The following is a 72,089-nucleotide window of genomic DNA, read 5'->3' as shown; positions in this document are numbered from 1 at the left end:
TATTTTTCCTGAACTGCATCTGCTCACCTGGGAGTTTCATCGTCTTCATTTTGTTAAAAGGTGAGTTTCCCTTTGTTTAACGTGATATCATAGATCCAATACATTTGATTTGCTAATGCAACTAACATAATTTGGAAATTAGCATATGTTTTATTTGCTGTTTGCAGACATATTAGGTGCGTTCGACATGAAGCTCAGCTGCAGCCGGTGATCAACGAGATAAGCCGAGTGCAGGCGGGGGCGGAGTTGAAAATGGAGCCGTCAAGACGGACAGCTGGACACTTCGGGACTCAATTGCAGTCATGATGACCGATCACATGGCGTCATCATATTTTTTGTTATGTTTATTTATAACAACAAAACATTTACAAATAAAACAGAATACAGTTTCTACAAACTGTAGTTCCTTTTTAAACAATAAGAGAGAATTATGAATAAAATATATAACAAATGCATGAGAAAAATAAGAGGAAATGAGAGGTTAATATAAACATAAAAACGAACAGGTCTATTAAATAAAAAGCAATAAGCATAAATTCTAGGAGTTAAACATCAATCTTTGGGCTAATACTTCTTGTTTGAATATGCTAAAAAAGGGTTTACATGTACATTTATAGATATAAAAATTTCCATGTAATTTCATGTAAAAAGCAAAACAAGGTGTTTTGATTAGGTCTTCATAAATGACATTATTTTGGATGATGAATGAATTTTCAAAAAAAGCATTTTAATCCAAAAAGATTGTTGAAAAGAACAAAAGGTAAAATAAGTGAGCGATGTAGAAGTTTCCCAGAAAGAGCAGGTAGCCTTTAAACTGCTAGACAGAAAATAAAATATATATTTATATTATAATAATAAAGCCATTTTATAATTATTTAATAAAATAGTTCTTCACTTTAATTTGTTAAGAGAGCTTTAGGGGGGCAGGATCAATGATGATGATTTTATTTCAAGTCTGTAAGACTTATTTAGGTTATTCACTAAAATATACACTAAAATATATCATTTAAATCGTTCGTGGAGATGAATGCAGTAAATAGTCTGTATAAAAAAGTTAAAAATAAACCTGTGCAAACAAGCAAACCTTTATAACCAGATTATTTAACAAAAGATGATACTGCAGTAAAATATTTGTAGTCTTTTAATAAGCAAGATGTGTACAGGATAGAGGGTGTGAAAAGTGAATTGTTTGTTTTGAAACTTTTGAATCGGAATTTGTCCAATTATAAACCCGAAATACACGTGTTTGTTGTCATGTGGTGAACTCGGCCAATCGTGTGATATTGGTGTCGTCATCAAAGCTCCTGCAGTCGCTCTTCAGAAGCTGCATGGTCTGAGTCTGCCGTCTGATCTCGGAGCGCTGTCGCGGTACTTTGATGCCACATGTGACAGTCACGTGGCGTCGGCGCAGCATCAATCCGGACAAGATTTCTAACCAGAATGCACCGCTTTAAGACAGATTTCGATCCATCTGCGCAGCGCTGCATGAAGTCGAACGCACCTATAGACTAGCGGCAAAACCAGAGGTGTGGACTCGAGTCATGTGACTTGGACTCGAGTCAGACTCGAGTCATGAATTTGATGACTTCAGACTCGACTTGACAAAATATGAAAAGACTTGCAACTCGACTTGGACTTGAACATAAATGACTCAGACTTTCACTTGGACTTGCGCCTATTGACTTGTAAAGACTTGCTACTTTCCATAAAAAGCCCAAAGATAAAAAGTATGTTGACACGGAGCGCTCTATCTCTGTGTGTGTGAGACAGAGAGCATGCACGCATACTTTCGACCACTTGCGCTTTGTGGCGCACTTCCGTGTTTTTGCACCAGCGGAAAATTTGAAGATGCCATTTTCATTCTGACTCGGAGAGTGAAATAAAAACATCCGAGATCTGCTCCTTTTGTTTTATTCAGCGGATTTACAACATCTGTCAAAGGTAAGAGACTTTACTACTCGCAATGTGTTACTGTTGTGCAAAAGCATTGTTTTACTGTTGTGCATAAGTCAATGAACTTCAGTTTTTTAAAAACAAAATTTACCCTCTTGTGATTTATTTCACATAATTATGAATGAACATGGCTGTTATTTATGTTTTTGCACTTGGTCGTTTGTGTCAATGCGTATATTATATTTTATTTTTGTGTTTTGCCCATCCTCTGACAGTATTTTCTAACTATTTAATTAGTAGTAACATTAATTACATGCCTTAATAACTATATATATATATTATTTTTAAAGCTCTTAAAACTGAAAAAAGTGTTTTGTTAATTTTTGGTGACATTTTGCAATAAGGTTTTTTTAGTTAATCTATGTACTAACATGAACTAATAATGAACTATACTTTTAAACCTTTATTAATTATAGTTTAACGTTTACTATTGCATTATTACAATTTAAAGGTATGCTTGTTAACATTAATGTTAATGCACTGTGATTTAACAAGAGTTAACCAATAATTTTATTTCCATTAATTAATGAATACTGTAATGAACTGTAACTGTATTGCACTGCATTGTTTGTTCACATTAGTACTTACATAAACTTAATTAATTAATACAACCTTATTGTAAAGTGTTACCTTTTTCATATTTTGGATTGATACTATTAATTTTATTTAGTATTTAATACCTTAGAAGTATTTGTATTATTGTTGATGTTATGCCTCTTAGCAATATTTTAGTCCTCTATATGGTTTTTAATTAAATTTTTATTGTGAGATTGTAATGTAATGCATATATATTGTTGAATTTCTGTTTGTTTGTTTTTCTGTATTTCCCCCGCTATGTTTTAGGCTTATCTACTATTTTTAAAGTACTTAAAACAAACCATCTAATAAAAAATAAAATTAACAATCACATTTTGTTTCATGAGTGTCTTTGTTTCTGTTTTAAGACTCTTATTTTAACAGATTTCATTTGGAAACACTTGACTGATCATTCAATTAAAGTTTAACCTTTATTATTCCATCACTCAATCAGATCATTTAATTGTGAGTTGAATTACTCCATTTGTAATTGTTTTTAAATAAACTAAAAACGAAGACTTGTTTTATTCAGTTTGTTGAATGTGAACTTCTCTACTTTACACATTAAAAGATATTTAAAACCACTATAAATGTATTTAAACTAATATTTAAATTTATTTAGCACATTTATTGGCTATTTAAACATGAAAACAAGTTTTAGATAATTTGTGGCTCTAATAAATTTTTGCCAAAATGGTCTAAAATTATAGTTTACAAGTGCCTAAGTGGGATTCGAACCCCGTTCTTTCTGAAAAGAAAGAAAAATCTGATTGGCTCTGACATTACTTTCAGTAGTGGGCAGGTACTTCAATCTGATTGGCTGGTCTCTCGCGCGTGTATTCGGTCTCACTGCGTTTGCTTGACTTTTGTCCACTCTGGTGCCTCAAACCTTTCCAGCTTTTGCTCTCCAGAGATCCTCCTGGTAAATTGATTATTCCAGAATGTTGACATGGTTTATATATTGCTACACTATTTAGTAACAATACACGAAAAACTAAGAGGTTAAGGTAAATTCTATAATAAATACTAGTGTTTTTGAGAGTTAGGTATACTGCCTATGTTTTAGGCTTGTATATTATTTACAAGTTGTTAATGAATGCTTCAGCATACTGTAGTATTAAGAGTAGTGAACTGATAAAATAAAATACAGAGTGTAGTTTTACTACAGTAAAGTGTGGTGAATTGTAGTATAATATACCCTATATTGTAAAAAAAACTACAGCACTGAGTAATTTGTTTATATTACACTTGTGTTACCATAGCAACTATAATATGACCCCAACAGATTAATTGAAGTACTTTACTATAGTACTGTTCATACCCTGTCCATGCCAATAGATGTGTTCAGGGGCCCTGTGGAACAGCTTTTCCTCAAAATGAAGAGGATGACATGGAAAATGTCCTCCACAATCTCATCAATAATGTGGAAGACAGCAGAGACGTGTTCACTTTATTTTAGTTGCCATGATAAAATGGGATTGATAGTGAGATTTATTTAAAGAGTGAATAGTACAGTAGACCATAATACCTAATCAAGTTTTTCCTTATTTTTATCACAGTTACATTTCTGCTTGCGTTAGTTATATTTTTGTTTAAATGTTTTTTATTTGATTAGTATGGTGCACCTTTTGGATGTTTAATAAATGTTTGTAAAACAAAATGCATTCTTTACATCCAACCTCTATTCTCTGTGTCTTTAAGTGTTTGAAACTGGAAATATCTCATCATATAACATACAGCCAAAATGTTATGGTTAATTAGATAAAAAATTTAATATGCAAGTCTATTTTAGTATTTTGGTTATTGTTAATAGTGCCTCAATATAAATCATATCAAAAAGCACGGAAGGAAGAGGAAACAAGACACAAAGTCTGTATATAATCTCTGAGGGCACGCAGGAAAATGTGTGCGTGAGCAGTGCATATTTGAGAGCGAGAAAATTTGCGCGTGAGCAGCGTATATTTGAGAACTCGCAAGCAGTTTTGTCCACAGAGGAAATCGGTGCACGAGCATCACACAAGGTAGAGAGCAAAGTTCTTCAGCGTTATGTGAAGAAAACAACGTTATTGTTTGTATGAAGTAGCTTACTTCATTTAGAATATGTGCTACCATTTTACATTGCTGCTAGACAGATTTGCATCTCCATCTCTTCAGCACACACGAGATTCAATTGACAAAATACCAAGTTCACTCAATTTTACTTTGCAGCATACAGGAGTTGTTGGTCTACTGCTGCCTCATTGAAATCGTTTATGTAGTTTTAGTTAATCACAAGTTGATCACCGAAGACATAACATAGCACAACTAAACTTAATGAATTAGACAGCAGTAAACCTGCAATTTCTGTTTGATGTGAGGCAAAATGGAGTCTATTGTGGTGGAACTCGTTCTTGTGCATTATGCTGTGGAGACGAGACGCAGCACTGTTCAGCACTTTTTCAGAAAATTACATTTGTATTTTCATATATCTGAGCAATGTTCTTTAATAAAAAAAGGATTGTTTAATAAATACAGATCTTACAACCATACATAATCTGTTTACATTTTATTTTTCTGTTAAAAAGACTCGAAAATCAAACTATAGGACTTTGGACTTGACTTGAGACTTGTTGCCTTTGACTTGGGACTTGACTCAGGACTTGCCTGTCTTGACTTGGGACTTGACTCGGGACTTGAGGGCAATGAATTGAGACTTACTTGTGATTGCCAAACAATGACTTGGTCCCATCTCTGGGCAAAACCTCATCGTGGAGCACTACTGACTCTCTGACTCGGATTATTTACTCTGGATGTCAGGGTAAGTTTCAATAAAGATGACATTTATAATTCTTCTGCACTGTAAGATTTAATTTGCACCGATGACTCTGTAAGTTAGCACAGTGAATTGACCGGTGCGGGGTCAGTATGGGGTATTAGCCTGTTTCTGGTTTTAAACTGATGTCAATGTGATTTTAAATTAAGATTAGCATGATCTAAATATAGCCTAGCGTGGATTCGTGTTGTGCTCGCTTTCGAATCTTGAATTGTTGGTTATACTTTTGCATCGGTTCAAATTTGTATGGTTAGTTTTGATGTAGCTTGATTATTTATTATTTGCTGGACCTACCCGGTTTAACGTTAGCCTCCTGTATTCATTTTATTTGCCGATTGGTTTATAACTTAAATTGTTATTCGATCATCGACGTTAAGGAAAAAACTGCCTTATTTCAGTGTTATAATGGTTGTAAATTTAGAGGATCTTGTTCAAAACGTGTCTGGTTAATCCCGGGGTGATTTTGCAGCACTTGTATTTTGTTTCTTTCATTGTTTTGCGAGTTAGTTTGTAAGTGAATGCTTTAAAAGTAATTCATTACAGTTTTTGCGATGCTGATTTGTAACGTTACTTTGAAATCTGGTGATGTATTCCTCAAATGAAAGAAATCATTACTGTCCTGTATTTTTATCTGAGCAGCATTTGAACACACGTGAGCTGTATTCATCTTCATACTGTTTATTGGAAAGAAGAAAGTTATTATATAAAGTTAATGATTAGTAAATCATAGTTCCGGTACTGCTGGTTTACACTGGACATCACTCTCAAAATGTTGACGGCAATATGATAATAGATGAACATGCCAATGTAGCTGAAAATATTGAGGATTTGGAGTTTAGTCCAGAAAATATTGATATTATTCCTGAATAATCTTGCTCTGTTTTATCTGAAATTACAGGCAAAGTTACTGCTTCCAGCTACAGTCATTTTTTTCTCAGAAAAACAGGATAATTAAAGATGCCTTTTAATTTAGGTAAACTGTATATTTTAGTACTTTTAATGCTTTCAGCAACTATTGCTTGATTTGGGGCGGAATGGAAACTCAAAGTCCATGTAAATACATTTTGAAGATCTGTAACTAGCAGTGTCAAATTGCTGTTATGTCTGCTATTTTTTTCTTTGCATGTGTTCATACACTACAATAAAACATGGGGTTTAGCATAAAATAACTCAATATATTTGTAACGTCGGGGAGTGACACTGACAACAGAAGGTAGGATCCAAATGCAGGTTTATTCAAAGTCAGGCAAGCGATGGTCAATTCAGGTGCAAACAGATATATGTAGACAATCCAGAATCGTAGACAGTAAACAGGCAATAGGTCATAAGGCAGGCGGCTAAACAGGATGACAAGAATAAACAGGGCTAATATCAAAACACTGTAAAACAAGACCAGGGGGCTGTTCCAGAAAGCAGGTTATGTGACATACACGGGTGAGTTTGAGAGTAAGTAGGTGGATAGCCTCAACTTTGGTTCCAAAATCGAAGGTAACTTCTGGGTATGTTAAGTAGCCATAGCAACTTACTCTTTGAAGATGAGCTGCTCCGGAGCAGGTTATGTTCAGAGAGTAAGTTGCTATGTTCCAGAGTTTGTTTCAGAGAGTTTACTGAGCATTGCGTGCTCTTTTGATGAGAATATTTATGGATGTGGACACACAGATACAAGTTTTTTCGTTGTGAGAGGGTTATAAGTGCATAGTTTTTTTCATAACCAAATTCATAATGTTAATGTATTTAACAAACCTTTTTGAAATCAAATGTGACAAACCGCGGGTCTGCGCTTACCATAAAAAACATTCAGTGCAGCTCTTTGTATTCGCGTTAGGGCATTTTAGGCAACTGTACAATGTGGCAGTAGGACCACCTGTACAGTATGTCTGGCACTGAACTGTTTTTTACACTTTTGTACAGTTCCTTGGTCATAAATCACTCCGTATCATTACACAGATGATTCAGAGCACGGGAATAGCGTAGTGGACAGCGCGTCGATAAATAACAACGGAGCGCACAACGGAGCGAGTTCGAATCTCACTTACAGACCTTGTGTTTTTTCTCTCCTTCTGCACCCTCACATTTTTCTGTATAATATTATAAGTGGCAGCTTTGTCTTTTGTAGGAAGATATATCTTTAATTTAAGATGTAGGACATCGTTCTTATATATACATTCACGCACACACACCTACATTTTTTAATATAATATTTTTTTCAGGGTTTCTAAATGCTATTGTGTGCATTAATTGCAGCCGATTTTAAAGCTCATTCAGTCACTAAAGGACACTGATAATATAACATTTGTCCAAAGTATAAATGTGCAGGTACAACTTAATTTTCTATCCTTAATCTTTTGGTGTTTCAACTATTAAACTCATTACTGCTTCCACTTACCAGCTCATCACACACCCCACCTCATCACTATGTTGAGGCTAAATGGCTGATTTTCAGGAAGTAATGATTCAAGTGTATAACACAAATATAGTAATAATAAAAAAACTATAAAGCAAATGTTGCTTAACACAATTTTTATTTTTATTATATTTGTATTATAAAATAGAATCATTACTGGGCACTACATTGTTACTTGCTGGAGGACAAAAGATACCCTTTTCTGCCTTATATGATGACACGTACCTGCAGCATGACCCAGAGGAAATCTCAGTGACCCAAGCAGACAAAACAGATGGAAGAGTGCTAAAAAATATAATTAGTCCAAAAACTATGTTTAATCAAATAGTTTGGTCTGTTGATTTCTTCATTTCCTGAAATAAAATGAATGATTTTGTACACTGCTTTATACACACAACTTTCAACGTGTAACATATTTTTCATATGCATTTCTCACCTTAAGTTGATGCTCATGTGACTTTATCTTTGAAGATGAACCTTATACAGCTACTTTAGAATTTAAATATGTAGATAAAAGATTTTGTGATCCAAGAGTAATATTCAAATATGAAAAAGTGCAGAAAATTCTTACACTGCTTGTTAGTTGAGGCAGAAGGAACTTCGTCTGCATGCAAAATAAAAAGAACCTAAAGCTATCTGACAACAATCACTTACAACAGTGACAGAGTGTGTGGTTTAAGTCAAGAAGTCAACCACTGATGAGCCTTTATTATAGGACACAGCAGTTAGACAGGTCTCTTTCTATTAGCTGCATGTCAGAAAGAATATTCTAGAGTGTTAAATAAAGAGCTCCAGTAATTAAATATTACCTTTTATGATAATGTTTCTGTGTTTAATGACTTTGGACAGAGTTCTAGCTCCAGAAAGATTACAATTTCTATAAGCCTTATTAGTCAATACACATATTGTGGCCTTAAGAAATTAATGGCAAGAAAAATAAATGCATGAATGGTTACACAACATACTCAAAAAGAATGTTAAAGAGTAGTTTAATTTATCATTACAATAAAATGGAGGGTGGCATGTGTAATTTAATGAACTACTAAATTTTCTTATTATTTATTTTTTATTTTCTTATCTATTTCTTATTCTATATTTCTTTCCTTCGTTGAAGCAGATGTGTAATCTCTGTGTTTAAAACCTCCAGCTTCGCCTCTGTAAAGTGTGTTGCCCTTTTTTTTCTCACCGTGACTTTCTATAGTGACTCGTGAATTCGGCGATCTACTGAAAATGCCTTCAGGTGTGTGACGTGCACGCGCATTAATCCGCGGTTATCTTCAGGAGGTTGATTTAACTAACTCTTACCACCTGTTTTGGAACCAACATACTCGCGGTAAGCAGGTTTTGGGTAAATCAACCGAGAGTTTAGGTTTTAGCAGATGGTAAGTTAACCCAGCTTTCTGGAATACCCCCCAGGATAACGCGTTGTAATGTCACCTTACAGATAAACAAGACTCGGCAAACTGAAGGAGTGAATGTGTGGCTTAAATAGTGTGTGTTAATCAGTCTCTGAAAGTCCTCAGGTGTGAATGTAAATCAAGCTAAATGAGAAAGCCGGTGTGTGGGCGAAGAGCATGTATGAAGTTGTAGTCCAGGAAAGGTGTAGTAAGTAAGAGTACAGTAGTAAGAGTACATTTTACAGTTACTTACTGGCAACCGTGCTGCCGGTTCTTTACCGGTTTTAGAACAGTAAAATTTTTAACAGTTTAACCCGTGAAGTGCAGCTAAAATTACAGTTACTGGCTCATACTTGCGGGTGCCAGAGAGTAGTCTAGCAGCCACATTTTTGTACCAGTTGGAGACAAGAAAAAGAAGACTGTTACAGTACAGTAAGTTTAAGGGTGCTTTCACACCTGTGAATCGATTCAGTTGTTCTTTGGTGGTGATGGACAGGGTGCGCGCGTGACGTGTCTGAGGAGAGATGCGGTGGGGAGGGGTGAGAAGGGTGCGCGACGATGCCTATTTGAGGACCGAAAGGGAGACGCGAGATTACCGGGAGATCATCACTCGTTTGCGGGCATCCGGAGACTGGCGAAACTTCCCGCCCTACTCATAATTCTCTCTTCATATAGCCGTAAGCCTATTACATATCCATAACACACTGTGATATAACCGCGCTCGGATCGCTTTCTCAGAGGTTTGTTTTAATCGAGCCGAGACCACCTCATTCCAGCGATCTCGGAGCGATTACTTTGGCGCGGAACAGAGCGCGATTGCCCTGTTCACATATGCCAAATGAACCGCGCTAACTGGGCAAACGAGACACGTTCCCAAACAAAAGTGCAGGTGTGAAAGCAGCCCAAGTTTCTTAAAGGTGCAGTAGGTGATTGTCTTCAGAAATACTTTTTGTTGTGCTGGTTAAAAGTCTCTTCACATTCCAATAGTACTGATTCAAGTAAATAATTTTAATGTATTTATATGTATTTTTATATTCTGGATAAGGCATAAAACTAAAAAATGTTCATCCAATTAAATATTGTTGGACCGTCATGTAAGTCAATTACGACAGGTGTCTCAAACTGTCTGTCAACAAATTTAAATTAGAATTTCTGCGCAGCCTCTTTAAGGAGAAAGATACGTAACTCACTCGCGCGCACACACGTGAAGCACGCATCTACAGCTGACAGAGACTTCATCTTGCAAACTCTGCATCAACCTGAATTTCTTTCTGAAAGACCAACGTGGCCATGTATGCATGAAAAGAAAGATTGCATCTGAAAGGGCTTCTGCCAAAAATGCAGAATCAAAACTTTTCTAAACCCCGAATCAATATCGGAATTACTTTTGCACACTGGAGAGCAATGATGTATGCAGTTCAAAACAACGATCTGAAGGGTGACACCACAGCTGAAGTATTTCTTTTAGACAGGTATGTTTTAAAACTATTTTAGCCACACAAAGGTTATGTACTAGGGTTGGGCATCTAAGCTATAATGCCGATCCGATACGCATCTCGATACAAAGAATACGATCCGATATATTAGCGATACATTTGTGACATATTGCGATGCAACACGATACGATTCACACCCATATCACGATACGATGCGATAATTCAGCACTAACTAATTAGATCAAGTTTATGAGATGATGTGAAAGAGGATGCTGTGCCATTGAATGAGTTTGATTATTTATAAACCAAGCAAAACCAAGACTTTTTTTTACAAACTGGCTCTTCTCTCAGAGCCAGAGTGTCAGTTTACAGTAGAGGGCCATTTTAGAACATATAGCACATATTATTTAAGTATTTTCAAGATAAACAGAATGTATAAGTGCAATATATATTAAAAAAATATGTATATATTTGTACTCTTTCAACATAAATAAATTTAGCATTGCACAACAAGAATTGTGATTTAACTTTTCAACTATGAAAACAAGTTTTACAAAGATATATTTTGCCACTGATTATTCAAAACTTAAGGTGGTGAACTAGCAGTGTTATGCTGCTTTGAAACATCACTGTCACTGTAAACAACAGGCTAATAAAAATATAACAAACCAGCAATCTTCTTGCTGTGAGGTGGTCAAACTACCCACTGTGCCACCGTGACACCCAATTATTTTTATCATTATTATTATTATAATTAAATAAAAATTAACAGGAGGAGGTGTTTAAAACCTTCGTTCTCCGTGACACTAGGCTGAATATCTTTGCAGATGAACAATGCAATAGTATTCGTTATTGGCGTAGAGCGAGCAGAACTGTTGCGCATGGGAAAAAAAACTTGCAATGCTTTTCTCACCACTTTTGGAGCTGGTAGCTACAGTTGAAGCAGTGCGAAAGCCGGGGATGCAGGAACACTGGAAGATGCTTTCACAACAACACCGTGGCGCCACTTCAAGTGAGATTTCAGATTAGTCGTACTGCCCGCGTATTTTACAGATGCGCGGCACATTTTGCAAATTGCATCTGTCCTGTCATGTCGTCCATCCTTAAATCCATAATGTTGCCATACTTTAGATTTAAAACTCAGTGGGGAATAAAATGTTTGTTTTGCTTCTCGCGCTTTCTGAGGGCGCTCCACTAGCTTCATCCGCACACCTGATACACTGAGTTGTAGTGTGTACACATCCGCAAATCCGTTGCTAAGGCTTACTTTATGTAGGTCGATTAAATTATGCGCCAAAAACAGGTTGACAACACTTGTTAATAAATAAAAAATACATTCTATATTAAAAATATAAGCTGTATCTCGGAAAAATCGATGCATCTCGCAAAAACCGATGCATCTCGATTTGCTTCCAAAATTTCATTCATCCTCTGCTGCTCAACCGATGCACTCGCATCGTGAACGCGCATGACCGCGTATCGATACATATCGGTTAATCTTCCCATCCCTATTATGTACTGTAGACTGTGTTCTTCTTGTTTATAAATGGGTTTATATGTACAGAGGTGTTGTTCAGCCACTGAAAACGTCCCCCAAAAGTTTGGCTATTTTCAAGTTCATGGGGAACCTTTTACAGCATCGATAATATAGTCCGTTAAATAGACCTGAGCATTCGTTTGAAAACAAGCTGAAAACAATTGACGTACGTGGATCAGCGAGCACAACTGAAAATAAAGTCACTCGTTGTCTTGGTAACGTAAACAAAAGTGTATTGTAAAAAAATGACAGGATATTTCTGTTTTTACCAGATCTAACCTTTATTCTGATCTCACTTTTATTTTGTTTAATAACAAAACAGAAGTAAATGTGCCCTTCTGCCAAACCAGCTTTACTGAGGTGATTTATATTCACACATTTGTTCAACAGTGACAGCCTGTGACACAGTTTTGTAGATATATAATTCCCTCAACCTCTGGCCTGTCAACAACTACACTTGATAAAGTGTGTCTCCATAGAGTTTTCTAACTGGTGAATGACATGATCTAGTGTTATATATAATCAGTGCGAGTTCATGACTTAAGGAGGCATGGCTGCGGACGGCAGGAAAGGGTCGTGAAATTTCTAAGCTATTACGCTAATGCTAGCATTCTGGCAGATCACCTACTGCACCTTTAAGTAAAGTAAGAGAGTTACAGTAATCCAGGCATGTTGTTATGAAGGCATGAATCACCGTTTGAAAATTTATCTGGGATAAAAACGGCCTGACTTTAGACAGTTGTCTGAGGTGGTAAAAGCAGGATTTTACCACAGTACTGACCTGTTTGTCAAATTTTAAGTTTTCATCAAATATAACAGCGAGATTTCTTGCACAATAGGTAATATGTGGGGCTAAAGATCCCACATTGACATTTAACAGAGGATTTTGTTTATGCCCAAATACAATAACTCCAGCCCTGCTGAAAAATGCTGGTTTAAGCTGGACATAGCTGGTTTTGGCTTGGCTCCCAGCCTGCTAGGCTGGTCAGGCTGGTTTTAGCTGGTCATCTCCCAGCCTGACCAGCTAGGACCAGGCTGGAAATGGCTGGAAACCAGCCTGGAAGTGGCCAAAACCCCTCAAAAACCAGCCTGGTTGACCAGCTAAAACCAGCCAACCAGCCTAGGCTGGTTTAAGCTGTATTTTTTTAGCAGGGGTTTTATTTTATTTTACATTTAAAAAATAGCTTTTGCTCGTTCAGATCACAGGTAAACAAGACAGACACAAACATGTTATTTAAATGCTGAAGCCTTTTGTCCACTCCCGATCATTACTGCACAGACTTCCTCTGGTCATTCAGTCGCGAAATATAGAGCTTTTCTATAAAGATTTGTACATTTCGTACTAAAACAATCAAATATTAAAAATATGTCCACAGGACACAGATTAGATCAAGTTCAACAGGGAGGGTGGATAGTACATTTCCATACACACAAACACAAGCTTTTTGTCAGGAATGCCCGTCCGGTCACTCATCCATCAATGTAGAAAAGTGATGTGAAATGATAAGTTTCTTAATTTAAAAATAAAATGTGCATTCTGACCTCCGGGAAAACTCCCGATCATAGATATATGTGTATTTCTCTGGATGGCCACAGTCCTCCACTGCAGCTTGGTCCCGCATTCATTACAAAGGAGCGCTACCCTGTACTAAAATGGCGGCCTTAAAAAATAGACATCAACAGGGTATGCAACATCTAATATATATATCTATGACCGGGGATCAGAAGGAAAAAAGACAGTGTGAACACAAACAGAAGGTGGGACAATCGAACTTGAGTACAGTACAAGCAATTTCACCAAGTGTGAAAGCACTCTTACATTTAAATTGATGAGGATCCTGTGCCAGTGGATGGCCAGCATCTGGAGCATCATTATTGTTCAGTTCCATAACCCACGGCAGATCATTAATGCACCAGATCAGGCTGACAGTCTCACTGGAGAGGTGGAGAGACTGAAAGTGATGGTGGTGATGTTATACAGCTTTACAGGTACGATTAAAAAATGATGTACTAGAATTTAACCCAGATGAAAGAAGTAACAAGCTGTAATCTCATGTTACACTAAATAATATTACATTTTTAACCATACTAAAGTAGGGATGCACCGATATGGATTTTTGGCTGATACCGATAACCGATAATTCTTCAGACTTTGAGGCTGATATGTATAGGACGATAATTATAAATCTTTCAAATTGCATTATTTTTATAAAGTAAACTTCATAAAATATTGAACTGCTCTGATGAACTGAATAGTCTATACTCAAAGCAAAACAGCTATAACTAAACTGCAAGGTGATTATTCAGACCTATATTCACGATTTCACATGAATCAGCATGCACAAAATACATTTCTTCATAGCAAATTAACATGCAAGGTGATTGTTGCATAAAAATAAAAGTTTAAATAACAAAATGGTATTTAATCAACAAGCAAGTTAAATATATTTTAAATAAGATGAAAATGAAAGCTAAGGACTGAAACCAGCTCAAATGGTCATCAATAAAACGTGTTACAGTGATGTACACATGTACAAATATGTCATGTCCGATAAAGCCTTTTTAGAGGGGTTTTGACTGTTCAGAGCCACCGTACAAGCAAACAGCTAAATACAGATAATACGTTTTAGCAGGGGCGCCTGCAGGATTTTATTCCAAGGTACGCACAAATCCAGCACCCCAAGCCCCCTCCCGCCAGTCATGTCAAGAAACACTGATGCTTGCTGTCAAAGGCTGCATTATTCAAGGGCGTTCGTTATGACATAACTTGTTTCCTTTTTAATTGTAATATTTTGCTGAAATCTAAATGTTATAAAAGCACATAAACACCAAGGAAAAATCAGACGCTCAAGACGTGATCTTTAAAATTATTACATATTAAAAAAATTGCAAATATATGACTGAAAATTGTGATAAAATATAATTAGTAAAGCATTAATTAAATCCTTACTTTCCACTCGGGCTGGGCGATTTTATTTTATTAATTAGAATTTACGTTTTGACGACAATTTAATTTTATATTAAATCGAGAAATCACAATTTTATAAAAAAATATATTTGATTATAAGGGCACCAATGCGCTTTAGTTCACTCTCTGTATGAAGCAGGTCACACACCAGAAGTTACCCAGCGCTGTGGATTTTAGAATTATAAACAGGATTCTGTACACACAGCGGCGCCGCCCAGTCACGATTCAAGACGCAGATCATATTTCAGCCGCGCCACAGAGCGCCATCTGATTAGTTTCATGTTAAATATCATGTTAATGTGCGCGTCTGGTGTGTGATAGTTTAAACTGTCATGTGCGCGCCGTGTCGCGGTGCTTCTGGTGTGTGACCTGCTTGACTGCCTGTTAAAGTGTGAAGTCATGTAGGATTTTGCTTGTTGCATTAGTCTGAGTCACGTCTGTGTGGATTATCAAGACATATTCCCTCATCAAGCCGATAAACTCGATCTCAACATGTATGAAGGACGTAAAAACATGCCAAGGTAAAAACAATGCCGATTTTAGTTCGAACCGCGCTGATCTTTTGGTTTGAACACGAGTAGAGATGAAGGACTGTAGCAGTGAAAATGAAAGTAGCCGCCCTCATGACATCATTTAGCGGACCTAGTTCAAAACCAGACAGATCAGCCAGCATAATACAGAGAGAGCTGTAAAGTGCATCATATGATCGATATTCAAAAGGGGAAAAAGAAAAATAGATTAAATATATGATTTTATATTAGACACACATCTGGTGCTTGTATTTGCTCCTGCTATACGTCCACAGCTTCACACATTGGGTTAAATTAGGCTTTACAGTTTCCATGTTCAGTGCTTTTCTTCCACTGTATCTGTTTAAGAAAAGGCAGCAGCTTTACAACCTGACATTCAATCAGAAGACAAAGTCAAAGCCGAGCTGACAGCCAATCTGTCCTAGACTCAGCAAAACTTTAAAAAATCCCTCTGTATTCCTGCAACTGCAATATTTACACAAATATTTCTTATTCAAATCTTCCGCACCGATATTTAACTCGTAAATTTGTTTTACATTTATTTACACCTTGCTGACTAATTTATGCATGACATGGCCATTAAAATACAATGTTCCTTTACCAGATGGTTTTTCGAGTTACTTATAAAGAGAATGTTACTTCAGTCATGTTGTTGTAATGTTTTAAGTTGACTAGTTTCACAAAAAAAAAAAAAAAAAAAAAATCGTGAGTCGGTCAAACTTTATAAAAAAACTATATATATATATATATATATATATATTTTTTTTTTTTGCCAAAATCGCCCAGCCCTACTTTCCACTGACCGAAAATCATCCACCTGCACAGTTGAGTAGTGGACGGGCTCAAACAAAAATAAAATTTGTAGCCTATATTTTTCTTTTAAAAAAATGTCTTTTTAAAACCAATTTCGTATATTGTTTGTCTCTTTGTTCAAATATTTTTCTTGGTCAGTTATCTTCTAGACAAAATAGAAGAACCAATAACATTTGAAGTGCTTCAAAACCTGCAATATGCTTCAACAATGCCGAACCACAAACTGAACTATAATAAAATAATAATCTAGGCTCAATTAAATTGAAACGTTCAGTTTCAGAGGGCCAAAATGAAACTGTTTTCCCATGTTGCGCCGGTCAATTACAATTTAATTCATTTAATCAAATAATGTGAAAGAGCAGGACAGGCGTTTACATATTGGCATATTCGCAGCAGCACTGAACATTTACCTCGGTGGAACAAAATCGGTTGGAAGTGTAAGACACTTCAGAAACTCGTGAGAATGGAGATGTCTGCTTATTTATGCCAGTCTGTCAGATAAAATAGTTAAAACACCTTGAACGGTAGCTGTTCCATGCGAGGAGGCCGCGCAGCAGCTGGATCTGATCTGTCTGATGACCGAGACAGGTTCCCCAGCTCAGGTGCTGCAAAGAGACTGCGGTATTTGTCTCATTAGTTTTAGGCCGTTTGGCAAATGTCTCAATTAAGTTCAGCTGTTTTAAAGAGCGTTTACTCATTTTAACCTTGTTTTAAAACAATACCTATCTGAATGGTGATTTTTAGGTGCGGAAAATCCACCAGTAAAACTAAAGCCAATAGATTTCTTTACCCATCTCCCACCATGCAAGTACATACACACTTTAAAACACACAACTTTATTTGTCATTCTTTCTTGCTTTATCAATATATCGTAGCGTATACCGTTTAATAATCAATTTAAATTATGTAATAAAAATAAAAAAGCGGCTTTAATTCGCGGCCTCTCATGGTAGGTACGCACAGTGCGTACAGCTGTATGCCTGCAGGCGCCACTGCGTTTTAGTACGTTTAGAAAATGCAGCACAGATTCCTCCTATTTGGCGTTTTGACATGTAACATCTAGGTGCTGATTGTCAATCAGACAACGCCTCTGCGCTCGTTCTTGCCAACAAATTTGTTGTACCACACGGAATGTAATAAATATTTTAGACCAATTTACATGTGTCCCCTTTCATTCACCAGCTGCAACGAAAGGAGTTCAACCCAAAACTAACATTATTCGGCCCTGGAGTAATAAGTGAATCTCCCCTGATATCTCTAACACAGCAAAGCAGGGGCGCCCCCAAGGGGTGGCCACGGCCACCCTTCGGTAAACTCTGGCCACCCCAATACAATTTTGCTGTTGACATTATTAATTTAAATGTACCTATAAATCCCCAATGTTTAAATAAATAAAATGCAGCCACTAAATTATTGTTGGTGTTACTGACGTAGCTGATTGATTGTCTCTCCCCCTTAGTGCTGGTTCAATGCTGAATGCTGGTGAAAGCAAACTGACGCATGCGCGCAGAAAACCATTCCCGCGCGCCTCACGCACTCCTGTGTGAATCCCGGTTGGTTGTTTGCATGGGTTAGGGTTAGGGTCATGCGCCGTGAAACGGAGTAACAGCCTTTTGTGCAGAGGTGAAAGTCGACTAAACTTTATATAATACGATGATGATGATAATGTTACTTTCACTAAGCATGCCTTTAAAGCTGAAGGGAGGGATAATGAGTCAGGAAGGTAAGACTTCATTACATGATTTCTCAGCCATGATCTGGTCTAAGACCACAGATAATTCTATAATACATTTTTTTAATTCTTTAAAATTGTCATAGTTAATTTTCATGCAAAAGGTTTCTTAAGTGATCTTGGCATGTCACTCCAGTTGTTGTTTTCCAGTAATATTTAGGACTGATTTCTGTTATTTATTCATAATAATAATTGTATAATAATATTAATTGTATTTATTTAAAATACATATGAATAAATTGTTATATTTATTGAATAACAAATCTAACAATTCAAGAGAGGTGGGGGTGTATAGGGTGGTTCGCCCAGGGTGTCATTTAAACTAGAACCGCCACTACCCTTCCCGATCGTCGTTGACAGCACGCACACACTTTCAATAGACAGCAATGGCAGTTTAATATTTACCTTAAGCTACAGTATATCAATAGAAGAAGCTGCATTAATAAAATGGCTCAAAAAGTAATATGGATAAATGATATTATTAGGTATAGTGAGTGTGTATATAGTAATGCCTTTTGTTTCAGTTTGATCATTTGTGTTATTAATAAACTCATTATTCTTTCATTCATTTTCTTTTCGGCTTAGTCCCTTTATTAATCCAGGGTCGCCACAGTGGAATGAACCGCCAACTTATCTAGCACATTTTTACACAGTGGATGCCCTTCCAGCAGCAACCCATCACTGGGAATAATAAACTCATTAATCTTCATTAATTTTAGACATGGCATATACCGTATGATGTACAATAAAAGCACGTAAAAAGTTATTTATACAGTATATATATATATATTTATACAGTGTATATATATATATATATATATATATATATATATATATATATATATATATATATATATATATATATATATATATATATATATGAAAAGTGTTTTTAAACTAAACATAGATTTTTATTTGGTTTGCCCATGTACTTCCTGAATTACTTCAAGAAATAAATAGCAGTATTTCAAGAAGAATTAAATGAATGAATAAAAACTACATTATTACATTTACCAAAAACAAAAATATAACATTATACTGAATTCATAATTTTTTTGTGTGCCACCCCAAGATTTGGTGCGGCCTCTTCTGGCCACCCCTAAGAATATTTTCTGGGGGCGCCACTGCAGCAAAGACAGAGCAGGAAAGATTTACTAATGTAAAATTTTTAATGAGACAATTTGAAGCAAAATACACAATGACAATCAATCAAACACATCTACAATGATGAAGAAAATGGTTACTTACTGAGGTATTAACGCACAGCAGTGCTACATGAAGAAATGACAGACTTTGAAGGAATAATCGGTGTGAGGAGAGATCATTATAGTGCACTGGGCAAGTCTGAACATGTTCCGCCCACGCCAGCGCGGCAGGCAGATCTGTACAATTACGTGATTTAAAGATATCGGCCTAATTTAGACATCAGATCGATAACAATAATCTTAAAAATAGCATTTATCTGCCGATAACGATATGGCCGCCAATATATCGTGTATCCCTAAAGTAAATTGTATTGTACAGTATATATTGTAGTATTTAGTACTTTCTGTAAAGGAATGCAACATCCTGCAGTATAAACTATCATGAACTTGCACACACACACACACACACTAAACATTATATGTCATGTAAAAGGCAAATAAACTAAAACAAATGTGTTTAGCACAAGTATTTATATGCAAAAGCTAATACATTTCTTTCTGATTTACACATCTACATGCATTAAATCTGATTTAGATTCACAACTTGCATCCTGTAACATCCAGACACTGTGTCCAGAGTAAAAGCAACTGTGAGGGAGTCACCGGTTCATCGCACGGCTGAGGGTCCACACGGAGCATCTTAACCGCAGTGTGAAGCAACACAAGCTGGACAGTCATCATCTCTTTCTATTACAGCGAGCATCAACCAGACTTACACAATGGCTTGCCTTCTGTACATTAGTAAAAGCTTGAGCTAAAGATTAGAAGAGATGATGATGAGCCTAGATTTATTGATGTTCAAAGCGTTATAAACACACACTGTGCATAATCCATATGTTGTTGCCTGCACTGCAGGAATATAAAGTTGTCAATATAATAAACATTAATTTTCAGCATAATCATTTACACATACATTACAGAACAATTAGAGTGAGCAGTTGCTCTGCACTAATGTAAATATGAATAACTTTAGATACTTACTCTGCAGGTGTAAATAGAGTGGAGGAACTATGACGTTACTTTGTAGGCTAATCGGCTGCTAGCATGAAACTGTTTCCCTCGTGAAAATCCCGACAGGATTTTCCCATAGGCTTTTCGAAGACTGCAAATAATAAGCTCTGTGTTCAAACACTGTTCATTACACTTACACGTTCAGTCCAGCCGGATAATCCTCACACCAAAATACATCTTAGAGCACTTTTGGATCTTAAATGCAAACGCAACAATTGAAAAGCTAACATTAGGCTATAAACGGACTACACTGCCCTCGGGGTGCTCGCCTGTGACGTCAGCCCCACCCTGCTACAGACAACTTCTCTAGCTTATTTATAGAAATAATGACCATGACAAAGAGTTAATCTCTCTGTTTATTATATGATAATCCACGCTCTACGTTATAAACAAATAAATACTCAAAAACACATAGAACTACATAGACCTTGGATCATTTTTACATGGGAAATTCATCTGCTTTGCTTTATGGTTGTTCTAAAAGTTTTAAAAATGTGTATAGATGTGCCTACACAGTATTATCATAAGACATATTTAAATAAGTGTATCGCTCGCGTGCACACAGCCCGCTTACCTTAACAGACGACAAATGAGGCGTGAGGAGGAACAAGTCTATCAAATGCCTGCAAGTTCCTTCATGGATAGAGAGAAATATTCAATTTTCCTTTTTTGCAATGATGTACAGCGAAAAGCAGCTCATACAGTCACACCTGCTATAGATTTCATGGAGTGAAAAATTTTGCAGTTATGACAGAGGTAAATGTGTTCAGATGAAGAAAAAAAGACGAAAAATCACTTGATCACGTGAAAATGACAGTTAACATGCATATTTTTACACATTTATTCACACGTTTGCATTACTGAGAGCAGGACAGAGACAGACAGCATTTGTAAGCAGTATCTTCAAAATATAGTTTATTAAAATAAATGATCAACAAATGAATCTGTCTCGACCGTCTTTACAAGTGAAGGAATTATAAACACACAAGCTGAATTCCCAATTAGAAAAACACTACAAGCTATAAAATACTCTTCATGAAAATACCTAAATCACAGATAAACCCAAATGCCCAACACAAGCGAGCTGCGCTCCTGACCAGATCAGCTCGATGACGTATAATGTCTCCGACACCGCCTGTAGTCCCATTTATCAACTTGATAGCAGCCATCTTTTAAAAGAAGCATAACCGATTTTAAAATTCAATAATGTGATGTAGCTGATGTGTTTTATGTCGTAGAACAAAACGTGAAAGTATCTTGAGTTGGTGTTAGCCACGGACCTTATTTAAGCAATTTTACTGAAACCCCATACAAAAAACCCATTGACTTTGGGACGAGGGAACCGGTGTAACACTCGTCTTTACATCAACGGGATACACAAGAAATAAATAAAAGATATGGTTCAATTCTCTAGTTTCTGTATTCAAATTTTATCATGGTTTGAGAGATAGTCTATGTAATAGAACCACAAATGTCACTGAACAAGTCTTAACAATGAAACAAAAACACAAACAACATTTATACAATAACATAATACAAAAATGGTGAGTGAGGGTGTGTGTGTGTGTATGTATTTATATGTGCAAAGTCCAAAGTCCGTGGATGAGAGTATATGCAAAATGGATTGTTCTCACCAGAAAAGTTTGAGTCCAGATAATTGTACCATCTTACGTTGCAAGTGTCCTCTTAGGATAGTCTTTACTTCAGACGTGAAAGACTAACAAGTCCAAAAAGGGCAAAAAATCCACACAAACGAATTGTCCTTCGCACACGAAAACAAGAAAAAAGGTAGACCTTGGCAAACTCTTACTCCATGTGCTCCTCTGACTTCTTCAGATGACACTGTGAGTAATGTCCGGGTGCCCTCTATCTCCCCCTTGTGGTGAGTATGTTATGTGAATGTGTGTATATATAGAAAAAGATCAATAGAACAGGAAATAGAACACCGATACATTCACCTCACCTCATCTCTTCAAAATAAAGAATCTAACATAAAAGTCCATTACTCATTTGTATATTCAGAGCCTCAAGAACCGTGAGTATGCTTTACTGCCAGGCCTATTCACACATTTAATGAACATAACAGAAAGCATACCTCGAATGTTGTTTTACCGGAACTGCTAAAATGCTAACTCGCTTTCAGGTTTTTGCATACAAATTGACGTCATAGTTCCTCCACTCTATAAGCAGGTTTTATTGTGCGTAGAGAAATATGCAATGATTACCTCCGTCAAATATACCACCTCTGTCTTTTGGCAAAATTCAGGCAGGTAACTACCGTCACACCCCAAATGATGCTCCAGCTCTGGTTTTATTTAATGACATTTAATGTTAGAGCGCACTTAGCCTTTTAAAATAAAGATGTTTTTAATATAAGATTACAAGTATAATGCAACAGGGGAAACCCTGAACTATGTAAATAAAAGTAACCTTTTTGCTTGTTTTTTATTGCAATATAACACAATTACAATAAGGCAAAATTCGAATAACAACTATCATCTGCATTTATAGAACAGAGCACAATAATAAAGTCAATAAAATAGTAATACAAAAAGATAGACTTAAATCACAGTAAAGACACACGAACACAGATAAACATTTACATCGGCTCTTCTGTTCATTCAATTGTTTTCAGTAAACTAAACAGTCTTCTTCCACATGATCGTATCAACTTTACACATTTACAATATTGCCAAAACTATTTTTATTATACAATTTTAACTAATAAAAACACTTACAGGTCGAGCTCACAGCTTCTGCTTTGAGGAGATTTTAGCTGAATCCAGCACTGAACAGAGATTCTGGAGCTGTTTTGTCAGATCATGCTTGCTGTGTATTTTATAATTCTCTGGAACATGATTATTATTGAACTGTGAGCACTTCTGTCTTTGTGTCGTGTCCTTTGTAAACTTAAATACAGAAACAGACGAAGCTCTGTGGAAACAGCCATGTTTAAACTTTTAGCTTCATCTCTGCTGTAATGTTACAGCGCCTCTGGCCACGGCCCTTAGCTGCGCAGTGTGTGCGTGTGCGTGGTAAATGAACGTTTGTGGTCTCAGACGGGGCGGAAGTATTTTTTGTAGTCCCCAAAATTCGACTTTTTACAATTGTTGAGATCAAAATGAAATCTATGTCTAAGAGACTCTGAAGATGGGTAAATATTAATAAAAATGTAGGAATGTTTAGATATTGGAGGTTTTGGGAAGGACAGAAACCCTGTTCTTAATTAGATAATACAGCTTATTGAAAACAGAAAAGAAACATTATTTCTGTTAGCTTGTATTGGAAATTTATCTTGGGTTAATATTGATCTTATTATTTTATTAGGTATTTCACTCTGAATAAAATCTTGTCCATTTATCAACAAATTAGGCAGATGAAGTGTGTAATTTATATTAGTTACCAGATTAAGCTGCGGTCACATTAGAGTTTGAGCATGTGATATTCTGTCGTACAGCACTGTGAAAGGGGCGGGATTAAACAAGTTTATTAGACAATAATAAAGCAAGCGATTGCTCCATATTTTACATTTCTGTCCAGAGAGGTCATGTTTTGACCCTCGATTGGTCTCACCCAGTCAAGTGATGCGATTTCGCAGGTCAGAGTTCACCAAGCTTAAACTTTGCACCACAGCAACCTGCAAAACTTAACGCATGACCCTGCGTTTCCGGTCTGACGCATTCGCATGTGTATGAATGGAAGTCTATGGGAGGAAAAGCCCAGTTTGACCGCAGCTTCACTAACCATCGTTAGAAATGCCTTCAGGATAGAGTTCAACACCCTTGTGTATTGCTTATGATCACACTCATGATATTTTTCACAAAACTTTCTATGACTGAGAACCTCACCTTCTTTTTCTAATAGATGGACAAACGACCTCTCTCCCATATATATATATATATATATATATATATATATATATATATATATATATATATATATATATATATATATATATATATATATAAGATTTGTTTGTAAATAAAATGTACCTATTGTACCAAATTGGTGAATTATATGGGGGAAATTATGTTTGTAAATGAATTGCCAGTTTAAAAGAACCTGTTTATCAAATTCTGATCATTTAAGAGGGAGTTTTTGTATTGAAAAATCACAACGTAATAAGAGATCTGTTCCACCTACCCTCTTGAAAATATTCTTTGGGACATAAAACCATGAACTATTATCACTTAGCAAAAGGTTATTAGCCAATTACTCTTAAACATGAGATTCATACAATCAGAATCTATGGCCTGCAGACCCCCATCCTTATAATCCTTCACTATTGTCCCTTTTTAACATAATAAACTTTCCTCTTCCAAACAAAGTTAACATTCAACTCATTAATTAATTTTTTTTTTTGTAAAAAATGGGAAGTGAACCTGCAGGATAAATACATCTAGAAAGAGATTCCTCTTAATAAAACTCTACCAAAAATAGAGATGTCCCTTTGCATCTATCATCTATCCAATCTACTTTTACATTCGGAAATCCATTTAGAAATATAAAGAGTATCACTAAGTTCTTTATCTTTATAAGATATTACAATGAGTACAATGCCAAGATATTTAATACTAGATTTAACTGGGATCTTGCAAATTTGAGTGAAATCGGAATCTTTTAATGTCATTATTTCACATTTACTTATATTTAGGTTTAAAGGAGAGGCCTTGGAAAAACTACTGATTATTTGGAGAACATTTGGTACCCGATCAGAATTCTTTAAAAACAAAGCTGTATCATCAGCCACCTGACTGATTATTATAGAATCATCAGCAATGTTAAGCTGTTCAACATCAGAAATTGTAATTGCAAGAGCAAGCATTTCAGCAGCTAAAATAAAAAGTAAAGGGGAAATTGGACAGCCTTATTAATGCCTCGGCTTATATTAAATCGTGGGGTGGTCCCTTCAGGTTACAGAGCAATTTGTGTGCTGATATAAGCTACTTATTTTTTTTTTTTTTATCTACCCCAAACCATAAACTTCGGTTTTGGGTGCTCGAGCGTATCGAACACCTTATAAAAATGTAGGAAAAGCATGATTCCAGGATCATTACATTCATAGCTATAATCAGGGATTTACATTAACACCCCCCTAATGCGGGTAGATTTCAGCTTTGCCGGGTTAGACAGTCACTCCCACTAGCCACTTTGGCTGGTTGAAAATAATTTTCAATTTTCGTTTTCTTAAAGCAGGGTTCGACTATAAGAATGACCCAATATGCGTACAGATGTGATCTCAGAATGGAGTGTTGGAATACCAAGCCAATTCCATGCGTGTTCAATAAGAAAAGGTCTGGAGAGTTTTTTCTTCAATGCCAAAAATATTAGTAATTTATTAGATACAACTGAGCAATTTGATGACAGAGCTCTAGGTTACATTACCCCAATGCAATACAAGAATTACATTCAAGAGTTTCGCAACTATCATACATTTCCTGACTCCAGCATATATACACAACTGATATTAACAGGTGGAGTTTTGGTGTAACGTCATTTGTCAGTCATTGTTCAGTCCTCCATTGGCCACACCTTCGACATACTTTCTCTTTTTCTACGAATTCTCTGCACAACAACAAAGCATACATCTTTCTGTGTTCTGTGTTCAGTTTTAACACCTCTCTTCTGACAGGAAGTTTCTGCAGAGCTGAATTTAATTTTGGACCTGCATCTATCTACTTCTGCAAAAATGCTAATTAGTATGCACAGCACTCACCCACAACATTAGAAGTTTAGTTAATATATGACCCTTACATGACCAATACAAATAATTGTTTGATTAAAAGAAAGAGACAAAAATAATAAAAATGATTCCTTTTTTACAACAGGAGAAACAGCACGACTAACAAAAAAATTGCAATCACATGATCAGAAGAAAGCAGATGAATAGTGAATGAGAGGATAATCTCTAACAGCTGATGTGATGCGTGCGACTGTTTAAAGCGTGTGCGCGCTTGTGTCTCCTTACTTGAAGCACGCGTGCCTGGAACGCAACTGTGATCGCATCTCTTTCAAATAGTCAAGCAAAAAAGTAATGCTAATGCACCCACAGTCTTGCTGCTTTCAAGAGCTCTAAATGTGTCTTTGTAAGCAGCACCGGTTGCTTTCGCTCTGAACAGATTATTAATTGGCCTTAACCGTGTGATCATCCTTCCATTATCACACAGTTTGTTTTTCACCTGCTTTCTTTTGCTTACGGTTATTTTTGCTTATATGGTTTGATTTTTTTTTTTTTTTACAACATTTGCTTCAATATGAGATTAACTCCATTTATGTGTAGTCTTCTGGTGATCTGAGAGACCTTTAGCGAGGACAGATTACTGTGCATATGTTTGATACATGACAATATTTATTTTTCAAAGTCAATTGTTTTTCTTTGGTTTTTTAAAAGAAATGTTTTGTTAAATTAAAAGTATAGTATACGGCTATATTTAGCTTGTTTAACACATTTAAAATTAGTGGCAAAGAAATAATAATTGTTTGGAGTGGTCAAAGATTAGGTAAATCCTTAATTTTGAGTTCTGAGAAGTGATGTGAAATAAAAACTGATTGCACACTATGAAACCATGACCCATTCGCTCATACACGACACAAAAAATGTAAAAATGCATGTGGACAGAACACAAAATCTAAATCAAGTCATTTTAGCATGTCAAAGTCATATTTATGCATATAACAATATTTTACCAACAACAAAATTGTGGCTAGTGAAAATGCAGAGTGGCTGGTAACGTTGGAAAACTACTAGCCCCTGTGGCTGGGGATCAAAAAAGTTAATGTAAAGCCCTGGCTATAATCAATCAAATCTTAAACTAAACGCAAGTTATTATGAATCGAACAACCCCTCATAAAACCTGACTGTGTACTGCAAATAATCTGTGATGAACCATCCTTCAAATGATTGGACAATACATGTGCTAACAGTTTATAATCATTGTTTAAAAGTGTAATGGGTTGCAGATTATCTACATTTTTAGGATCTTTGCTGGGTTTTGGAATGAGGATTATAACTCTTTGCTTCATGTTATTAGAGAGAGAAAATCCTTCACTAATTTCAGTAAAGGCCTTAAATAACAAAGTCTTTATTTAATCCCTTAAAATGTTAAAAGTTGGCCGTAACAGTCGGAGCCGGGGGATTTGTCAGAACATAAATATCGCTAGGACTGGGCGATATGGCAAATAAATAAATCTATGTTTTACAGAAAGTTTGAGCGATTCACCATTTAGATTTTTTTTTAATTGTGAAACTAGTCAACTTAAAACATTACAACAACATGACTGAAGTAACATTCTCTTTATAAGTAACTCGAAAAACCATCTGTTAAAGGAACATTGTATTTTAATGGCCATGTCATGCATAAATTAGTCAGCAAGGTGTAAATAAATGTAAAACAAATTCACAAGTTAAATATCGGTGCGGAAGATTTGAACAAGAAATATTTGTGTAAATATTGCAGTTGCAGGAATACAGAGGGATTTTTGCAAGTTTTGCTGAGTCTAGGACAGATTGGCTTAAACAGATACAGTGGAGGAAAAGCACTGAACATGGAAACTGTAAAGCCTGATTTAACCCAATGTGTGAAGCTGTGGACGTATAGCAGGAGCAAATACAAGCACCAGATGTGTGTCTAATATAAAATATTTAATCTATTTTTCTTTTTCCCCTTTTGAATATCGATCATTTGATGCACTTTACAGCTCTCTCTGTATTATGCTGCCTGCCTGCATGTCTGGGTTTCAACTAGGTCCGCTAAATGACGTCATGGACGCGGCTACTTTCATTTTCACTGCTACAGCTGCTCATGTTCAAACCAAACTAAGATCGGCGCGGTTCGAACTAAGATCGGCACGGTTTTTCACATGGCAGGTTTTTACATCCTTCATACATGTTGAGAGATTGAGTTTATCGACTTGATGAGGGAATATGTATTGATAATCCACACAGACGTGACTCAGTAATGCGTGAAGTCATGTAGGATTTCACTTGTTGCATTAGTCTGAATGTAAATCCCCTCGTCAGGCAGTGCTGGAGTAGTGTGAGAGTGGACCAAAGTGCGTTTGATGCAAGGGTATTAACAAAAGAAAAATACACACATGAAGACACTTAGACGCTTGTATTTGTTGTATTTGCACCAGCTCTGCGATGCATGCCAATAACTTCATGCATTGGGTTAAATTAGGCTGTCCAGTCTCTGTGTTCAATTCGTCATTACCATGATTAAAGCCAGGCAGTCAAGCAGGTCACACACCAGACGCGCACATGACAGTTTAAAGTATCACACACCAGACGCGCACATTTGAATGATATTTAAAGGGCCATGACACCCCCCACTTTCAGTTAAAGGCCCCGTTTACACTAGTGCGTTTTAGTTTTAAAACGGCGTTTTAGAATGAAAACGATCCGCGTCCACACTCGCGTTTTACCCAGCGTTTCTGAACTGCTCTCCGTCCACACCAAAACGCTGAAAACGCACATCACGTGACCACACACACACACTTTGGCAATCGCTGGAGCCCATCTACCCAGATGAGAGCTCTGCTAGTCGGACTTCTCATCAAGCATCTCCCGCTGGATCTAATCTCACTATATTTATTAAACGTGATATTTCATTCATCTTGTTGTCTTTATCTAACGACATATTCCCTGACTTTGGTCATTGGAATCTATTACTTGTTCTCAGGTAACGTGTTTTGGCTGAGCGCAAAGATAAGTTAATGATTAATGTAACCACGTAGCCTACATTCTGTATATTGACTGATCGCTTGCCTTTATTTCCTATAATGTATAAACTTATTGTATGTTATACTTTTATAATGGGCATTATCGATTATTAAAACTGATATTCAGCATGAGAGAGGGTGTGTTTCGTATTTTCACTGAAATTGAAAGGAGGCAGTTGTTATCGGCTCCGTTTTGTTATAAATATGCACACAGTGAAGATGACGCTCATGCAGCACGACGCCTCAACATTTCTGCTGTCTGTTAAGTTGCTAATATTAAAATAAAAATAGGCAGTTCCTTATATCAAGTTTACATTTTATTGTTGAGAAAGTGAAACAACGTAGCCAGGGTGATGTGAATGAAGTTATAAAGTACACTGTTCCCTGTGAAGATTGACGTGTGTCCTCTGTATGTTTTCCATATCAAACTGAGAAGAAGAGATGCAGCCTTGATCAAACTTGCGAAGTCTGAACTTACACGGAGAAGATTCTGGACTGAACTGTGTGTTAGGCTACTTAATATTGAGGAAAAGCCCCAATCAGAGAGGCGAATGTCTGCAGCCCCGCCTCCGTTTTCAGATGTCTCCGTCTTTCCCCATCCACACTGAGACAGAGCAGCTGCGTTTCAGAATGAAAACGGCCTCTCCAGCGTTTTCGAAACGCTCCGTTTTCGGCGCTCGAGAACTCCGGCGTAGTGTGGACGGATGGCGTAACAGTAGCAAAACTTATGCATTTTCAAACTAAAACGCACTAGTGTAAACGGGGCCAAAGTCTACTTCAGAATTTTTTCAAAAGATGCATGATTAATGGGCGTGGAGCTCTGCAAGCATAGGCCAGGAGTGGGCGTGGCCAGCAGGGGAGAGAACAACTGTTGTTGTCAGTTAGCTCACAAAATGAGACACAAACCGTGAGGAGACGCTTGAGTTTATAGTTCACAAAGTTAAAATGCAAAGAAATAAACAGTAATTTAATGCCCTGTTACTCGTGCTGCACGATTAATCATATCGCAATCGCGATGTCAGCCTATGCGATTACATTACAGCAAATCTTGCGATTTTATTAAATAAACAAAAGCGAAAGCAGTGCGTGAGCAGCGCGTATGGAGAGCAGAAGCTATTCGGCAGCTGCTGCAGAGATCAATCTATCTCTGTCTATTCTATGTAGTTACATATATCTCTCTATATATACAAATACACCTTAAAAAAAACGTTTTATCTGCACTAAGGCCCGCTGCATAGGCAATATAGGCAAATGCTAACGGCGCTGTACATTTAGGGGATCGCCAGAAATGAGCGCAGTTCAGTTGGTTTTGTCACATTCAGTGTTAGACGGCAATAACTCAAAAACCTCTTACCCTAAGAAGATCTAAAGTGTGTTTCCTACACAAAGACAAAGCTGGTAAAGCACTGCTCCGTTTAAGCAGTCGCATTATCTGTGTAGCCAGGAGAGCTCGCGCTGAGCGGAGCTCTCAGTAAGGGACCGTCGGAAAAGTGCTTCTTCTTTTTTTTTCTCTCTCTCCGCTTAGATTCGGGTGTGTGTTTAAACAGACAATACACTTAAAAATATGCAAACATGTCCGTCCTGCGTGTTTTATTTTAAACACAACTAATTTTTTCTTAAATGAGCACAGTTACTAAAGTAGTCGAATGCTTTATTATAGATCTGTGCATTCTTACATTAACTCATCTGTTATCAAACAAAATAATGAGAGATTCATCTGCTGCTCTTCACTAAATAACTATAGCAACTTTAATCAATATGCAAATACAATCGAAGATTTTATAGCTTTATTTAATTTCTGGATAGGCCATTGATTTTAATAGGCTAAACCTTTTATTTTATTGTCAATATTTTCTAATGTTTGCTATGTGTTCTATCATTTGAAGCTATTTGTTGTCCCATATTTTTTACATCCCAACGTTGACAGATTGCTAATCAATAAATCGCTATAGTGCTATCTGTTAGTTTTAATGTCACTAAGTGTTATGGAAGGGCATAGATGTTATGTAAAATAGTAATAGTAATGTAACTACCCCCATCATTCCTTCCTCAAGCAAATGTGTAAATATTAGATCTATTCAGCAATAATGTGAATTGCATTGGCATGTTTATCTGATGTTTTTCCAGGTTATAGTAGTCGATCAACAGTCGATTTAGTTTCTTATGACTATACACTAGCAGTGGAGTTTACTGCGATGTGACGGGGTGCCACCTGAAATCTTGTCTAGAAATTGGTTAGGGCCAGGCCTGCCTGTGCTATCATGTCATTTGGTTTTTGATTGTCAGGATGTTTTAGGCCTAGTTATAATAATATTTATACAATAAAGTTATAATGATATTTATACATGATCAAACTACTGTTACTTTCTCCGCTTCAGTAACATCCAGCAGCAGAGTAACAGCTCGTGCAAAGGATGAGACGGACAAAAGTAATTAATGCATGCACTTATTTTACTTATTTATTATTTATATACTTATTAACTTGAGTAAACATAAAACAAATCCGAATAAACCTTTCTTCCTCTGCTTCAGCTGCACAGCGAGCTCACATCATCCAGCATGCGTGTCGAACTACACTACCCACAATACACTTCGCTATGGACTACAACTCCCGTAGATATTCTATTCCCCCTCTCCTGCAACACTAGTGTGCAACTTAAGCAAAACTGACACAAATTGTTTTACATTTGGTTTTGTAGTTCGGGCCTAAATGAATGTTTCTTGCAGTTTTAATCATTTAAGTTTATTTGATTGACTATATACAAGTCAGTTGATATCATTAATACATTTATTGGGTAAAATTGTCACTTTTTTCTGTCATTCAATGTGTTTTGGCCATTATTAATGCACTGTCACTTTAATTGAGCGTGAGCAGCGCAGAAAAAATAGACAGAACACCAAAACTGCTGCTTCAGTGACGCTCACGCCTCGCTCTGACGCGCTGCTGTGTGCGGTATGAACTTGGACGCCGAAAAACATGCGCTGCTCACGCTGTGCTTGTGGTCACGTGACTTCACGCAGCGCAGTGTGGAGACGGGAGAAAATGGATACAGAACAGACCAACACTGAACTTGTGCCCAGAAAAAATACTACCTCTGTTATTTGGTGATATTTTGACTTCAGGATATCGGACGCTGAGCAGAAAGAGGTACAGTGCAAAATTTGACAAACTAATACTGCTTCATCACGTGGCAACACGACAAATTTATATCAGCAGCTGAAGCAGCACAGAGAAAAGTATGATGAACGCATGGCAATAAAAGCCAAGAGTAGTAATGTAAAATATTTTTTAAATGGGTATTTGTTTTATTTATCTGTACATTTCACTTTTTAGTTTTATTTTAAAATTAATTTAATTTATTTCAGTAATGTAAATGTTATAGTTATTTCATTTTGTACAACTTTTTTAATTTGAAAACATTTTTCAATTCTAGTTGTTGCTAGATTGCACTGTATACTGTCTCTCAGTTGAAAAATAAAAATTTCAGCATTATTAGTAATCTGTGTGTGCATTTTTCTTAATAACAAGCAAGTTGAGTCATACCACTTGTTTATCGTATCGCAAACACAAATCGCAATTTTTACCTTAATAATCGCAATGTGATATTTTTCTCAAATCGTGCAGCCCTACCTGCTACATTTGTTATTTGTAATTTCTTACACACAACCACAATTTATATCATTATAAAGATATGTTTGTTGATGTAAACACTATAAATGAGGATTCTCCCTCGATCCCCGGGTCTATTATAGATCTGAATGCAGACTCAGTGCAGCAGGTCTCCTGACCTGTCTATTTGAACCATTAGTCCTGCTGGTAATATAGAGGATTTAGGCGAACACAGCAGCACAGTGATGTGTCTGAATGTGAACAAACTCCTGATAAAAGTCAATGTTCGCCATTCTTCAATTCTCGCGCTGCTCTCCCGACAAAAATGCTTTGCTGTATGATCGGCCCTGACAAGATCGCGGGGAAAAAACATGCAACAAACCCCGTGGATCATGGAAACAAACACATACGAGCCTTCATGAACGGCTACGTGCCGTTGGTCTGAGTCTCACAGCTTGCTTGAAACTGGTAGGTCTGTCTTGCCTTCGGAATGCACATGCTCTCATGAATAATTAAGCAGCCGGCTCTTCTCATAGGATAAGAAACTCCGCTATGAATAATAATGAGAAACCGACGCATCATCATTGCACTTGTAGTACTGCGATACGTCGCCGATTTTGATCCGCCCCAAAAATCATTTTAAACCCGGAAGCTGAAATCAGCAGACAAAAGCTCAACATTATTCAGTTTTCCCCACAATTACAGCTGACATGTGCTAACATCGTCTTCACTGATGCTCAACACACACACATCTGTTAATGTAAAAAAAAAAAAAGTTCTCCAGGGTGTCCTGAACCTTTAACATGAAACTAATCAGATGGCGCTCTGTGGCGCGGCTGAAATATGAACAGCGTCCTGAGTCGTGGCTGGGCACCGCCGACCTGCAGCGCCGGTGTGTGTACCCTGAGAGAAACCTGTGTTTAGAATTGTAAAATGCATGGTGCAGTGTGCTTCTGCTGTGCGACCTGCTTCATACAGAGAGTGAACCAAAGCCCATTGGTGCATAGCTAATACTTTTATAAAATAATCGCGATGCCTTGATTAAATATAAAATTAAATCGTCTTAAAACGTAAATTCAAATTACTTGCAAAAATAAAAAAAACTAATAAAATAAATCGCACAGCCCTAAAGATCGCAAAGCATTTTCTAGTTCTTTTAATAAAATCTTCGCATCACAGCTTTCTTGAAACTCTGAACTGATTAGTGGTATGTGTGATTTAATGCTGTCATAGAAATCAGTAGCGTTAATTTTAGAAAATGTCAAATTCTATAAATTTCTATAAAAGTGGCATTAGCATTGGAAGATTCAATATCATCAAAAATTTGAGTTTTTCTCTCTAATGTATTTTTATCTTGTCTGCTTTTTTCCAATCTATAAAAATAAGCTGAGTTTCTCTCCCCTTCAAACCTTTTTGCCCTTCAACGAATATAAGCTACTCATTTTAATGTTTTTATTAGATTAAAATAAATTGTGCCTCGTCACAGTATGGATAACCCGCAGTACCTGCCTTTTGGGTGTCTGGTGGTGAAATGAAACTGTTATAGCTGACTGTGAGGGGGCGTCTGAACTAGAGCTGTAATCAGGCTATGATAGGTAGGCCCGATAGAGCCCGAACCCGACAAGAACATTTTGATTGACAGCTTTTAAAAGCCCGAACCCGTTTATAGCCCGACATTATCCTAATGTGCACATGCACACAGCTCTTTTGTCTTTTTTCATGAATGAGTTGTTTATATGTGTTAACAGTACTTATTAATAACACAGACTACAGGCCAAGCTGGAACATAAAAATAAAATAAGCCCTCTGTACCATCTTAACATCTTAACACTCTAAATAGGCCTGGGTACATACACTTAACCTTTAAATTGGCCAACACACCAATAAAAATAAGTCTTTCTTAGCAAATGAATTAAAATAAATGATAAATGATGACGGATATTTGGCAATAACGAAATTAAGATAAAGGCTCTGGGATTTGTTTTGCCATTTCTCTTCACAATAAGGCGATGGTGAAGCTGAATAATGAAAGAATAATGCCAGCATTAGCCTGTATACTCTGACTACACTGTGATTTTATTAATATTTAGTTATAATTTGAAATTCTTTACTCATCAAGATTAGGTTTTGTGTTTTTGTGGTGGAACATTATTGAATCCACAGTAAATGGCTTTAGTGCAGTCCTGCGCTCATTGAGCAGCACTGAACACTTTCTCTGCTGCTGCTGCTGCTGGCCGGGATGCACTACTGATCCGGCTAATTTAGCATGTTTTGGGTAGGATTGTTTGTTCATCTTCCACCAGTCAGGAACATTCATTTCATTTTCCATGACAGCGGTTTCAGTGCAGCGAGTGTCCTCGTCATGTCCTGTCAGCTCGCTGGACACTGCTCATAGGTGCTCTACCGTAATACACAGTGTATGAGCGACTGCCGGAATACTTTGATATACCAGCGGCTAGAATGACTGTTTGATTAAAACAGGCGGCTGGCCTGACCGCTGATATAACTCGCTCTTTTTGACATCTCCGTCATCATTTGTTTCACCTTTGCAGGGATGGATTTCAATGTTGTAACAAACAATTTGATTACTTCCTCGCGCTAATCGAAATGCTTCACATGACTGTTTATTTACTGCGCAAGCCCGGCACGACCCCGTCTAAAATGATAGAAATAAAGTCCGAACCCAGCAAAGATCTTCAGCTGTAGTCTGAACTAGTAACATTGTTAGGTCGAGCTGCAAACAATGCAGGGATTAACCTGGACCCGCTATGACTAGCTGATGTGTATATATCTATGAGCTGCTGCCACGTCCCGCGGCTGCTTTCCTCCTTTCATGTGATACTCGATGACTTTGAGCCTCATGGTCCCTAACGAAAAGGTCTTTTTGCAGAATTTACACATTGCCTCTTTGCCACGTCGTTAAATTTACATTCTCCCATGTTTGCATTTTGAACCTCACATCAACAACCGCGTAATGACCGCACGCAGGTGCAGACTGGCGTCAGCGTCTGTACTCTGTACCCGACCTACCGTAATAAGCTAATACATCACGCAGACTGTCATTTCTCTCCTGTTTCACATACTGAATTAATCAACTATTAGATGTTTTACGGTGGACCACTGTGCTTCCCTATCATTATTAAGCAGACCGGCTAAATATTTAATACCTACAGCCACTTTACGGTAAAATTTAAGACAATTTAAGACCTTAAATTCCCGGGTTTTAATTTAAGACTTTTTAAGGACCCTGTAGCATGTTTCAGTATAATGATTTACTGAAATATATTTTCTGTTTTCTTCTCATCTCCTTCATGGGTCTGCTGTCGTCTGATGCAGCAGCTGAATTTAAACCGTTCGGCAATAATTGAGTTAACTGTATGCATTTGGCAGTGTCTGCTGTTACTTTCTTTGCTTTCTCTGACACTTTCGGCACCACCTTTGCTTGTTTTACGGTCCATCTCTGACAATTATCTTGTGTGGCACTTCCTGTTGGTTTGACAATCTTGCCGGACGTCTGGGTAACCACTGATTGAGTTGGCCCAACTCGAAACCAGCCAGCCGTCGCCGACTGGGCCAAATACTTAACATTTATTCTTCTTATTATTAGTAGTACAATTATTATGATAATATCACATCTTGCAAAAGATCAAAGCTGCCTGCATGTAAAAACATTACATAGTTAAAAAAATTCCTGATGAAACTGGATAGGTCTAATCATTTTTAGACAAAATTAATAAAAACAAAATAAATAATGAGCTGCAGAAAATGTGCTCTGCCCCTGAAACAGCTGTAGGTGCGCTTTTACAGCCAAAATCCTATTAAAACATGTTTACTATAAGCATACAGCTTGTGTTCTAACTATTCAGGCCTGTAGCCAGGGGCCTTCGGAAGAATTTGTCCCATACATGAGCTCATTTGTCCTATTTTGACTGATATGCCATCATAAATAATGAAAATAATCCATGGAAAAAGACCAAAAGAGCCAAACCGAATCTTCTGTCTGCTGTTGCTTTAGTGGGACTTTATAATCTGATGTGAGAGAAGTCTTCTGTCACTACTGGATTGTTTTTAAACAGAAAATGTATTTCAGGTAACTTCATTCTTATTTCTGAAATAAAAATGAGCAATAAAAAGGTATGATGCCCTGGAAGCGACCATATTAAATTAATTTGAATATATTTATATATTATATTTAATAAATATTGTTTATATCCAGGAATTTTAAAATGTACTTTTTTAACCAAAGGTTAGAAAAATTCTGAAGAAATAGTTGTTATTATTGTATTTATTATTATTATTCTTATTATTATGTTTTAATTATTAATTTTTATTGAAATGGCCAAATTGGCCAGTTTGTTTTTTGTCTGATAAATGACAGTAGGCTACAGTTTTTTACTTTAAACCCTTAACAGATTGCTATTTTTTCCTAATGATATAAAATGTGTGGTTATGATGACATCTGACTAGCTAATCCAGCAGAAAAATGTCACTAAAATGCAGCATTTAACCTCATAGTTTAACAGAAACTGAGGCGTATAACTGCAAAAGCTCCAATTTTGGAGGAAAAAAGAACCAGCCCTTTCCCCAGGCTGACTACGGGCCTGCAACAGATCCATTTTCCCCACACTCGCACTCACCTGCTCTGTGCTCTGCCATTAACTGTACTGTTGAGTCCAGTGTGGCCAGCTCTTAGTCTGGATAATACATTCTCCTCTGTCCTTTTCCCACTCGAGTGCCTCCCTTTACCCAGTGGCTGAATATTCTACATATGCCTTACATTTCCTCCTGCTTCCCAGATGTACTGCCATTTCCTCATTATCTGTTTCTTTATTACTGCTTTAACTGCACTTCTACTGTAAGTGTAGGAGAATTTTCCTTTCATAATCCAAAGTAAATAAAGTTATCCAGCATGTGCGGCCGATAGCTCCGCCCCTTCCGCTACTTGGGCAAAGCTGCGGTCGTTGAGTGTGTGAAGTGTCCAGCAATACACACTTCTGTTTACCGGCTGAATGAGTGCATCATCCGGCTAATTAAAGTGCACTAATTATTATTACTTAGAGTTTTCAGTGTAAACGCAATACTTACACTATTTATACTACAAAATGGCATAGAATAGTGCATAAGTGTACGATTTGAGACGCACATAAAGAATGAATGAGATGCGCGACCGGAACAAAGCTTTCCCTACTTCCGGTCTCGATCGCCATTTTGTGAAATAGACCCGCCTGCCTCGCGCATGCGTGCCGTGGGGGGAACATGTTCAGACTTGTCGAGCGCGCTGTAACGGAGCTCTCCTCACACTGTCTATTCCTTCAACATCCGTCCTGTCTTCATGTGGAGTTGCTGTGCGTCAATCACTCAGTAAGTAGCCAAGTTCCTTATCATCGTAGATGTGTTTGATAGTATCATTGTGTCTTGCTTTAAATCGCCTCAGGACAAATATAACATGCGCAAACATCACAGCAGAGTCGCACACGCGCTGAACTACTCGCCGGGCTGATTGTCCTCTAATATCATCATTTGTTTTATCAACGCGTCGCTGCCGTGTGTTGTTGATGTGAGATTGTGTTCAGTTTGATCGGCAGTTTCATATCGATTAATAACGAGCGCGCGTGAGGGCTATCACCACACACACACACACACACAGCGGCAGCACAGGGGAGAGGTGCTCAGTCACTGAATCCAGCGTAGGGATTCTCCACTCACCGCCACAGTCTGTCTTTATATTGTGCTCTGTGTCTGTCCTGGAGTCAGTTTTTTGTTTCTCAATCGGACTCCGGGGGCAAACCTGGCTCCGCTTCGTGTGCACGCGCGTGACGTGTTACTCAGCCGCTGCAGGTACAGTTTGAAACTCCGCGGTTCATCTTAAACCTTTCATCGATCATTTCCTCGCATTTGACAGCAAGAATGACCACAGAAGCGTTGTCTGATCGACAGGCAGCAGCTACATTTGTTCCACAGAGTCTAAAAGGCCAAATATGATCAATTTATGCCGCATTTTCTGAAGTAATGCTAGCGTTAACTGTATTTAGCTGTTCGCTGTAGTTACTGTGGCTGTGATCTGTCAATACATCTCCTAAAACGGGTTTTCGTTGTATTGTTTCGTTGTACAGGTTTGCATCACTGTAACACGTTATTTAAGAACATTTGAGCTGGTTTCAGCCCTTAGCTCTTTCATTTTTACTTTTTTACGAAATATTTACTCGCTTTTAACACTCAGGATAAACAAATCATCAACTTTATGAAAGAGCGTGTGGTCGAGTAGAATAAAGAAATGCTAATACATTGTGTTTTACATCATTATATAAAAAATGAATTATTTTCTGGCCTGATCCGAGACTCGCTGTTCAAGAGCCGATTCACGAACCGATTCACAGAGCCGAGCAGACTCGTTTTCAAACGACACCGTCACGAGGCCGCGCGCGAGTTTTATCGGTCATCAAACGGATTCGGTTAGTGTTGATGTCAAAATACGCCAGTTATATGATCATGTTCATATATTTATGAACACTGTATGTCATTTAAAAGTGTTCACCACATAACTCTGTCTGTGGTGCATTTGTCAGGCTGTTTGTGGTTAGCCGAGTGTTTGCGCGCCATTTTAAGCTAACGTTAGAACTGAACGGACGGTGCCTGTAGTGCTAAGCGGGAGACTTTACAGACGCGGCGTGTTTTGAGCTTCGTTACGAAATAAAAAGGTCATATTGTCTTAATTATTTTACTCGATGTCAACTAACCGCGTCTGTTTTGCCACAGCATTGAAGTGAAGTGACGACTGACGGACAAAGTAAGGTAAGCTCAGTCCTTCACGTACATTTAGCATAATGGCCGTCATCGCCTGATAAATCATATAATCGAAATTACGAGAAATGCACTGTAGATTAACCACACTTATCATGTAGACTTTTAAAGAGTCTTTCGAATTACTGTAGTGATGTCCATTAGAGTATCAAATGCTTAAATTCCGGTTTATTTTCAAGCATTGATGTTTTCAGGTTAATCTGGCCTGCTACATGCGCGAGATGTAGATTTATAATGTTGTTTATTGGCCATGTTTATGTTTAACACTGTACAATCAGGCCAAGTTTGTTAGCTTTATTCAATTAAACTAAATTGACCAAGAAAAACAACTTTTATTAAATAGTTTGTTATAAAATTCAGTTGTATTTGAACTCTTATCAGTAATTTAAAATGGTCTATTTTTCACTGTTAATTTCAGAGGATTAACTAACGTTAATGTGAGATCTTTATTGTTTGTGTGTTAATATTTTCTGTGCATGGGCACACACATGTACTGATTGTTATACCTGAAGTGCTGGGTGAATTTACATCCTCCTCATGTCAAATGTCTTAAAATATGTTAACCATACTACTAGGGTTCCTCGATTATGGGAAAATCTTAATCATGATTATTTTGATCTTGATTGTAATCACGATTATTCAAAACTATTATCAGTTGAAGTCAAAATTATTAGCGCTCTTGTGAAATGTTTTTTTTTTAATAATATTTTCTTAATGATTTGCCTAATTACGCCTTTGTATTACACTTTGAATCTGAATGCTTGTATTTTGAAAAATTCTTTTGTAAAATATCAAGTGCTGTCATCAAGGCAAAGATAAAAGAAATCAGTTATTAGAAATGAGTTATCAAAACTATTATGTTTAGAAATGTGAAAAAAAATCTTTCCATTAAACAGAAATTGGGGGAAAGAGTTGCTAATAATTGATGAGGGCTACTAATTCTGACTTCACCTGCATATATGCAGTTATTTTCCTCCCTGTAAATAAGGAAAGGGAAATAAACACAATAAAATAAAAATATGAAACAAACTGCTTTAAGCATCTTCACTGTAAGAATAAAGCTATCTACAAAAGTCCTTCAGTTGAGCAGTGAGGGGTTTTCTCCTTTTGTTTGATTAGTAATGATGAAAACAGGCGGCAGCAGGAATATTGCGCACTGTCACTTTAATTTTTTCTCTTTCGCGTGTCTTTTGATCTCAACTCGTTTATTACACAAATGAGGGTTAATATGAATAATCAATAAACACTGCGTTTTGACACCTATTTGAACATTAAAGAGCCCATATTATACATGAAATAGGGTCATATCTTGGTTGTAAAGGTCTCCAACAACAGTCTATTATGCATGCAAGGTCAAAAAACACTTTCGTGGTCTTATAATCTGCATTTATTTTTACCTAATTATCCCAGCGACTCCTGTTTGAATCGTCTAGTGATTCATTTGTTCCCAAACCCCTCCTTAGTGCGAAGCTAATCTGCGCTGATTGGACCGATGACAGTCTGTCGCGATTGGTTGACTGCCTTCAGTCAGAGAATGAAATGCCCAACAGCTAATCAGCAATATAGAAAGTAATCACAGTTCATACACTCTCGATAGTGTAGGCGTGGATTTTAGCTGCCACACACACACACAAAAACACACACACACCTCCGGACGACAACGCTCCCGCCCGCACCCGCCAGGTTTTCACTAACACACACACACACACACAAGCACCAAGCAGACACACAGGCAAAGCTCTCTATTTCTCATTAGCATAGCAATATTCGTGATATTGCTAGCCAGCTCGCTCCCGTCCCAAATTAAACCCGTTACCGACCGCTCCCGCGATTTATTCGCAAATTTATTCACGCACCGCAGAAATCTGGCGTGGGGACAGCCGCGGGAATGCAGACCTCTACCACGGAGCTCCATAAACAAAGAAGCACGCGTCACGTTTTTAACGTGACTTTGCTCGCGATAAGAGAATATAGCCAGTTAACCTGATACAGTACACTCGGTTACAAGTAATAAATCACAACTAAATACATTTGCAAGCTCGAATCAACGAGGCAACAACTTTAATCGCGTACTTACACTTGAGAAATGGAGGAAGAAACCCATCCTGACGTCCATCAGTAAGTTTCACTTTACTGATCCTTCTTTTAACAAACGCTGATGAAGTATTCTTTGTAGCATGTAGCTTCCAGAAGTTTCCAGTAGTTTCCAACTGCTTGGTTATAATGCTGAGGTTTCATCTTTGGGTAGAGACTCGATAATATCCTTCTGCAGTGTGACTTCAATCGACCAGCATGTTTGTGTGCGTGTGTTTGTGGGTGTGTGTGTGTGTCTGGGTTTCTGCGTCAGAGATGCGCATCCCACTCTGCAGACGTTACATTACAGCACATGCTTTCAGCCATTTTCATGTGAATCTGAGATTTGTAGAGCAGCAGATGTGTACAACTGGAAAGAGGGCGATGGAATAATCGATTATCACCATTAATAATTTTCATAATCGATAGAAGCTGAAATCTAATTTTCGATTAATTGCACAGTGCTACATACTACCTACTGTAAGAAAATAGATGGGGAAAGAGATGATTTGTGCACAGACCTTGACTCCATGCAGATTGGTATGACAGTGCAAGATGTACAGATTGTGACAGTTTTATTTTCTCTCTTTAGTGTTCTGCCTTTGCTGTCTTGTGCCACAACCACTGATGGTGAAAACCCTGTGAGCTACCCAACACCTGTCGCTCCATTCTCTAAGGTAGCGTTGATGTCTTCCTCATGTTTAATGTGTTTTTATGGACATGTTTACACCTGCTCACTTCATTAGTTTTTTCTGATCATGTAGCTCTCTGATTTCAGAAAACTTTACATTGACCACATGCATGAATCTCTGTTAAACAGATATGATTCTGATCTTCAAATCCTGCACTTTATGCAGATGTAACTACTTTACATTAGAGCTGCACAATTAATGCTTAAAAGATTGCGATCTCGATTCGACCCCCTAGACGATCTTAATCCAGCATTTCTACAATTCTGTCAACCATATTTTCAAGTTCAGGAGAGAAGAAAAGGCGGCTGCGCGAGTCTGTTTATTGTTTCACATACGTTGCTCAGTGACATTGACACCTCCAAATGATGTTGAATGAGTCGCATACTGTATTTATAAGTTATAATTCACCTAAAAATGTCATTTTTGTGACGTGAAGTGAGCTGCTGGCCGTGAGCTGTTTTCACAGAGAGGGCGCGCGCGCTCTATTTAATGATAGACGCGCGCGCATCTACTTTAGTGAACAGAACCTGCATATGTTGCGAGTAACAGGTAATACAGTTGTAAATAATGTTCTGTTTGTGGCACAGAGTGATCATTTGGGAGCCGCGCGAAGTATGAACAAGCACTTAGCAGTCAAAATAAAACCGAAAGTGTGCACTTCATTTAAATGATCATGTCGCATTTTAGAATTACGATTGCGTCAAGCATTTGATGTTTTTTTCTTTCATAGTGAACTCACAGTTGTGCATGAAAATAAATGTTTACAATGTCAGTTTAACTACTCTAGCCTATATATTGTTGTTGAATATAATCTGATAATGGCGAATGTCTGATTTTTTTATGACAGATTGCAAGCATGTCTCAAACATAATAATTCAACATCATAATTATTATAAGTAGAATAAAATTAAAACCAGTAGACCACACAATATTATTATCGATGTTGTGCCATATGTTTGTTTTTACCATACTTTTATTTCACATATACAAAATCGTGAGAAAATCCTGATTTTTATTTTAAGCAAAACAATCGTGATTCTCATTTTAGCCAGAATCGTGCAGTTCTACTTTACATCGACTAAAGCCTCAGATTTACTACATTTTATTGCATTAGTATTGTTATTTCAGTGTTTCCTCCAAGATATTTTTCCAGCTGTGACGGCAGGCCTTTTACACAGATCCTCCAACTACTGATGGTGTTATTTCAATGACAAATGTCGTGAGCACAGAATTACAAGTTGAGATTGCATTTATGTAATACGAGCTTGTGAACAGGAGCAAAGAATTTAATTGGTTTGAAACCGAATGTCTAATGAATATCAAACATCAAACTAACTTTAGCGTGGTCGTTTACCCAACGAGGATGTCTCCAACAGTTATTAGATTTGATAGAAATGTTTATGAATGTCTCCAACAGACCTTCAATACGGCATTAATGCACCCTAAAGTAAAGTGAAACGGCTATAAACTCCAGCAAGATAAAGTCCTTGTATGCAGAACAATAGACTTTTATCTATAAAGTATAATTATGGAGACTGTTCAACTTGACTATAAGCTACGTTGTGTTTGCTGGCATCGCGCACCTGTCAGTCAGTCATCATGTCGCCTTGCAGGGTTAAACAAATAACTCGCAGCACTACTACGGTTACAGGAAAGTTTGCTCTGTTATTATTCACTTATCTTTTAATAGGTTTTGCTGCAAATATAACCCGCTTATAAAAAACAACAGAGACGGAATGTTTTGAATGAAAAGCTGTATTGTAGCTGTGGCGGTACGGCTGCACGATTCTGGCTAAAATGAGAATCACAATTTATTTTTGCTTAATCAAAATCAGGATTTTCTCTGGATTCTGTCAGTCAAATACAGGTAAATATAAGTGAGTTATTACTATTGTTATTTCTCAAACATGGTAAAACAACAACAATAATATTAGGCGTATGTGTACTGTTGGTTAAAATGCTAAATTTTGTGTAGACTTGCCATGGTGGATTTTAATAGACTTTAAAAATGTCTTAGTTATTAATTCACAGTAAAGTGATGACATTAAAATATAACTGTTCATTATTCTGAAGTTGTGTTTGAGACATGTGCTTGTCATTTGCCATTGACATTATTAGACCATTTCTTTCCACTGGTAAAATAAGACATTTGTCATTGTCAGTATGTCCTGTTTGTTAATTCACAGTAAAATGAAGAAATCAGAATATAAGTATTCATAATTATTAAGTTGATTTATTATGTTTAAGACATGTGCTTGTCATCTGTCATTGACAACATTAGTAGACCATTTGTTTTCACTGGTACAATATAAAGTTTCCACATTATCAGATTCTGCTGACTGCGAGGCTGTTTGTTTACTGCCGAGAACGCACGCACATGAGTGCACACAGCACGCCAATGACAGCTACTTTAGTGAACAGAACCTGCATAGGCTGTGAATAACAGGTAATAAAGTTGCACATAATGTTCAGTTTGTTGCAGAGCGATCGTTTGAGGGCCGTGCGGGAGGTTTGATTTGCATGTGTGTGTGTTTTCTCACAGTGACAGCACTCGGAAGTGAAAGTCAAACCTGTGCGCACATCAAAACTGTGAAATGCGATATGATCATTTAAATGATTACAACAAGCATTAGTAAACATGTTTTTTTCTTTCATAGCGAACAAAAAGTGTTGTGCATGAGAATAAATGTTTAACAGTGTCAGTATAACTATTCTAGCTTATGTAATGTTAAATATAATACAAGAAGGAATCTGATAATGACGAAATTTTAAATTGTACCAGTGAAAACAAACGGTCTAATAATGTTGTCAATTACAGATGACAAGCACATGTCTTAAACATAATAAATCAACTCTATAGTTATGAATATTTATATTCTGATGTCTTCATTTTACTGTGAATTAACAAACAGGACATATTGAAAGTCTGTTAAAGTCCACCATAATGACTGTACAAGATTGAGCATTTTAAGCAACAGTAGAGCTACACATAGGCCTGATGTTATTGTTGTTTTACTATATTTTCACTTTAGAATTATAAGGTTCTATCTCACATATTTTGTCAAAATTGAGTTATTGACATTAATAAAAGACAGCTTATTGTTTACATTAAAACTTTTTTTTAAAAAGCAAATGTTGCACACGCTATTTGCTATATGGATTGCACAAACCTTGAAGCTCAATATCTGAAAATCATTCAGAACGCGTAGAGAACCCTATAACTCCAGGCTCTTATAACTTTTTTATTTTTATTAAGTAAAAAAACAATGTTCACTTTTTTATTTGTATTTAGTCTTTACAAACAGATGAGTATATTCATAGTTCTTGTTACTTTTCCCCTTGAACATCCTTTAAGGGTTCTATCTGTCTGTTTATATTTGTGTATGTAATTGCCTAATTAAATTAAGGTTTAACATGAAATAGTTCTTATATATGTTATATATTCCATTTATGTAGACTAATATTTTATATAACACATTTTCACTATTTAACAGATTTAATAACTATTTATCAAATTCTTTCTATTTCGTTCGCTTTGCTATAACCAGATTCCTGATGAATATGTTTGAATTTTATTTTGTAAGTTTGCTCGAGTGCTATACCAGCATGCAGTGAGTGTTAATTTGGGTGTTTATGCGAGGATCGAGTATATATGAGTATATATGTATGTGCATATGTTAATGTGTAAGTATATGTGAGGACCGATTTTATATGTATGTGGGTATATGCATGCATCAAGTTTGTATGTATATGCGCAAGTTTCATACATGTTTTGAACATAGTATAGGTTTATATGCGAGTAATTTATAGGTGTATATGCACATGTTGATAAGCGAAGTTTGATTTAAATCCTACACGGCGCCTTATAGCCATCTGTTTTGCTTTATTGCCTTCTCTTCTGACACCGCTAGTTTTAGTGTCGGAAGGTTTGCCTAAACTTTTATGATGCCTCATCTTCTGACTGTCAGTATGTTCTGTCACAGGGGTCGGGAACCTTTTTTCATCAAAGAGCCATTTTTGGGGATTTTTAGCAAATGCAGTTTTTTAAAGAGCCACGTGACAAATATATATACACACACACACACACACACACACACACACACACAGTGTTGGTAGCATAATCTGATGGGTAATGTTAGTTACTATTATATACCAAGCAAAAATAGCTCACTCTGTGTAAACTTTAAGATAAGCCTCATGTACCTCTACCTTTTTCTGGCTGACTTGACTGAGCTTTGCTGCCGTCTCAAAATATCCAGATCCAGGGCGCAGTTTAATCTTCTCTTGATCAGGCTCATTATCTGATTTGCTCATGGTTTAATATATGTGTATATATGGTTGACTGTCTCTGGCATTTTTGAGATGTTATTTAGTAGGCCACTATGTCATTATTTGTTTTCACTGCGCACTAAACGATAATCACCAACCAATGAGAGTGATTGTAATCGTAGGAAAACTGATTAGACAAAAGTGACTACCTTTATGCGTGTGCGCGTGTACACAATGCGCTCAGGCTGTTTTGAATTTGATTGGGCGGTTGTTTTTGCATTTAGGTTTTGGATAGTTTTTGGGCTGGAATCAGTCAGCAACATCTGGCAACACTGTACACAGCTTTGCTAGCTCATTCGCAGTCTCTCTCTCACATACATGCAGGTATTTACCACGCACAAGTTAATGCCGGATCAATTAATAAATATCGGAATGCAAAACACAAATATCTGACATTTACCGGAGCAAGATCAGGCTCAGATTAAGCTGTGCCACAAACAGTTAATTTGTTGTACTTATTCTCCATTTGTGAAAGGTTTGCAGTTGATCCTGGAGTTCCTCCAGGGTTTCCACGGGGTCTTTGTCTAAAAAGGCCTCAAAGTCTTAAATCAGGGTCCCCGCGGGTCCTTAAAGTCTTAAAATGTCTTAAATAAAAATTTCGATTTTTAAGGTCTGAAAATGTCTTAAATTCTGTAATTTTCCATAAGGAGGTCTTAAATTTCATGTGGGATCTTAAATATCATGTCCGACTCGTCTTATGGTGGCAAATCAATGCCAATATAAATCGAGCGCAGCGGTGATGTTTGCGCGTGAGGAGAAGTGAACCGTGAGCAGATTACAGGTCTACACGCGAGAAAATTACAGCTCGCGAGCGCACAGGGGATCTTCACGCGCGCGCTCAACTGATCCAGCGCGAGAAAACAAGTCCCGCGCGCGCACATTATCATCTGTGCGCATGATGTACGCTCTCGCGAGCGAGGTCATGCCTACAGCGCGCGCGCGATCAGTTCTCTCCGCTCGCTCGCTGGTTCTTCTCTCTGCTCGCGCGAAACATTTTGGATTTTTGTGAGTCCTAGGGCGGGACTTGGTTTTCTTGTTATCTCTAACGCTATTGGCTACTCTACCTTTCCAGAAGTTAGCCGGGATTGGACGCAGGTAAGCTAGTTTCCCCGTTAAATAAAAATATATAGGAAATCTTATCATAATGTCACAGTGTGAAACATAGACTTACTTTCTCAGTAATAATAGGTGACGACTTACTTTCAATAATGAGATATTTCTTGTAATAATTAATCTCATAATAATGCCTATTCTTACCATCATGACCAAGTCATATAATGACATATCAAAATAATGAGATATATTCAGGGGTGATAGCGTTCCGGCACCACGCCGGATTTCCTGCGTACTGTGGCTGCGGGGAAAAAAAAAATCAGGTTCACGGATATTGATCTGTCATTTCTCTAGATTCACAGAATTCACTCACTGCTGAAAGCGCCGGATTGGTTTTTATTAAGTGCCATTTTGTGTGCTCGTGAATCATCTTTTGAGTGTAGACGCCATGTAAATAAAAGATTAATTGTGTAATTTAGAGAGCTTTATAAATTATAACGGATCTTTGTGAGATCTCTATGAACTAAGATTAGTGACGCTTTTTAGTGATAATAAGAGGAGCGTGCTTTGCACTTTCCAGGCTATAATCCATTCAGAATTTGTATGAAACTTTCGTGTTCGGCACATATACGCTGATATGTTTTGGGAATGACATCTGCATATTTACGCTGGGTTTATTCTCGAAATAACGGTGAAGCAATAGACGGGACAAAAATATATTTCCCCCTTCTCCTTAAACAACTTAGTGTTTCAGCTATGAAATAGTTCAGTTTTGTATGTAGCCTAATGGCAAAGTGTTTATATTTAGTTTCGTTTTTTATTCAGCTTATTTAGAAAAACGTTTGGAGCATTTTTTTTATTCGTTAAAAATAAGTTTGTTTGTTTTTTTTTTAACGAACAGCGCCCAGCGGAAGACCATCATTGTCTGTTTGATCAGTTTGCCTTCTCAGATCATCACGACTTGCCTAAAATAAAAAATATAAAACAGTTCAAGTATAAAACAATGGTAGCTTAAACGTTAAAGAATGTGTGCTATTAGGCGCATAGTTTGCTTATAAGCAACTTATAAGCTTGCAGGACATCGAGGCGCCAGAGCAATCACTTGCATTTTTTCAGTGGGAGCAATTTAAAGTTATCCGTCATTTTTGCTCACAAAGTACGAGTAATACATCAAAAAACATTACAGCGTTTTTATAAAATAAAGAAAACCAAAATCATGCGCTTTCTGTCGTCTGGTTTTTGAACAGGAGCGCTTAACAAAATGAAGCAAAATGTATATGCCTCACATACATAATAAATATATTTATAGAAAGCTTTAAATTATTACTTAACGAAATAAAACAAATCGAAACAAAAAAACTCCTTCATGTAATCCGTAAAGATGAATTTCTCTCTAAAGGCGATCAAGTCCAAGAGGAGATTGCCAGTCAGGATCTTTGCCACACTGACTCAGAATACGTTTATTAATAAATAATTAAGATATGTCCTTACTCTTTCGACACATTCATTGTTATTTGTTTTTGCCGGTGCTTGGGGCGAGTTTTAGCTTATTGTGTGCGCTTGAACGCGGATTCACAGTAGCAGTTTTAACATGGAGTGACACGACATCTGACGTACAGATGACACTGGCACATGCCACTGAGTGTAGTGACACTTCCGGTGGCACGTGCAGTTTTCCACTGTCATGTGTCACTCGCTAGTGGCATGTGTAGTGACCTGTGTCACTCAGAGTGTCGCGCTGCATGTCACTGCAGTGACATCGACACCCGGCGCAGCTTATGACATTAATTAACACAAGCAAAACCATATTTAATCATTACGCGACTTTTAACTTAATTTATCGCGTCGCAAGTTAGTTTATTTGCTGAGCTACTCCACGATGTTTTAATTTAAACGCATTTATTTTATGTATTCGTAGTCATACTTCCGTACGTAATAGAGTCATTTGACAGTACATGTCAGTCAAATTTATTGTGGCATGCTTATGTATGGGAGGGGTTACACTTATCTGTTGTACTCTATATTATTGCATCCTGGCAGTTCCTTTGTTCCCTACAATATGGACTTTTCTATGTTTTTAATTAATTCATTTATTTTATTATTTAACTTATTTTCATTTTAAGGTATTTTAAATAATATCCTTTAAAAAGTTATAATAAAATGCATGTTGAAAACTCATAACATATATGCATGTAAGATAACAGGTGTCATTTGCCTAATGATTTTTAAATATTAAAGCAAAGAGACTTATAAGATTAATGTGCTTATAAAGTGCTTATACTGACACCTACTGGCACATGTCACACGAACACTGGCATGTGTCACTGACATTACTGGCATGTGTCTACAAAAAAGCCACTTGACAATAATGATGATCAGGGTTACACATAGGCTGTTAATATATTTGGGCCCATGGGCCCACAAGTTATGTGTTAAAAGTGCGTTGCATACATAGTACCCCCACCCCTACTCACCTCAGGTGCAAGGAAAAAAGTTCAGGCTCAGGAATTTTTTCCACTATCAGCCCTGTATATTCTTGTAACAAACTTTATTACTTGGGAGAGAAAGAGAGAGTTATACCATGTGGCAAAAGATCTCTCCATTAAACAGAAATTGGGGAAAATATACATATATTAAATCAGGACGAATAATTCAGACTTTAAATGTGTTTTGAACCATTTGATGAAGTTTAGCACCTACATTTAAACTGAACTCAAGCCAAACGTGTTCAAATTTATAAAAATCTTTTTTTTTTTCTAAGATTCATTGTCCTTGACTCATTTTCTGTGAAGAACAAGTCAGAATAAATTGGATGGACAATAGTATACAAAATAGGCTATACATGCATGCAGTGCATAAAGTACAAAGGTTTATAGTAAATATATTGCCATTAGTCTGTTATTCCACTATACAGTTAAAGTCAGAATTATTAGCCCGCCTGAATTAATAGCCCCCTATTTATTTTTATCCTAATTTTTATTTAACGGAGAGAAGATTTTTTTCAACACATTTCTAAACATTATAGTTTTTATAACTCATTTCTAATAACTGATTTATTTTATCTTTGCCATGATGACAGTAAATAATATTTGACTAGATATTCTTCAAGACACTTCTATACAGCTTAAAGTCACATTTAAAAGCTTCACTTGGTTAACTAGGCAGGGTAATTGGGCAAGTTATTGTATAACGATGGTTTGTTCTGTAGACTTTCGAAAAAAATAAATAGGTTAAAGAGGGTAATAATATGGACCTTAAAATGGGTTTTAAAAAATTAAAACAGCTTTTATTCTTGCCGAAATAAAACAAGAAAAAAGTGGGCTACTAATTTTGACTTCAACTGCATATGTGACCTTTAAGATGTGGGCCTGTCGTATAGAAAGTAGTATTTGTATGCCTCTGAAATGGAATGATGTAATGGATAGTGAGTAAAGCCAAACGAAGATTGTAGAAATTAAATTGTTGCTCAATAGGTGGCGATAAAAACCCATCTGAATGTCTGTCACTGTATTTTTTATGTTTAATTGGGCTAATCATTTTTGATTGAAGTCTTTATATGCAGGTTATTCAGTCATTAACTAAAAATGAGATTGAAAAATATATATAATATATAGATATATATATTTTACACTGATCTATATTACAAACAATGTTAACAATTATAATAATATACAAAGCTGCACTGCACATATAGTATGCATTGTATGGAAAGATCTAAAACGCAAATAAACTCTTCTGAAGACAATATTTCCTAGAAAGATCATCCCCAAGTGTAATAATGAGCACTGCTGTTGTGGTTAATAATGAAGTAAAATACAACAAACCAGACAAGTGCTGCACGGACAAATCAAATGGGTTCAGAAAGTCATGTTACAAGAATGCAAGTCATTATTTTGGATATTATTTGACTGTTTCTCGAGATTGAATCCTCATAAAGTTCATAAAGTTCTCAGAAAGTTTCTTATGATTATGACTTGCAAATTGTATATATATTTAACGGCGTGATCTTTTAACTTGCGTCCAATCCCGGCTAACTTCCGGAAAGGCAGAGTAGCCAATAGCGTTAGAGATAACAAGTAAACCAAGTCAACCAAGTAATCTGCTCACGGTTCACTTCTCCTCGCGCGCAAACATCACCGCTGCGCTCGATTTATATTGCTATTGATTTGCTGCCATAGATTTGCCGCCATACTTCACCACATCATTCTGTGTTCACACTGAACATTTTCCTGTTTTTTTTTTTGTTTTTTTTTATTTTTATTTTTTTTAGGTAAAGTCTTACATTTTCATTTTAGAGGACTTAAAAAGGTCTTAAAAGGTCTTAAATTTTCTGTTAAAAAATGTGCAGATACCCTGTAAATTGGCTGTTCTAGGTCTTAAATATTTTGCACAGGTCTTATTTTTCTGATGTCCATGTAACGCTACATCTAATGCTCATTTTACATGTTTCGTGGTGTTGTAGTTCTTTATTTCACTAGTCCAATTGTAATTTGCGGTATTACAACTACAAATGAGGTCAACATGCAATAGCCAATCAGCTCTCTGTTATTGAACTCTGTGCGTGCGGTGAATGTGACATCGCTCTGTTTGCGGAGGTTCGCTGTGGGTGCGTGCGACATGACCTTGTTTCGGTGACAAATGTCGTAATCATAGTATTACAAGTCGAGAGCGCAATCATGTAATACAAGAGATGGAATTTCGTTGCTCGCACACCGGTTTCCTCAAAACTGGTTGCAAGCTCCCAAAACTAGCTGATCACATGCACTTGATCTGCTCTCGCTCCGTCAGACTCAATTTGTGCCTTGTGTTTCCTCCTCTTCATGCTTTTGCTCTCCAGAGATCGTTCTAGTGATTAGGTTATTCCAAGAATGTTGATGTGGTTTATATATTGCTACGCTGTTTATTAACAATCCATAAAAAACTAGAATGTTAAGGTAAATCCTATAATAAATTCTAGTGTTTTTAAGTGTTGGGTACACTGCCTATGTTTTAGGCTATTATTATTTAATTTGTTTATGAATGCTTCAGCATACTGTAGTATTAAGAGTAGTAAACTGATAAAATGAAATGGTGTAGTTTTACTACAGTAAAGTGAGTTGAATTGTAGGATGATATACCCTATGTTGTAAAATAAATGAATACAACGCTATATAAATAAAGTTTGTTTATATTGCACTTGTTGTTACCATAGAAACTATAGTATTACCACAACAGAGTAGGGCTGCAAGGTTGAATAAGGATCATTATTGAAAGGATTATAATCACGATAACAATTTTTATGGCTAACTTTGCATTTTTCTATGCATTACTAACATCACTAAACCTGGCAACGTTTGTTTTTAAGCTAACCAAACATTTGCAGAGATTAGCAATTTTTTTCTGACGTGTTTGACAGTTGTAGACAGACGACACTGTATCATTGTTTTAATGTAAAAAAAAAAGTGTGGCCCTGTTCACGCAGGTATTTAGGGTCAATTTTATCAATCTGATGCAACTATTATTTACAGGAAATAAAACTGCAATTAAATGTTTCAGATCAATTAAAACTTAATTTAAAAAGGCTAGCCTACTTTATGCATTAAATAATGAAATAGACAACTAATTTCCTTTATTTCCAAATAGACCGTACACTTGTCTGTTTTAAATTTTACTTTTGTTTATATTTTATATTTTAAATACTTTATATTTAAAATACCATTCATTTAACAAATATTTTAGCACATCGTAAGTAATTAAATTACCTGTCTTTTAATTAAAACCTTTATGCAAAAGTATCAGGAATTGATCACACACAGGAAAAAAGGCAATCATCCAACACACAGCGCTCTCACGCCACGTTTTCAAGGATAAATTTGCATCTAAGTGCTGCTTTGACAATAATAAAATAATTAAAAATCACATTAAAGACTTTACTCATAAAAAAAAAGCATTCATAAAGGTGTACCTTATGGAAAAACACCAATTGACGAGCTCTTCTTCTGGTTTTGAAAGAATCAAGGAGCTTTAAAAAAATCTTAATTTGCTGAAGAGAAATGACAAGAAAAAAGAAAAAGATTAAACATATTGGCGCTGTGTAAAGAACATTCTACTTTAATATATTTATTAGACCCCAATACAAAAGATTATGAATGACTGAGTGTGAAGCCTGTGTGCTTCAGCAGCGCGTGCCGCTGTTTGTCAATGAGGAGGCGGAGAGAATGCGCTGTTTAGTTTCAGCTCAATATATTTAAATAAAAACTATTACCAAACTGCTCATCACACTCAAAGTTAAGCTAAAATTCACACCTCTTGTTGGTTGAACCCACGGGATGCATAGTGAACCTAACACGCCATTCTTTTAATTCAATATTTGTGAAGAACGAGCCAACCGCAGATGCTTTGTCATGTTGGTCGCAACACTCTTCTTTATAACTTTTTAGTTTATTACAATAATTACACTTAGCTTTGCCATTGTTCTTCACCACATGTAGCCACTCTTTTGAGCACATCTTGCGGTCCATCTCTAAACAAATGTTTAGATTATTAAGTTCCTGGCAGAGTAGCAAGTGGAAAAATGTGCATGCAGGAATTGGACGAGAAATCAAAAATTTAATTATAAAACAAGTTTCGGATTCTTAGTACCTAATACCTCAGTACTACCCGCCCAGTTTTATTACAAGTGTGTTCTTTATATTTGTGGCTGTGAAGTTTAATAAGATATATATATATATATATATATATATATATATATATATATATATATATATATATATATATATATATATACAGACACACACATATACATATATATATATATATATATATATATACATACACACACACACACATATATATATATATATATATATATATATATATATATACACACATACATATATGTGTATGTTTGTGTATGTATGTATATATATATATATATATATATATATATATATATTTAAATCCTGCACGGCGCTATTATTAGTCATGATTAACATTTTGGGCAAAATATTTTGCTTTTTATTTCCGTTATCGTGCAGCCCTACAAGTAATTGCCTACGAGTAATTAAAGTACTTTACTATAGTACTGTTCAAAACACTGTACATGCCAATATATGTGTTCAGTGGCCCAGTGGAACAGCTTTTACTTAAAATGAAGAGGATGATGGGGAAAATTTACTCCACAATCTCATCATCAATGTTAAAGACAGCAGACACTAGTTCAGGGGTTTTCAAACTGTGGGTCGCGACCCACTAGTGGGTTGCACAGTGAACAAAGGTGGGTCGCGTAACGTCACATAGCTGCAGCTATATTTACATTGCGGTGAATCAAAACGAGTACGATTGACGGCAATAACTCAAAAACCTCTTACCCTAAAAATATGTAAAGTGTGTTTCCTACAAAAAGACAAAGCTGGTTATGTTTCACAGCTGTCTTTTTCTTTTCGCTCGACATTACGAGCACTGCTCAGTTTGAGCCCTCGCAATCTGCGTTTAGCCGGTAGAGCTCGCGCTGAGTGGAGCTCTCAGTAAGGGACCGTCAGAAAAGTGCTTATTTTTTTTCCCGTTTTTTTTTTTTTTTTCTTCGTCCTGTTTTATTTGAAACACAACAAATTTTCTCTTAAATGAGCACAGTTACTAAAGTAGTCGAATGCATTATTATAGATCTGTGCATTCTTACATTAACTCATCTGTTATCAAACAAAACACAATGAGAGATTGATTTGCTGCTCTTCACTAAATAACAATAGTAACTTTAATCAATATGCAAAAACAATAAAAAGTGAAATAGATTTTATAGCTTTATTTAATTTCTGGATAGGCCATGATTTTAATAGGCTGAACCTTTTATTTTATTGTCAATATTTTTTGTCAATAATGTTTGCTATGTGTTCTATCATTTGAAGCTATTTGTTGTCCCATATTTTTTACATCCCAACGTTGACAGATTGCTAATTAATAAATCGCTATAGTGCTATCTGTTAGTTTTAATGTCACTAAGTGTTATGGAAGGGCATAGATGTTATGTAAAATAGTAATAGTAATGTAACTACCCCCATCATTCCTTCCTCAAGCAAATGTGTAAATATTAGATCTATTTAGCAATAATGTTAATTGCATTGGCATGTTTATCTGACTTTTTCCCAGCTTGTAGTAGTCGATCATAAAGCGATTTAGTTTCTTATGACTATACACTAGCAGTGGAGTTTACTGAGATGTGTCGGGGCTTGATCAAAGGTTCATCATATTCTCTTCTGAAAAAAAAGAGTTACAGCCAGCATCCCACAAAAAGCACTTCGAGCCTCATTTTGTGCATATCAAATCGCAAAATCCAAAAAGCTGCACACCATATATTTTTGACTGCTTTGAATGGAGACATTTTTTTTACCCATTTTTCCATATTAAAGTATTATGGAGGGTCTTAAGATTGAATTACTTGCCTAGGTGGGTCCCGGATTAAAAAAGTTTGGGAATCCCTGCACTAGTTCACTTTATTTTAGTTGCCATGATGAAATGAGAGTGATTAGTGAGATTTATTTGAAGAGTGAATAGTACAGTAGACTGTAATACCTCATCAAGTGTTTCCCTATTTTCTATCAGTTCCATTTCTGCTTGCATGAGTTATATTTAAATGTTCTTATTTTATTAGTATGGTGCACCTTTTGTATGTTTAATAAATGTTTTTAAATTAAAACTATTCTCTGTGTCATTAAGTGTTAAAAATAGAAATATTTCGTCATATAACATACAAGCAAAAATGTGATGGTGTATTAGATTAAAAATGTAATATGTAGGTCTATTTTAGTATTTTGGTTATTGTTAATAAATAGTGTACTAATATAAATCATCAAAAAGCACAAGAGAAAGAAGGAACAAGACGCACATTGTGAGTCTGCATATCTCACTGAGCAAGCAGCGTACAGTTTACTTATATGCAGTGCATATTTGAGAGTGAGAAAATTTTCAGTTTTGTCCACAAACAGGAAATCGGTGCACGAGCAAACAGATTGGCTCGCTTGTATTACATGAATGCGCTCTTGACTTGTAATACTGCACTCATGACATTTTTCAGTGAAAAAACGCTCAGGTGAACAGTTTGCGCGGCTCCGCATTTGAGTTAAGTTGAATACGAAACGGTTTGAAAAGATTTTGTCTGAAACAAGAACGTCTGTACAAACATCTTAATGATCGGTCCATGCATGATCATAGGGAGAACCAGATAACCTATAATTCCTGGTTAGAAATTGCAACAGCAGTGGGAAAGGAGGAAAGTTTTTGTAAAAGTTTAGAAAAACCTGAGAGATAAGTTTGTTAAAACAAAAAAAAGAGGCCCCAAAAACATCTTCAGTGATATTAATGATATGACCTAGTTCCGGAAACTTTTTTCTCTTTTTATTTGTCTGATTTTACTGTGTTTCTTTTGACTGCCCTCCGTCTTAAAGTATCTCAATGGTGAACGCATCAAGTATGAAAGCCTTGTCCATTTCGTGAGGTAAGCGATGTGGTGCCAAGCGAAAGTGTAAATCAGCATTAAGATGTTTTTTTTCTGTAGCTCAATAGTCCATCTAACCTGTCTTTAGTAGTTCAATTTTTATACATTTATTTAACCACTATTTTTGTGATTTTAGCATTTTCTCTTTGTGTATGCATGCTTTTGATAATCTGATATAGGTCTTAAATATAATACTTAATGGTCAATGGTCTTAAAAAGGTCTTAAAGTCTTAAATTTTACATTATATCTGCAGAAACCCTGTAATATCTTGAAGTTTGATTACAGGCCAGTGATTTAGTGCTCATTTTTACTACTCGCATACAGTTTATGTGAATTAAGGTCATGCAACACCAGATCACTTCTGTCACTGAAATGTAAGAACTATCCATTAGTCAATACAACCGAAATTCTACATGTTGAGCAGAAGTTTTTGTCTTTTTATTTATTTATTCAAAGGCATTTCACTAGTTGTTTAAATACTCCAACTAAGGCATTGACCTAGCTCAAGCTAAGCCCTGTCTGTAAAACCATGCCTTGGTGTAAGAGTGAAGCTTTGCTTCTCTGCCACTGTTTGCAGATCTCAGTGCATTCTCTTTACATAAACTAATCTAAAATAAATTCAGATTTGCACTGTTGTGCTACTGATAAACATTTTAAATCTGCTTTGGTCGTTATGAAATGCTTTTTAAGGGCAAATTGACATGCAATCTGACATTCATTGATGTACATGCCTATTATTGGCAAAATACATTGATTTGCAGAGTCCCCCACATGTCAAATAGGAATGCATGTTCCCAGAATCCCCACAAATCATAAAGAAGCGTAATGTGTATTATGCAGATAATATGCATCTGAGGTCCCTGTAAGTGACATTCATCCGTTTTTTTTCTAAGTCCCTATAAACGATTATCAAATCACTACTTCATAAATTCAGCTATTTGAAGTCATGTATAGGCTAAACAAGCTTAAATTAATCTTCCTGATTTCTTTCACACCTCTGAAACCTTTAGAAAGGGTGGTCCCCACAGGTGATGACTGTAAAGTTGGTCCTCATAAAGCATATAAACCTGTGTGTCTGTCTCTTTTATTCATTTGTGGATCTGTATTACAGGTCTGGGGTCTGCCCTGAATACCACAGTTGGCTGTGTGATTTTGTATGTGACGCCTGAGTAATCATTGGAAGATATTGTTTGGAATTAGGCTGTCACACAGAGGCGTTGTTGATGGGTAGATGTGTGAAACAGGGAAAAATGATTGCTCAGCCAACGGAGCACTATAGTGCAAAGGTGCGTATATTCATAGTGCAAAATTGTCCAATCTAAAAATACCAAAAATAAAGTAGAGAAAATATTTATATAAAATAAAGCAGCAGGGGGCCTCAGCGAGCTTTGTGGGGGGTCGCGTCATATTTAAAAAAAAAAAATTTAGCAGTGAACAATTAGAAGAACGGTCAAGTTGCCTTAGTTCATTTTATCCTCTAGCTTAGTGGTCCTCAGCCACCAGTCCGTGGATAATTTAGTACCAGTACCAGTGATTAATAATCATTAATTATTTCAATTTTATTTATTATTTATTATAAAGTCTTTTATTTTGAAAAATGACCGTGTTCTCTCGCTTGCGTCTGTAGGGGCGTAGTGGACATTTTAAAAGTGGGGGACAGCTGTAAAGGGGGGGGGGCAGCTGTATAAAATCCAAAGGTTTACATTCTTAATCACCTGTTTCTAAATGGTCTGTCTCTAAAAGTGAGGGGGACGTATCCCTTCTGTTTGATACGCCCCTGCGCTTTAGTCACTTGAGCACTGCGAGTCACGTGGCAAGAATTGGCCTATCAGCTTCAGCTTGTATGGAATATTCAAATTTCGGTAAGACTAATTTTCTTGGACAAACACAGAACACAACCAACACTGCAGTGTTTTATATTTTTTCCCATAAATAAAACTTTTATCAGAGCGACAGCAATGTTTTGTCAGTTTGTCATCCTCTGAGAAAACATCTGATGGTTGCATAGCAACCTACAAAACACCCACTGCCCTAGCTGACCAAAATTTGACAAATTTGTAATCCGTCCTCCACAAAAAAGACAGTCTCACTGATTCGCCTCGCAGCAATCCTCACACTAATTGATAAAGTATAACAAATACCATGCAAGTAGTAAATGTAATAGTCTTTGTATGTAATAGTATTTTTGTTATTGATTTTCAAATAGGGCCAATTGAAAGGCCAAAGGCTTATGTTTTTCAGTTACAAATGGCCTACTGATGTTTTGCTTTTATATTTATACGTTAGGCTATTATTCCCAAACCCATCTCAGGGAAACAGGCTATTACTTGTGCATAAACATATTTAGATTTAGTAATAACCATACCGTTTGTTTGTAAGCAGTAACTTTTGTCATCATTACTGCAAACCTATATGAGCGATCATATCATTAAATGTGGAGGGGGTCCTTGCAATATTTTCAGGGGAAAAGGGGGTCTCAGGCAAAAAAAAAATAAAAGGTTGGAAACCACTGGCCTAAGCCCTGTGAAATGCAAGTTTAAGGCAAGTATGGACATAAACATTTAAAACATAAATCGTTCAGGTAAGCATCTCACCTTTTTTACACATTTGTATTACTAGACACTTTAAACAAATAATTAATTTGCATTCTTCACCAAAACTCATTTTTCCATTTTCCCCAGTCTTTTCAACCCCTCACATAAAACAAATAGGATCTCCGGTTGGCCGACACTTCTGCACATGCGCAGTGCACTCTTGTGCATAAAATGACCTCAATAGACTTTTTGGCCCCTTTGGCCTTCAGTAGTCATCATGGCGCAGCCTGGAAGATCCGCAAGACGACACAAACACAACTGGACAACAGGTAAGGAATATGCTTGATCTAAGTGTTATGCATGCTTTGTAATAATGGAGATATAGCAGGATTAGTAACTTGAAATAACTCCAGTGTGCACCCTGTGATTGGCTGACTTAACTGTATGCATGTCGTGTTTGTGCGATATGAAATCGTTATGAGCAGTTCTGCCGCAGGCCAGTGACAATCTTCTTTGTCACATTTCCTCCCACCTCTCCTGGATTGTTAACATCTGTCAATCGTGACCGGTAATCTGAGGTGACGTGATGCTATCCAGCCTTAAAGCGAATGTGGAACTTGAAGGGCTGTAGTGACAAGTACCATCTGGTCACCCACGTAATTCTGATCCTTCATAGTGTTGATCCAGGTTGGTGCCCTGTGATCCATTTACAGGATAAATTCTCTACCCATCAGGTAGTAGTGAAGCCTTTCTAGTGCTCACTTGATAGCCAACCCTTTTCGATGGTGAAATATCGTGTTTCTCATGGCAAAAGCTTCCGATTCAGATATAGAATGGGGTGTTCCTGTCCTCTATCCTCCTGCAACAATACTGCTCCAATCCCTCTAGCTGAAGCATCCACCTGCACAAGGTATATCCTGGTGAAGTCTGAGCTTCGCAAATTGGGAAAGGTGCACATTAGTTCCTTTAAGTGTAAAAGCTTTTTAACAATACTCTGTCCAAGGCACTAGATTTCTCACTGCCTTAGCAGTTAGATTTGTCAAAGGTACAGCTTTTTCAGAGAGAATAAAACTGCGATACCATCCATACATTACGAGAAAAGATTGTACCTCCTCCTTGGTACATCTTCTCCAGTGGCACCTGACGATAGCCTCTACAGAGGTCCAAGGTGGTTACATACTTAACCCGCCTTATCCTCTCGACCAACTCATCAATGCGTGGCATCGGGTTGGCGTTGAATTTGTACACTGCATTCAGCTTCCTAAAGTCCAAGCATAACCTCAATGTACCAACCTTCTAGGGCACAAGGACTATTGGGCTACTCCAGGCACTAGTTGATGCTTCAATCACGCCCATGTCCAACATCACCTCAATCTCCTTTGTCAATGGTGTTACCAGCCTCTTAGGCACAAGATATGGTCTGACGAATTGGTGTTGGGTCAGTCAAATTTTGTGCTCTACAATGTTTGTCCTCAGGTTGTTCCCTTAGCAACTCAGGGTACCTGTTTTACACCATTTCATCTCTGTACCTGTACAGCTGTTTGTTTTCCTTCAAGATGATCCAGGTTCATTGACTGGGAATGTTCCACAGTCTCAACATCAACTTTGTCTTCATCCTTCTCTTCTGGTGTTTCCACCCTGTGTCTCCAACAGAACCTTCTTCAATTTAGGTTACCGTTCCTGCCATTCTTTCAAGAGGTTGACATGGTATGTTTGACTTCCCTTTGTCGGAGTGACATACCTTATGGGTAACAAGACCCTTCTTGATGATCTCAAATAGACCCTGCCAATTTGCAAAGAGCTTGTTGTAAAATGTTAATTGTAACACCTTCTGTCCTGGTTGATGTTCTCTGCACTGGGACCACTGGTCCTACCACAGCGTTTGGTTCTTCTGGGCATTCTCCAGATTCTCTGAGCCTGTTCATGATACTTGTCAAGGAGGTCTTTCATCTGTAAGACAAACCTTACGATATTAGTCTCTTCCGCTGCAGTGCTTGGTGCTTTACAACTCCTTTTCACTAGGTCCAGGGGACCTTGCACCTGCCATCCCTAGTGAACTTCAAATGGTGGGAAGCCTGTTGATGCTTGTGGCACCTCTCTGTATGCCATTTTTCCCAATCCTTGCTGTTTTCACTCACGAACTTCAACATACTTTTGGAGGTTTGATTTAATCTTTCCACCAATCCATCAGTCTGTGTATGGTAAGGTCTTGTGCAGATTGAACAGATACCCAGCTGCTGGTGTAGTAAAGGCATCAATCCAGATGTGAATTTGGTCCCCTGATCAGTGATGATCTCCTCTTCAAATCTAACTCTAGAAAACAGTTAAAGCAATGCAGTGATTTCTTTAACAGTTGTGGTGCTGTGTAGAAGGAAGGCTTTAGGGTAGCGTGTTGCATAGTTGCAGATGACTAGGATTTATTTGTTGCCTGTGCTGCTTTGCTCCAGCAGCCCAACAATGTCTATTGCAATTTGCTTGAATTGAGTAGCGATGACAGGTAATGGTTAAAATGGAGCTCATGATGACCTGTGAACAGAACTGGTTTTCTGCAAAACCGCATATGCGGAGCATATGTGTGTCAATTTGCTTATTCCCTTCACACACTTTGGCAAACAAAGGTTGCAGTGTTTCATCTTCAGCCTGTAATTGTGCTAAATTTTCATTAATGTCCCATTTAGTTACCATCAACCCCTCAGTTGACACTTACAATGGCTGAACCTAATTGTTTCTCTAGGCAGCCCTGTCATCTTGACTTTCTAGGTTTACTACCTCACCTTGGATCAGACTATCATCCATGGTAGGTAAGGGTTCTAAACCCACTCTGGATTGTGTGTTAGCACAGGACATGACATAACAGCATTCATATTGGTACATTCAACAGTATGGTTTGACAGTTCCTTCAACACGGGTAGGTCCCATCCCAAAACCATACCCACAGGTAATGCATCCACCATCCCCACTGACATCAAGTATGGTTGATAATTGATCACAAGTCACCTCAGTGGTAGGATAGTATTTTTTGGTGTAGCCCGTGCATGCATCTGACCTCCTCTATGCATTTATGTACTGCGTTGCCGGTCTTGCTGTGTTCAGTCTGTCAGTTGGCTCATGCTCTCTCTCACCCAGGTCCGCACCTCATGCGGAAGCACTCGTAGTAGTTGCTCCAGTACGATAGCCTCTCCTGTCTGCACTTTAGTGCACTACTCTGGTCATACCCAGTGTTTGTAGAGCCCCTTGAGTCATTTGTATGTCTCTGTCTGTGTCTCTCCAGCAGGTATTTGCATCTGCCGGAATCTTTTTCGGTAGGTTTCTGGTAAGAAGTTGAACTTCGCCATCAGCGCATCTCGAAGATTTTCATCGACTTCCGCCTAATCTTTGTCCATCGCGAGGTACTCCTCCAGCACTATTCCAGTGAGAAGGGGGACCAGTCGACACTCCCATTTCTCCTCCAGCAGAACCCTAAGTCTTTGCCAGATGCTCAAAGTGACGTATGTAGCTCTCCACGTCCCCTCTTTCTTCAAATGCTGGCATCCGTGACTGGTCGCGTTGGTGGTAGGTCTGCCACCCTCAATGTCGACAGTGTCTGGTTTTGCGTGGCTGACACTCCCTAAATTGGTGAAGCTGCATGTGTGGGTAGATTGAGGCATAGGCTTTGGCTTGGTGAAGTGTCTGGTGTAGCTGAACGTTACAGTGATCCTCGCAACCCCAGCAGCTCATAGATGAGGCCTTCCTCCCTTTTCGACTGAGCTGTCAGAAAAGTCCAATGCCAACACATCGCTCTCCATACCCTACGATGCAGGTTTGACTCGAGGGGATCTAGTTTCCTCTGCACTGGCTGACTCCTCTTCATCCATAGTGTCCCATTCCATCTCCTCCCGCACAGGTTTTTGTGACCGCAAACACATCTGTTTTCCGTAAGTCACCTTTCTACAAAAGGCCATCCCACTTCTGACACCACTTATAACACTTAGGCGTTGTTAATGGGTAGAAGTATAAAATAAAAATTAAGGCTGCCAGCAGCAACGAAAGGGACCTAACAACCAGGCTCACCGCCGCCTGGTGGCCTTACAATGACAATAATAATTTACACAGATATATAAATATATATCCTTCTGCCAGCAGGTGGCACTATGACTGTGACTCAATGTTGGCGTGTAGATTTTTCAGAAGATTAATCTTATCGCGCGTGAACTTTTAGGCAGGTCAGACATTGTGTGGCTGAGTTATAAGCCAAAATTCCCTCTGTTAGCAGGTGGCGCTATGACTGACTCTATTGGCATGTAGATTTCTTCAGGAGAGGAATTTTATCAACCATGTGAAGTTTCAGGCAGATCATACATTGTGTAGGTGAGTTATACGTGCTCCACGTTTCATGGCAAATCACTGAGGTTTGTCATGCCGCCACGGACATGCCCTAAGGCAAAAATTTAAGATGTTCACAATACATCATCGCTAGAGCTTTCAGATAACGCCACCCAAATTTTGTGTTTATAGCATATGTAGGGTCCAGCCAGTTGGTCCAATGACGGTATCCAATGGTGGATGAAGGTTCACTGCATGTTCGGTCTTTCCAGTGCACAATGTTGATTTATATTAAACTTAACTCATATCTGACTCCAATTTTAGTATGAGGGGGTTTAGAATATTAATATATTTATCCTCGTTTTATCTGACTCCAATTATAAAACATTGATAAGATTATTTTGTTTCCTTTCACATTATTTTAGATTATGATTGAATATTCTTTTGATTTGTTATTATACCTTATTCTCATTTACTCAGATTCCGATAGCATCTCGAGTCTTGCACCGGCCGGGTATACAATCTCTTAATACAAGCTTGTCAGTCTTGGTCATTAAACAGAGGCGATTAACCACTCTCCTAAAAAGGCAGAACCCTACTTACTCAATTTAGGAGATTTTTATGTGGTCCCCATGGATCTGTTATCTACTTAATCAAGACAAAGTATTTTAATAATAATCGCGCAGGATTATACTATTGTAGATGAAGGCCTAAATATCCACATTAAAAGTAGTTTCAACAATATTTTGTTGTTCTAAATAGTTGGCCTTTTACAGTCCAAGTATACATGAATAAATGCCAATTTGTTAGTCGGATCTCTACCAACATTGTATAGCGTACCACGCTGCTCCGTCTAACATGTTTTAGTCCGTTACTAACCTGTACAGTGGCTTGTAGTGCTATGGACAACAACATTTATCAGTGATAATAACACGAGGTTTGAATAATTCAAAACATAATTTATTAGTCAGGTAAATGTATTATGCCAAATTCAATCAGTCAATTCATAAACGATCAATACAAAACATCAAATTATCAAAGATAAATCCAAGATTAAAAGATGCATTCCTGACTTTTACATAACGTGTAAATTTTACATAACTGGGAGCCTGAAAGTTTTTCTCAACCCTTACCTTAAATAATCCAAGAATTCCTTCAAGGAAGGGGGTGTGAATGTATAACAAAAGGAAAAAGTCACACCCTTCACAGTGGTTCAAAAGATGCCTGAAGTTATATATTTATTGTGTTGATTATGTCTGTTTCTGAGAGAATGAGACCATTGTACCAATCGCACTGAGACATTTCAAATGATATCAAACATGATAGTTAAAGTCAGTTTGGTTAATCTAGAACGTTCAAACATTGAAATGACCATATGCGTGAGTTGGGGGGATGAAGCTGAGTTTCAGCATACTCAGATGCAAATGCAGCAGGAACTGGTTTTTCCCGCATACCCCCCTGGTGGGTTGTGGAGTCCATTGGCCCTGTTTTCAGCTCATGTTTTGAATTGTCAAAGACATCAAAAATATTGGTAATATTTCAATTCTTACACATAAAATTTCTGGGAAAAGTTGGTTATACTGTAAAATGTCATTTCCTTTTGCCAGCAGGTGGCACTATAACTAACTGGATATTGGCAAGTAAACGTGTTCAGGTCAGGGCTTTGATCAAATGTGAATTGAGGGAAATCAGACAATGGCATGCCTGAGTTTTAACAACTTCCTGTTTCGTGGCGAATTGTCAAAGTTGGAGAGGCCGCCATGGACACACCTTTTAACAAAATCTCTAGATCTTAGCAATTTAACAAAGTCTTTAATTGACAAAACCCAAGTTTGGCATTGATTGGCTAAAATCCCTAGGAGGAGTTTGTTAAAATAAAATGCCTGGAAATGGCGAAAAAAAAAATGGCACTTTTTCAGCACAAGTTCAAAATATCGGACTTTCTGTTGGGTTTGAAAATATGCTTCAAAAAACTTTTTTTTGTAGGTTTTGGCATGTTTGATGTGTGCATAAATCGTAGCTTGGGGGCCAGTCTGTCAAATGTGCATAGGTGGTGCTGTCGAGTCATTTTGCCAAACTCGCTTCATAAACGCATAACAAACGTAAACTTTAGCCATTTCTGGTCATGTGCAAAGTTTTGTAAGTTTTTGGCCATGTCTAGACACAAAATCGTGAATCATTCTGGAGAAAAAGAGTAAATTGACTAATTCCCTTAGGGCCTATGTACTATTTAGACGCCCCAGCCGTTGTAGCACCATGGTGCAAAAGTGCGTTTATTTACAGTGTTAAATCCCAAAATCCCAAAAATATAGACTCTCTCTCTCTCTCTCTCTCTCTCTCTCTCTCTCTCTCTCTCCCTCTCTCTCTCTCTCTCTCTCTCTCTCTCTCTCTCTATATATATATATATATATATATATATATATATATATATATATATATATATATTTGTGCATCGAATAAAAAAAATAAGGACAATTAGGTTACAAAATGCATATATACAAAATATTCACTATTCAGACTTAATACCTCAACTAACCTTTACGCCACTACTCACACTTCAAACTCCCACACTGAACGGATCACTAGTCACTATTTATAGTAAGTGACTCCGCCCACTATGGCTTAAATCGTGGCGAAGGTAAGCATAGACAAACATTTAAAAAATAAGTCGATCAGGTTAGAAATCTCACTTTTCACCCCTCACATACAACAAATAGGATCTCCTGCTGGCCGACCCTTCTGCACATGTGCAGTGCACGTTTGTACATAAAATGACCACAATAGGCAATTTGGCCTCTGCGGCCTTCAACACAAACACAACTGGACAACAGGTAAGAAATATGCTTGAAGGAAGTGTTATGCATGCTTTGTAATGGATATATAGCAGGATTACTAACTTGAAATAATAATTATGAGCTCCGGTAGCAGCGCGACTCCAGTGTTCACCCTGTGATTGGCTGACGTTACTGTATGCCTGTTAGGTTTGTGCAAAATGAAGTTATGAACTTTATTTCGAAATGCATCTGCAAATGCAAATGATCTTGATGTAGTAACCAGCAGTATGGATGCCATCTTTCCTAGCACACTAAATTCTGTGGCACCCATCAAATTAAAAAAGGCTAGAGCGAATAAAACTACACCAAGGTATAATAGTCATACTCGCGCTTTCAAAACAGCAGCCCGTGTCCGTTAAGATCTCATTACTCAGGGCTTCTAAACTCTAGAATAACCTTCCTGTTAATGTCTGAGGCTCAGACACACTCAATTTAAAACTGAAGTAAAGACCTATCTGTTTTTATAAAGCATACACTTAGTGCATCACTTTGCGGTATGATACAGGAATGTGCTCCACACAGGTTTCTGCATCTCATTTATATACACTATGAACTGCAGCTACGCTAATTATTCTCTTTATTCTCTATTTCCACCTGGGTATACTCATCCCCAGGCCCTTAGACTATGCACCGCCACTGATTCAATCCAACACCAGCGAAGAGATGATCCTAAGGTTTCCATAATCCTGGACCAGGCCGTATACTGAGCACCTGCTGTGGTGTTCTTGGAGGAGTGGAGAGCATGTGACTGATTCCTATGAGACTCCAGGGACAGATAAGTCTTGGCTGACATCCAGCATTCTCCAGCCTTCGACGCCTAGACAGCAGGTTTGCACAAGATGTTTGGCCAGAGGAGAAATGGTTGTGCCCAACTGAGCCTGGCTTCTCTCAAGGTTTTTAAAAATGTTTGGACTCTCAGTAGTGATTATAAAAGGTGCTTTCACACTAGTACTTTTGGTCCGCATCCGGGTTCGCTTGATGTCACTGTATGGTACGTTTAGCTAGTGTGAACTTATCTTCTGAACTCTGGTGCGCACCCGTGAACCGTACCAGAGTCTACCTGAAGGAGGTGGTCTGGGGTACGGTCCAGGCAAATGAACCAAGTGTGAAAGCACCCTAAATCACAGTAAACTGATCTGACACTTTCAATTTACTTAAATCTTCTATGTGAATCTGCTTTGATGCAATCTATATTGTAAAAGTGCTATACAAAAATAGGTCAATTGAAATGAGCACACACACACACACACACTTACAAATTGTATAATTTTTTTAGCCACTCCGGTTAAAACACTCTGTATGACTCAGTTAATGCTATGTGATAGTAGTATTGTTGTTTTGAGATGGTAAGCAGAGCAGAGTGAGTGCTGAAAAACCACAAACTCTTCAGTAAACTTTCTCTTGAGTTTCTGACTCCGGCTCTTGTTCATCTGGCAGACTGGTGTCTTTGGGTTAAACTGGTGGTTTTCCTACACGTGGAGAACCGTTTTTACCCCTCTGCCAGATGGAACGCGAAGTTGCAATCATTGCTGATTCTGTCATTCGTCATGCCCAGGGGTGTCGCTAGACCCAATTTACTGGGGCACGAGCAGCAGTAAAAATCGCCAGTGCCCCAGTAAATGCTTTGAGATGATTTACTTTATGCAAGTGTATTATTCAACAGTGGTAATCCCAGAATAAAGACGTTATTCTTTATCTGCAACCAAACCAACGCTGATGAAAGCAATGTTTAATTAAAAAGCAAACTGACGCATCTCTGTATGTGCGCAAAAAACCATAGCCGTACTCCTCACACACCCCTCCTGCTAGACCCTGATGCGCTGTTCTTCTCCTGTTGTGAATCCCAGCTGTGAACATGCACGACGAAAAAAAGCACTTACTGCATTTGCGTTGTGATACCAACGCAACAGCCTGTTTTATGCAGAGGTGACGGCACACAGTGAGTATTTCAAATCGACATAGCTAAAATAGCTAAAAGCTAACAATGTATGCACTCACTGCTTTTTCCATTGATTTGTTTTAAGGGACTCTCTATCCTGAGCGCTAGCAAGAGCATCGAAACTGTCGTCCTCCACACGGGGGCAAAAGACACCGGGCTGTGGCAGGCGGAGATCCTGAAAAGAGATACCAAGAGCCTGATTGAGACTGTTCGATGCACCTCAACCGACACGCAGATCAGTGTTTGTGGACCGCTTCCTACTTGCTGCCGAAGAAATGAAAGGTTCAGTAGACTTTTTGCTCTGAATAAATGGCTAATAACATGATTTAAAGAACAGAAGCTTTTCTAGAGACTGTGTCTGTTCCTCGTATTATTAGATCAAGAAGTAAATTCACTATGTGCTCTGGAAAAAAATCTATTAAGAATCAAATCAGAAAAAACGTTTTTAAAGCTTGATCTCCTAAACATCAGGCCACTCGCACCTAAAGCTCTTTTGTAAATAAAATAAGAACCCAATAACCTTAATGCACTCTGTCCCACTAAAACCTGGCTTTAACAGAATGACTATATTAGTTTAAATGAAGCTACTCCTCCAGGATTCTTATATGTGCCTCAGGTTTCTCAGACTGGTCGTGGTGGAGTTTCATCAATCTTTAGTGATACTCAATGTTAATCAGAGAAACAGATTTACGTTTAACTATACCACTGTAACGCTCTCACGGACTTGTTTAACAGTTTTATATAGTGTATAAACAGTTGAAGTCAGAATTATTAGCCCCCCTGAATTATTAGCCCCCATTTATTTTTTTCCCCAATTTCTGTTTAACGGAGAGAAGATTTTTCAACACATCTCTAATCATAATAGAAAACTCGTCTCTAATAACTGATTTAATTTGTCTTTGCCTTGATGACAGTTAATAATAATTTACTAGATATTTTTCAAGACACTTCTATGCAGCTTAAAATGACATTTAAAGGCTTCACTAGGGTAATTAGGCAGGTGAGGGTTATTTCAAGTTCTTGTATAACAATTTGTTCTGTAGATTATCGAGAAAAAAATTCAGCTTAAAGGGGCTAATAATTTTTACCTTAATGTTTTTTTAAAATTAAAAACTGCTTTTATTCTAGCCAAATTAAAACAAATAAGACTTTCCCCAGAAGAAAAAATATTATCAGACATGCTGTGAACATTTCCTTGCTCTGCCAAACATCATTTGCAAATATTTAAAAAAGAAATAAAAGGGGGTCTTAATAATTTATGCCCATACATTTATTTTGTAACAGGTCTAGTTTTCCCAGTAAGAGCAGTTCATGGCATATGTGAATCCCGCCATCGTGCTTAAGTCCGTGTCAAATCAATGGGTCTGAGATCGCCAGAATGAGCTGGTCTTTTCTCGATTAAGCAGATCGATTGTAGTGAAATAAAACAATCAAAGGAAGCAGGCTATATCACAGTGGATTATGGTTGTGTAATGGCCCTATATACGGCTAAATGAAGACAGAATGATCGGTTGGGCAGCATGTCATTTCTTTCATCAAATGTGCAATTCATGTTTAATTGAAAGTGAAAGCATGCTGAAATATTACCACGTGCTGTTTATCTGTTGACTGAAAATAATTGCTCAATTACCATCTGATAATGTTTGTATTTTAGTCATATATTTTGTATTAGGCCAATTGTTTTGTTCATTTGTTTTGTTCATTTCGACTGCGGCCCCGGTGTTGTGACGAGAAATGCACCCCTGCACGGACCCCCTTTCTTTAGCATTCTTAGTCTACATTTAAAAAAAAAAAAAAACTCAGACCATAATTGATTAAAACATAGGCTAATATGATTATTATGATGACTGATCAAGCAAGAACAAGAAGTGAAAAGCATTTTAAATCTAGGTTTACAAGAAAATGAAAAATAAAAATGTAGACAGTATTATAGACTGATGTAATGAGCCGTTTTCTAAAATTAGGCATTTTGGTGGGTTAAACAAACCAAAAACATAAAATTGTTGTAGTTTTCAACTAAACCATTCACTTGACTTAATCAGTATTGTGTTTAAATTAAATCATTTTTAAATTGTCAAAGAAAAGTTATGCTGAATAACTAAATGGATAACTTTTTTTGGTGGGGCTAGAGAAAATTTTGTCAGAGCAAGCAAAAATCTGAACCACTGGCCCGATTGGGCCAGTAGTAAATATTCCTAGCGTTGAACCCTGATGTACACAGTTCATTATCAAAGGTAAATGCTGTGAGAGCTCTGCTCTCAGGCCCTAACGGCACAGACCAAAATTCATTTGCAACATCTTTTTTTAACATTTTTACTCCGGGGCTGCTCCTGTAGCATCTCGTGCATTTAAGAGATATCTTCTCTGTAATTGTTTGTTTAATGCCTTATAATGTGTTTCTAACCTCCACCCTCCATCTGGTTTTGTAAACCGCTTGTGTAGGGGAATATTTTTGTGCATTAACAACTTCTATTATACCTTTTTGCTGTAATTCCTCTATTGAAATAATATTTCTGACAGAACTCTTTTATTAATAGGGTATTGTCTCTGCTGTGCTGGATTACCACCTTTGATTTCACACTGCCATTTATCAGTTTATTTTCAATCATTTTTACTTCTAGCAGCATTCATTTGATATTTTGCTCATATCTTAGTGACTTTAATAGGCTCTGCTCTACTGGTTTCAGTCTCTTTATTTCCTGCTCAAAGCTTACTCGTTTTAACCAGTCTATTTCTCAGCTTTACAATATTGTGCCTTGTGCCTGCATATTTTGTTGTGATTAAGTTATTAGAATCTTGATTAAATTTACAAATTATTAAATCATAAACTGTATGTCTTTCCACATTACCTCTGAAGCCTTTAACATTAAACGCAGTTTCTGCTGATTTACCACCGTAACATCTGCTCCTGTGTCAATGTCAAACATTATTCCTTCATAATATATGCAGGGCTTGAAATTAACCTTTTTGCTTGGTTATGTGGTTTACTTTAAAAATTTAGGCGCATCAGCCAAAATTTAGTTGCTCTTATAAGCACCGTTTACTACAAGTGTTATACAAACATGTATTGCGTTTGAAATCAGCAGTAATCAAACTAACAAGCCAAAAAATATTTATGCAAGCGTGAAGAAAATATGTCTCAACGAAATCCCTTTATCATAAGAAAATGATTTTTTTTAACATAACTGAGTGACCAAAAGGTACACAGAGCGCTCACCGGCCCTGCACACACTGCTGGACATGACTAAATCTGTTAAGGATATAACTGTGCTGTTCTCACGGGTGCTGTCTGATATTGCACTGATGTTTTTGACATGTACTGTACCTTATTATATGCATATATGTTAATAGCAATAG

The 72,089-nt window shown here is 37.1% G+C and overlaps 1 long non-coding RNA gene across 6 annotated transcripts; it reads left to right on the top strand.

The window, feature by feature from the left end:
- The first annotated feature begins 37,945 nt into the window (after positions 1 to 37,945).
- LOC137495509 (uncharacterized) lies at positions 37,946 to 69,899 on the top strand. Of its 6 annotated transcripts, XR_012406588.1 has the most exons (7): positions 37,946 to 38,066; positions 39,462 to 39,497; positions 42,172 to 42,256; positions 58,235 to 58,409; positions 67,408 to 67,621; positions 68,641 to 68,732; positions 68,818 to 69,899. It is a non-coding gene; the product is annotated as an uncharacterized lncRNA (long non-coding RNA). The 6 variants fall into 6 exon arrangements; XR_012406591.1 differs by lacking the exon at positions 39,462 to 39,497; XR_012406586.1 differs by lacking the exons at positions 68,641 to 68,732; positions 68,818 to 69,899 and having other exon boundaries at positions 67,408 to 68,497.
- Positions 69,900 to 72,089: the final 2,190 nt, after the last annotated feature.

The sequence above is a fragment of the Danio rerio genome, chromosome 5, assembly GCF_049306965.1.
Source record: "Danio rerio strain Tuebingen ecotype United States chromosome 5, GRCz12tu, whole genome shotgun sequence".
Taxonomy (NCBI): Eukaryota; Metazoa; Chordata; class Actinopteri; order Cypriniformes; family Danionidae; genus Danio; species Danio rerio.
Note: the sequence above shows the minus strand (reverse complement) of the source record. Positions and strands in the feature narration are given on the sequence as shown.